Raw genomic sequence first — 72,089 nt, forward strand, 5'->3', positions numbered from 1 at the left:
AAATTTGATGGTACATTCATCCAACTCGGTACTCTAGCACATGAATCAGAGGAAAAAGACATCCTTAGCTAGCTATACAAAGATGAGGAAGAAGATAGTAGAGCAGTTGCTCCGGAAATAGTTATACCAACACACCTATATGGAAAGGGCTACTTAATCATGCAACAAATGGGATATGATGGCAAAGGACCTATTGGTAAGCGTCAGGAAGGTGTCACAGAACCATTGGATCCTCCTTCACAACTCAATAGGGACAAAACATGATTGGGCTATGAACTCACTCTCCTACCAAGAAGGACACCATGCAAAAATACAAAACCTCAGTGGAAAGCAAAGAAGAAGTACAAAGAAGAATCCTCGCAAGAAGAACTATTTGAGTCAGCAGAGACAATCCGTAAGGAACATGAACATCAAGAAAAGAAGCAACATTAGGGGATGCCCATCATTCACAAGAAGGCAACATCTATAGCAGTAGCTCATATTCATGAACAAATATCCAACAAAGTTGAATCACCTCAGGGAAACATCATTCCTTCCTGAGAAGAAACAGTCTACAAACAGATGCAAAGAATAGAAGCAGGCTCTGACGTAGAATCAGAGAAAACCAGCGGACTAGTATCAATTATCAAAGATCTATTTTCACCATTCAACATACCCATTACAACACTGAAAAGATCTGGGATGATAACTTTGAGACTGATTCCAATGAATATGAATAGGGTAGCTCCTCAAATGCTACTAAAGATACCGCTTAAAATAATAGTTCTATATCCCTTTTTCAAGAAGAACATAGCACAAAAATTAGACTACTTGAATTTGGACCACAGAATATCTATGACGCTAAGGAAAATGAGAAGAAACATTATGAACAAGTCTATAGGAAGGATGATACCATCGAAGACCTCAACGGATTCCTGGACTTCTTTAATACCCAAACCAATCACAATGAAACCTCTATCCTGACACTTATCGTAGCAGAACTTGATCCACCAAATGGTTCCTTACCACTTGTCTTTCCTGACCTTGTCGACTGGGACGAACCCAAAATTCATGATATACCAATTTTCTCGAATGATGAATCCATTATCCATTACTTATGTACCGTTAACCCGGAAACAGGCTCTACCAGTGAACAAAGTAATGATGTCTGCAACCAAGGGAGTGCCAAGTCTCTCAGTCGCAAAAATAAACCAAATAAAGGATTTGATGCTGAAAACCAATCAATGGCAGCTCTAGATCACAAAAAAGTAAAAATAAAGGATGCATCTAAGGGTGAAAAACTTTCTAAGGCACCTAAAGATGGGAGACTTGACACTCTTCCTGAATATTTTCATGAGCGATCACCCATATTGATTGAGACCACTCAATCAATCAACATTGGTACTATAGAAGCACCAAAAAATATACACCTTGTAGAATCTCTGACAGAAGTAGAAAGGTCAGAATTTATCAAATTTTTTAAAGAAAAGAAAATCAACTTTGCCTGGGCATATGCAGATATGCCCAGGATTGATCCATAATTAATCATGCATCGCTTGTCTATGACTCTAGGAGCTAAACTAGTTAAGCAAAAACTGCGAAAGATGAATCCACATGTGGCACTCATGGTCAAAGCTGAACTAAAGAAACTATTAGATGTCGGATTTATCTGACCCATCGACTATGCAGAATGGATTTCCAACATCGTATCGGTTTCAAAACCAGATGGCAGTATCAAAATATGCATAGATTTTAGAGATGTCAACAACACTTGTCCAAAGGATGACTTTCCTTTACCAAGTATTGACATCATTGTAGACCTCACAGCAGGCCATGCAATGTTATCACTAATGGATGATTTTTCAGGATATAGCAAAATCAAGATCGCTCCAAAGGATCAAGATAAAACAACATTCACCTATCCTTGGGGAACATACTGTTGGAACGTCATACCTTTTGGCTTACAGAATGCAGGAGCAACTTATGAACGAGAAATGACAACAATCTTTCATGATATGATGCATACCTTCATGGAAGACTATGTGGATGATTTACTAGCTAAATCCTTCACCAAAGCAGAACATCTAAGCATCTTAGAAAAGATTTTTGAACAATTGGAAAAATTCCAAGTCAGGCTCAACCCTAAGAAGTGTGTCTTCGGGGTTACATTAGGCAAATTGTTGGGCTACATAGTCTCAAAAAAGGGAATTGAAGTGGATCCAACAAAGGTACAAGCCATTATGGAGATGCCACCACCAAAGAACATCAGCCAGCTCAGGTCGCTACAAGGATGACTCCAATCAATCAGGCGATTCATCGCTCAACTAGCAGATAAAAGTCTCCCATTTAATCATTTACTACATAAAAATGTACCGTTCATATGGGAAGCCAAGTGTGCCGAATCCTTCTATCAAATCAAGCAATATCTGATGAACCCACAAGTTCTGGTACCATCGATAGCAGGAAAGCCACTTATTATCTACATTTCGACAACATATAACTCTCTAGGGGCACTGTTAGCACAAGAAGATCAACAAGGCAAGGAACGAGCAATATACTACATCAACAGGACATTGAACGGCTATGAGCTAAATTACACCTTTATTGAGAAAACTTGTTTAGCTGTGGTCTTCGCCTCTCGAAAATTCCGCCACTACATGCTAGCTCACACAATTAAGCTAGTTGCAAAAATTGATCCTCTAAAATATTTACTCAACAAAGCAGCTCTTACAGGCCGATTGGCTAAATGGGTCATGATTCTCAGTGAATTTGATATCCACTATATGGAGTGAAGAGCTATCAAGGGACAAGTAATAGAAGATCAAATAGCAAAAGCACCACTACTAGGAAAACAAACTATGGAGATTGAATTTCCAGACAGGGACATTCTTGCCATCTCTATCAAACAATGGACCCTATACTTTGACGAATCCTACACACAACATGGTTCAGGTGCTGTCATTCTATTCATCACTCCTGAAGGACACACTATACCAGGATCATATAGGCTTATGTTCCCATGCACAAATAATGTGGCTGAATATGAGGCATTGGTTATAGGCATCAAAATGGTCATAGAATGGAAAATCACAAAGTTAAAGGTCTACGAAGACTCACGATTAGTCTTCAATCAAATCAACAACGACTATCAGACAAAGGATGACAAGCTGCTACCCTATAAGCGAATGGTGGATGACTTCAAGCAATATTTTGTACACATCACCTTCGAGCAAATACCAAGATTGAACAACAAAACAGCCAATGCAATGGCTACTATCACTTCATTACTACAAATTCTGGAACAACAGAGTCGTTATGAGTTTTTGATAGAGCAACTGTTCTCCCCAGCCTATGACCACTCGAAATCCCATGTTATCTACGCCTTAACTGGTTCAAACTCCCCCTTATATGGAACGATATATGACTATCTTAAGACCAATATCCTACCCATTGATTTGTCCTGAAACCAAAAACGTAACTTTATCTGACAAGCTACCCGTTATACCCTTACTGCTGATACTTTGTACCATTGAGGTCTAGATGGTACTCTTCTTCGTTGCCTTGATCGTAATGAATTCGACTCTGCTTTACACGAGCTTCACGAAGGTATCTGTGGCACACATTCTAGTGGTACTACTCTTGCTAAAAAGATTCTAAGGATGGGATACTACTGGCCTACAATGGAAAAAGATTCTTATCACTTTGCAAAAAAGTGTCCTAAATGCCAGATCCATGGCAATCTTATACATGCACCAACATAGGAACTGCAGCCATTCACAACATCTCGGCCCTTTTGTCAGTGGGGACTAGACTTAGTCAGAAAAATTCATCCTTCATCTTCAAATAGACACAAGCTCATTATAACTGCAACAGAGTACTTTACCAAGTGGATTGAAGCAGTCCCCATGACCATAGTGACTGGGAAACAAATTGCCTCTTTTATCCTTAATTATCTAATCTGCAGATATGGTATTCCAAGTTCCATCATCACCGATAATGGACGACCTTTCAAAAACCAAGATGTCTGAGAACTATGTGAAAAATTCAAAATCCAACATCGTTTCTCTACACCATACTACCCACAGGGGAATGGTCAAACATAAGCATCCAATAAGACAATATTGAAAATCCTAAAGAAAATAGTGAATGATGCAGGCAAAGATTGCCATGTGTAGCTTAATCCAACACTTTGGGCATACAGAACTAGCATCTGCACACCCACAGGACCAATGCCATACTCATTAGTATATGGATCAGAAGCAATTTTACCCCTACAGGTAGAAATTCCCTCTCTCAGAGTCTCTTTGAAAGGCTTAATCCCAGATGAAGAATATCGAGTTAACCAATTGCAAGAACTTGAACTTCTAGATGAAAGATGCCAATGTGCCTACAGTCATCTCAAAGCATATCAACAACGTATGTGCAGAAGCTACAACTACAAAGTCATTCCCAGGATTTTTTAAGTTGGTGACCTAGTACTCAAGGAAAATCCTAGAAATCAACAAGATCGAGAAAAGAAAGAGAAATTTGAACCTAACTGGTTAGGTCCCTATGTCATCATATCAGTCTATGGATCAGGTGCTTATCAACTAACAACTTCAGAAGGAGATGTGCTCGATGAACCAACTAACAACATCCATCTAAAGAGATACTACACTCGAGTAGTCTAATGCACGGAAAAAGTCAAAAAATTAAAAAATCAAGAAAAAGCAAATAAAAAGGTACAAAAAAAGCAACTGGTGAAAACCTGGTAATAGGCGCTATTGTGAAAGAACAACTCCTCTATCTATATCCATATCCTTATCTCCATAGTAAAGCACTATAGGCCATCGCCCGACATTTTATCACAAATATCCATTCAGGACATACTTAGCATAGTCACTATCTTGATTTATCTGTCTAGCCTTTCACCACATCTCACCATGGCTTGGTAATCACTATACATACCTGCATCAAGAGGTACACTTAGCTAGGGGCAATAACCATCAAAAACTTGCAGCATGTTCAAACCGTCAAGACTATTTGCAAAACTCAAAACATCATATCCAACAACCAAAAGCTCACGCAAATCACAAAGCAAAACATTGATCGCTAAAACAAAGAATCACAAAAGAAATACGATGGATGATTTTCTGAAGTATCACATGTTGCATTTGGCATAAAGTTTTGACTATTTTTGCATTTGAACTTTTTGAATTATTGGATTCTCTAAATTTTCTCCACAATGCTTCACAGCTAGAGAACATCGGGAAACTCCAATATTTTTTAGTCTTCTGTCTGTGAGGCGATCATTTGTACTGTGTAGATACTTGTCTCAAGACGTGATTCACAACACATCACTGAAGACATGATTCCACTTTACGCATACAAATGGTTTAATCTTGTCTGTTTATATGCAATCCACACTCTGGTCGTCCTGGTTCAATTATACCTTGATGCTTGTGCTATCTTGCAAAATCAAACATCATGTAAATTTTTCTCAGGTCATCATGGTTTAATTATACCATTATGCTTGTATAAATTTTCAACATATCCCAAAACAAATAAATGCTCAATGATGATACATATATCGAAAGCAAATAACATGTGGCTATATCAGATGACAAATATAGAATGAAGATGCTCAGAAACAATTAGTTTCATATCATTTTATAATTAGTTGCATATCATTTTACAATTAGTTGCATATCAAGATACATCTCATAGCATATCATATCATACATCTCATTTTCAAGATACATCTCATAGCATATCATATAATACATCTCATTATCAAGATACATCTCATACCATCATGCATTCACATCACATAAATCTATCTAAGAATTGCATCATCATAGAATAAGCACAAGCATATAAAAAGCATAAATCCATAACACATCACATGATCAAAGAAAATGGTGTCATATATATATATATATATATATATATATATATAATCAATATACAATATCTGTCATGTCTATGCCTAGTACAACAAAAACAATGATAAAAAATACAATGGAGACAACGTCTCTCAGGTATGACTATCTCCTGAGGGAGATGGTCTCGTAGCAGATGTCCCAACCCTTGGATCTCTAGGTGGATCATGTCTCGAAGGCCCTGTCATGCCTCTGCTCTTTAACTGCGAACCAGTCTCTCAAGATCGACTCGATCTCGACTGTGTGAAACTCTGCACTCGGCGCTCCCCCTGGGCACCGCATCCTCGTAGTGTCTCCTATAATACTCTGCCTTCTTGGCTCTCAAAGCCAACTCTCTCAAGGTGTCTCTCATCGGACCACCTGCTTTTGCTCTCTGCAAACTCGCTGCGAGCTCCTCTGCTCGACCCCACCGCTCTATCTCAGTATCATGCTCTGTGGTCAGCTGTGTAATCTGACGCTACTGTGCCAGCATCTATGCCTGCAACTGTTGCACTAACAACTACAGCGATCTAATCTGTGCATCCTCCTCATGTGTTGGAATCTGCATCTGTAGGGGTACCTGTGAAGGGGCACCCCCTGTCCCTCTACCTGTCCTCAGTGCTGGTAAAGGTAATACATCTGATCTCCTCCTCTGGGTCGGTCTCCACACATCCTCATATCCTTCCACTGCTGCTATCACCTCCTCCACCCACTCCTCCTCTCCAACTCTGATCGCCAAACTCCCTCTCCATCTATCCAAGACCACCTGTCAGACAGATCTCTCTGCCCATATCACCCTCCCACCACCGTCTCCATCCCTATCTCCTCTCCTCCTCAACTCTAATCTCCCTCTAACTGCTCGCTGACCTCTCCCACCTCCTCTATCATCTCCTCCATCCCCTCCTCCTCCATCCCCCCTCCCTCATCTACCTCCTCATCATCATCGAATGCTGGAATCATCTTTGCTAGATCAGATATCTTGGCTACTGCCCGTGCTATGAAGAGTCCTGCAAACTTGTGAGTCATCCCTGCATCCACGATCTCAGGGGCATAATCCCAAATCTGGCCAGCTAACTGAAAGAACTCATCTACTGTCGTTGTGCTGTCAATCGTAGGATCCCAATCTGGGATGTCCTATCTCCGTCGAGCATATAGGCATGCTCCTTGTGGTATGCCCTGCTGTTGCCCATACTACCGCAACACCCGACTATGCAAAAATCTCTCTATAACAAAGGGTGTCCATTTTATTAGATATTGGGACATGAAGACATGTGGCATCTCCATCCCATCCTTAGCCCAAACCTCACAACCTGTATATGGTCGCCAGACGACCGTATCAATGTCATCCAGCACTCTCCTCCAATGCTCTAATTTTCCTAGCTTGCACTGGACAACTATCCCCCTGTACCCATATGCATAAGCACATCCAACAGGCCTATCCCTATCTGCCAATGGCCTAGCTGCAGGAATATGCTCCCATGCCCATACCTGGAGAAGTGTCACACTAGCTGATAGACTATCATATCTAAGGTACACTACCTCATGAAGATCCCTGTATAGATGGGCCAACATAGCTGATCCCCATGCAAAACAATGACCCTGCGTCACCATGTCCTCTAGCACTAACCCCCATCCAACGAAAAATCCCTTCGACCTATGGTCGGGACATAGAAAACCACCAATGGAACCTGCTAGAACTGATGGCAAGGGAGCGTATTCCAAATCCAAAAACTCCTGCCATGGGATCTCATACCCGCAAAGGGTATCATCCTAAAAAATTGGCGCAATGCCTCGGTCCCACCCTCCTTTGTCTGCTCATACGGTAGCAATGCACCTACTACAGGAATCCGTAGAATCCAGTAGCAATCCTCAGGTGTCACTGTCATCTCACATGTAGCTAAATGAAAGGTGTCTGTGTTGCTATGCCACCTCTCTGCCAACATTGTCAACAAACCCCGGTTTACAATAAACCGAGGCATCTCTAGCAAAGAGGTCAAACCACACCTGTCAATAATATCCCTGTCTCCCTATGTCAATCGTGGTATCAATGACCATGGTCTCAAAAATTGCTCACGTGACTGCACCACACCAAGATGCTCCTGTCAAACACAATGCATGTCCAAATATCAGTTCCCTCATCAACATATGGATATCAAAATCAAAATCATCTCAAAAACTTGAAAACTTTGAACAAATCTAAATCAAGTTTCACATCATATCACTCCATCAAATCATATCAACTTGTAATACAACTCAAGTTTCATAAACATATCAACTTGTAACACAACTCAAGTTCCATATCAGCTTGTAACACAACTCAAGCTCCACAAATTCATATCAATCATATTCATATCCAAAACTTGAAAACTTTGAACACATTTAAATCAAGTTCCACAAAATATCCAAAATCATATCAAAATCACTATCAACTTGCAACATCGCAAAACAAATCAAGTTGTATCAGAACTCATATTGGACATATCAAGGACAACAGACACAAAAACTGGCAAAAATTCACTTATCCCGGCAAACCTGACATTACCTACAAAATTTTCTCATTCACAAAAACCCACTTCATCAACAAATTTTACTGTATGCGCTAACCTATCCTATCCAAGTGCCAAACTGCATCTCATGCGCTATGCTGTTTTGTCTACGCGCTACCTGACCAACCCTATGCGCTAAGAAAACCCTATGCGCTATCCTTTTCTTTGCAAGCGCCCTCTAAAAAACTCTATGGGCTAAGACCCTCTATGCGCTATTCTATCCCCTTCATGCGATACACATTTAACCCCATGCGCTAGGTTACACCTATGCGCTATCTAACCCTACCCATGCGACCTCCTACAAGCCCTATGTGCTAGGTTTACTCTACGGGCTACCGTATTTACCTTCTGTGCTAGCCTATGCACCCGGTGCGCTAACCTATCCTGAAGCGCTACCCTAACCTAACTATGTGCTAGCCTAATAATTTTAGATGCTACCCTATTCACTAGACCCTACGCGCTACGAAATTTTTTGTATGCACTACGCTTTTGACACGACGCGCTAAAACGTAAAATCCACGTGGAAAATTAAAAAAAAGTACCAAAAATGACAAAATCAAAAATCCAAAAAGGGTCAAAAGGTTGACTTACCGGTGGTCTATATGCAGTGGGCCTCCGATACATCTGCACGCGCTCGAATTGATGAGTAGAATACAGAATCAACATGTTGACTCTTCTCCAAAAATCACTCTCTTCAAAGTCAACAAAGCACAAATGAGACAAAACAATGCACTTTTCCCCTTTTATAGGGTGAATTGAAATTAGGGTTTGAAGATGGGGCATCTAACTTGCTCGCGATCTCCGTCTAACCCTAACAAAAATTATTTATCGGGAGATGAATCAACTTTTCACATTCCACATTGACAAATTTTAAAATGGAAACAAAATTCTCAAATTAAATTAAATTTTCAAAAATTTTGATTCATCTCCCAAGGGGGCATTATCAACATCGATTATCAAAACTGGGGCATGACATATCTCAAAACGACAAAAAAAAATTAAAAAATGATCATAAATCATAACGACACATCATTTTCTTTGAATTAACATGTGCACACACGTCACTTCAAAGAGGGGCAAAATGCAGACATATAAAAATGACCATATTCCTAAATCAATATCTTATGTTCATTCCTCTATTTAATTAAATCCAATTTAATTGAATCACTCACATTCCTCTATTTAATTAAGTAAATTACTCAATTTATTTAAATTAAGTTCACTAAACCTCTTTTACCATTTAATGGGATAAATCATTTTATTCAATTAAATCCCTTCTATCCACTTTTTAATTAAATTCAAATTTAATTAAATAGTTTACCCTAAATTGAATAAATCTAATTTATTCAATTTCCCAAATTGCAACCAAATTGAATTAACTTAACTTTATTTCAATTAAATCCTATTATTTCTCTATCCACTTGCAAAATCCTACATCTCCCACTTGCCTTCTAAACCCTATTCCTAACCCCCTTCTAGACTCTTCTAATCACTTCTAAATTAGCCTAACCCATCTCCTAAATATTGTCACATCCCTAAGCAAGGGGAAGTTACTTCTCAAACCCTCAAAGTCTTTGAAAACCATTAAAGGCTTCAACAACTTAACTTTGAAAGTCTTCCAAACCATTAATGGTTAACTCAACCCTCCAACATGATTAAAGACTTTCTCTAAACTCAACCTCCATGTAACCCAAGGGTCTCATCAAGCATTTATTGCTTTGACCATGGTTATTCCTTAATCCTTTGCACAAGAGTTTATCCTTTGGGTAAAAGCTATATCCAATGGGTAATCCTAACCTAACCTTAACCCTTACCCCCTAAGGCAACCATTAGGTCTTCTCAAGCATTTAATGTTTCTTACATCTCCTCTCAACCAACCCTATGTTGCTAATTATCACCATTTCATTAGTGAGAATTGTGAACATGGATTGATTAACTTTCAATCCTAGCCCTTGTTAAGATTATCCAATCTTGTCCATCCATTGCCCTATTTTTGCTATAAATAGAGCTCTCCTTCCTCCATTTTGGACATCCATGAATCTAAGAAATCTATTATCTAAAATATATGCAAGCTCTTAGTATCATACTTATGCTCAATTTTATCACATTTAGTCTCTCTCTTTGCAAATAAGAATCAATCTAATAATCATTTTAGATTGCTTCTTTTATTAATAGCTTAACTATATAACTAGTATATCATGTTAGGATAGTATCACTACTAATCTTGTCATCTTATAATCTAGTTCATTTCATTTGTAGGATCATGCATAGATAGGTTGCATTCTCATGTTAAAATCAACCAAAGCATCCCTCGTTCTTGCATTTGTCATCCCTAAACCACTTTGCTCAGTGATCTGAGAGCAGAGAAATTGGTTTGAGGGACCTTGTGAGATAGAGAACCATGGAACCAACCTTGGGAAGCTGAGTCATCCTTCATGACTCCATAGCTTGCACCAAGAAGTCCTGTGGGTGTGTGGACAAGTCTCCTTGGACTTCATTTTTCACATTTTAAGTTCTATTGACCCGCTTTTCCCGCACACAATTGCAACCACTAATTCTTTAACATTTTCAGAAAGAGGCTTCTCGCCTATCTTAGCATTTTTTATAACATTAATATCATTCTTTAGGTTGCTGATATCTTTCACAATTTTGCTAATAGTTTCACAAAATCCCTTAATGCTATCATCATCCCCATGACAGTCGCTAGGATTTCCCATTTTATTCTCTTGGCCCTCATTTTGCAATCCTTGAGCACTCATTTCCTCACCACGATCCACATCTGGAATCTCATCCTCCTCCTTACCCTTCATATTGTCATTTTTATCCTCCTCTGCATCCTCATCAAAAGCAATCAGTATCTGCCTTTATACCTTGTTAGTCCCCATATGGGTAATCTTGTTCCTCTGGGTTTGTTTTCCCATTCCCTTTCCTTTCTTGCTTTTGATGAATTTCTCATCAAAGGAATCATCCTCGGAGTCCGAGAGGTCAGAATCAACAATAGTCCTCTTTCTTTTCCGCTTAGTCTTCCCCTTTTTGCTGAGATCCTCAGACTCACCTTCAATTTCAGAGTCGAGGATTATGAGTAGGTTGTGGAGTAAATACAAGATAGAAATTTAAAGCTTAGGAATTTGAACTTTCATATTAAAAACTGAACATAATAGTGGTATATCAAAAGCACTAACTCTAAGAAAAAATGTATATTAATGAAATAGTAATGAAAGACACATATGCCTTAGTAAATCTAAAAAGTGATAGTTCCATACAAAGTATAGGTCTAAAATCCTATACAACAATTGAGTTACAACATATGGGGCATTAGCTTCAACAAGTTCACCAAAAATGTTAAAAAAAAAAGCCTTTCTTTGGCTTCATCTAGCATATTCTAATAAAATGCATGCACATAAGCATAATTATCATAGATTAATTACTTGACAACTATGGGTTGTTATCATTGTATTTCTGAAACTTTTTGGTGTTGATCTTCTAGTTCTTAGTAGTTTTCCTACTTAAGTGGAGTTGTAGTTTTGTTAGTGCTATTGCCTTGTTTGGGCAGGTCCTAAGTTTATTCTTCCTTTGGAGTTCCATTTTTTGGACTGCTATTTTTCATATTAATTTTAGCTTATTTCAATTTTAAAAAAATAAAAAAAATGGGAGTGGAAATCAAATGATTAAATATTTAGCTAGGAAATTAAATATGAAGGGATGTTAGGTAGTCAATTTGTGGAACTTTTATGAGGAATGTAACTTGATGGTGTGTAGATTTAAATTATCTTGTTACAAAAATAAGTAACTTGGGTGTGCTCATTGTCTAGAATTATGTGCTAGATGATCCAATTGAAAAAAAATGTCAAACTATGACCATCCAACAATCCCACATCTAAAAACCAAAAAATAAACTTGTTATTTGAATATTATAAATAACAATTTTACATTAATTACTTTACTTTTCTAGGTAAAATTGAACAATACTAAATTACAATACAACCACAAAGACTACTTATCACCTACCCTTTCGTTTGATGTAATAATACGTCAATGCCTATCACTTACCTTTCATTTGATGACATGTAAAACAAAGCACGTCGGCTAGTCATAACTAAGATTTTTGCAAATAAACAATGTCAATTGATTTGCATACTGTAGCGTCCTAAAATTGTGACACTTGCAATTTCGACTGCATTTGGGTCTTCACGATGGCGGCACAACGTTGAACCTGAATGGAGACCCCGAAACCTGCTTGCGACATCAAAAACTGCATCTTTCTGCACCTTGGCCTGATCCTCCTTGCACCCTGTTGTCCTAGGAGGTGGGACCATGGCGCCCAGTGCCCTGGTCCTTCTGGACCATGGCGCCTAGCGCCCTGGTCCCCCAGGACCATGGCGCCCAGCGCCCTGGTCCCTGGCCCTATTTTGGGCCCAGTCTCTTGTTGGGCATCGGGTCTTTAAGTTTGCAAATTGGAAAATAATGTTTCTAGGTCAGCCTAAGGTCGGAAAAATCAGTCTCTCAACCCTAATTGACAAGTATATAAACTACTTTTCCTCTCCTAGAAAGGGAGGGAGAAAAAACATATGTGTGCAAAAAGGCGGAAGCGATATTCAAACATTCAAACATTCAAGCATTCAAGCATTCCTTCAAGCAATTGAGCATTCTAAGTCTCCATTCAAGGCTAAGTGTTGCATTCAAGACAAGGATTCAACCATTGAAGAGGAGATCACCTACAACATATAACATACAACATTCATTACACCTTCGCATGTAAGAATACAAACATTCTTACAACAAGGTATCAGTACTTGTTTACATTACAAACATTTACATTTACAGCATTCTCATTTCTTGGTTAATTCCAAAACTGGGGTTTGACCTAAAGGCAAACCCCTAATCCCTAACCCCCCAATCGTCCTCTCTTTTCTGTGTGTAGGTTGTAGGTACGCGGCTGTAATTGAAGATCTGGAATCCTTGTGCAGAGACGAACAGATCCACCTTCGTTTCACGGATTTTTCGAAGGACCGTGTGCACTCCGGGCGCCATCGTCCAGTCAACTTTCGCTCAAATTTGCAGAACAACATCGTCTCGACATTTTACTGCTAATTTCAAGTCCGCAGCTTCATCCCATATCCCTATCTCCATTTACAAGTGAATCTTTCTTGCTTCTACATACATTCCTAGTTCAATCATTCCATCTACATTCTTTACAAAAGAGGGTATCCTTGCTATCACAACCCTTGAAACTCATTTAAAATCCAGTCTTGCATTGCGTGGGATTGGATCTTGTGGTTTTCAACCCCTCTTTTGAATGTAAAGTCTCTCCTAAGTGAAAACCGTCAACCCTAGTGACCTCCCTTCTCTCTCCTTGGAGTTGGGGAGGGAAAACAACTAGGGTTCGATTTTTCCGCTTTACACATACAAATCTCAAAGTTTTGACAAGTCTGTGAAACTCTATCAAACCTAACTGATGCTCTGCAAAAAGGAAATTGTTAGGACAATGCAAATTCGAACACAAACAACAAGCAACAAAACTAGGCATTAGTGTTAAAAATCATAATTTAAACAATAGCCTAATCAAGCATATAAAGAGAGGTGCTAAATAAGACATGGAAAGCATGCAAAGACAAAAGAGGTAAACTAAAATCCTCCAAATGCTGACCAAAACATTCATAGTGGCTCCTCCCTTGTTCCTCTCCTCTCCAAGTTCTTAAATGAGTGTAGCTCTCAGTAGCTTTTTGCACTATTTTTTGGATGTCTTATGGAGGTTCAAGATTGTGAATAAAAAGCTCATGAAAATGCAAACATGAACAAGCTAAAAATGAGATATTATCTAATCTTGTGTTGATTTTAGTCCAAAAGAGTAAATATAAATGATTATGCTAAATGCTCTCTAAAATTCACTATAAGTTAGATGCATACAAGTTTTTAGGATCTGGATTATGAAGAAATGAACTCTATTTATAGGTAAAATGGAGCAATGGAGGGTTGAGATTGAGTAATCTCAACAAGGGTCAGGATTGAAGGGCTTAAGATCCATGTGAGGGCTTTCAACCCAATCCTAGGATGACAAATGTCAACAAGAGATGGGTTGAGAGGAAAGAGAATAAACATTAAATGCTTGACATGACTTGAGGATTAACTTGGGAGGTAAGGTTAATGTTTTAGTTGAAAGAATAAAGCCATTATTCAATAAATAATGTCTTTATCCAATGGATAAACTCTTGTGCAAGAGTTAGTGGGAATAACCACGGTCAAAGAAATAAATGTTTGAAGAGACCTATGGGTTAAATGGGGGTTGAGTTAGAAGTAAAGTCTCTAACCATGGGAGCAAGTGGGTTTAACCATAAATGGTTATGTAAGAGTCATTAATGGTCATGTAAGAGCCATTAGTGGTTTGGAAGACTTTAGGGGTTAGCTTGTTGAACACAAAGCATTAAATACTTTTCAAAGACTTTGGAGTCTTTGAGAAGTGACTCCAAGTTGCTTAGGAATACGACAATATTTAGGGAATGGATTAGGCTAACTAGGAATAATTAGAAAGTGGTTAGAAGGGTCTAGAAGGGGATTTATGATTGCAAGTGGATTTGGTGGGTGAGGGAAAATATGATTTAAATTAAAATAAAATTAATTTATTTCAACTTGTGGTTGCAACTTGCATTTGTAAGAGAATGCAAGTGGGGGGTTTTAATGATTTAAATACAAGGTATTATTTATTTATTTAAAAGAGGAAGGGGATTAAATTAAATAAATATGATTTATTCATTTAATTGATTGTGAATTTGGTTAAATGAATTAATTTAAATTAATTAATAGGAGAATGATTGAAGATGAATTAATTAAATGTTAATTTAATTAACTGTTGGCTAGTGGATAAATAATCAAATAAATAGTAAATATTCATTTAATTAAATGGACAGATTTATGTGACTACACTAACATTTATGGTTGTTTCCACCACAAGACAACACCCCTCATGTTCTTCACACCTTACATGTATAGCTAATTAGAGGCGAAAAGATAACAAACGACATACCTAATTTTAATCGTCTTGCATTGGCTATTGTGAATTCTCAACCACTAATTTTAAAATACAGATTGTCCATTTTTAAATAGAAAAGATAACAAATGACATACCTAATTTTAATTGTTTTGCATTAGCTCTTGTGAATTCTCAACCACTAATTTTAAATTACATTGTCCATTTTTAAATAGAAAACATCCCTAACATAAAAATATAGACAATTTCCTACATTAACCCTATAAAAAGATGGAGTAAAAGTTACTCAAACTTTTAAGGAAAATATCAATCCCTAAGGCACAAAAACTAATATATTTCCATCCACAAAATAATAAGAAAGAATCCATATGATATGTAATGGCCTGGATTAAATTAAGGATGAGGGACAAACAAAATCCGCGTCACTTTCCAAAGCACTCATGACAGCCGGAGGAAGGCAAATCTCTAATTCAATACTTCCTCCGCCTTCTCTACCAGGGTTTGCATACATCTTCCCGTCTAAACGGTTAGCCGTTCCACTCCTAACCGCCACGGGTCGTCCCCACCCAAAATCATTCTCATACATCTCAAACCGCGGAGAGCTCCCCATCAACAAACAGTTCTTTTCAAACTCAGCCCGCCTAACTACCGCCGGCTCCTTCCGCCACTTATCAATTTTTTCCCTAATAACCCCGTCCATATGACCTGCAATAATACCGTTCAACAAACCCGCCGGAAAGGAAAGAGGCAAATTGTTAAGCTCCCCACAGGTGGCGGTTACACGTATTGTCTGAATACCGTTGCCGAAGTAAGAGCTGGGCAGCGGAGGAAGTAGCCGAGAACGACAGTTGGCAGCCAAACAAAATGTCGTGGTCTCGTCCGGGCAGAGCCTCCGGGCACGCGTGACTGCCCGCCACACGTGTCCGCAAAACGCCTGGAAGGAAGAGATCGTAAAGGACGAATCCTGGTTGGCCTGCTCCTTTAAGCGGCTGATCGTGTGGGCGCTGAAATGGAAAATTTTTACTGGCAATGGAGGCGGGCAAATCTGTGGGACGTGGCCGTCTGGATCAAGGCCAAGTCTAACTGCAGATCCGGGAGGCTCTAGCAGAGACCTGTCGTAGATAGGGCTATCGGGAATTTTGTTCCTATTCGTTTTGCACAGACGTGACCAGAAATTAAAGAAATCCCAGAGCGAAGCGCCGTCGGCTATGGCGTGGTTGAGCGTGCAACACACGGCAACCCCGTCTTTCAGCTGAGTTACCTGCAAATTTCATATCCAACTGAAACCCTAAAAACCCTTGTACAAAAAATTTCACCTTTAAATTGAAGATTTCCGACTATTTTCCTTAATAGCCTTAATTCGCAATAAACCCTTACCATTCCAAACAAGAAAATATGCGTTCATTGATTTACCTGGATTGCAAGCAACGGAAGGCGATGGCCTTCAAAGTTGACGGCCCCGTTGAGGGCAAATAGTTCTTCGACAGCTGGTGGAACTTCTGCTGTGGTCAGATCCTCAATACTTAGGTCTTCTGCCGTGGCTTCGATGAAATCTACGCCCGAGTCGTTGCAGAGGATGTAAATACCGCCATCCAGAGGACTAGTTGTTAACCGGCCGGCCAAAGGATGAAATTTTACCAAAACCTCAGACAGCGTTTCAGCAAGACGATCTAAGTAAGAAGAGTATTCGTCTGCATGGATTTGATAGAAGAGGCCTTTTTGATTGTAGCTGATGAACAGCATTTGTAAATCTAAGCACGAAAGTTTGATCTGCTGAGCAACGGATGGAGTGGATGGAAATACACAGCGCTTTCTGTTAATACGAACCATTTTGCTGTCACGCAGATAAAACGCAGAAATGAGATGAAATGAAAGAATTTTAAAGACGTCCACGAGATCCGATAGTTGTTTTCACTACGCCTAAGGCATACAAATTGATTTTTTAACAGATCAAGGGCATAAAATATTGGAAAAAAGATGCAAGATGATAAGAGGAATCCTGACAGCTATTTAATCATCAATATTTTTTAGAGACAACTTGACAGCTCTCTTTTCATTTTCGGACGGAGGAATCACATTCTTTTTTCAGTGGACGCTGCTCTCTGCTTTACCGGTCGCCTCACAAACAATCTCACCATTGATCGATTCATTGTATGGCTAACAGTACAATGTTCAACGATGGCGGTTAAAAGCGAAGAAGACGACTCTGATCAGGTTTATTGTGAACAAGATTTCTGGATGTACGAGATGAGCAGCAGCAGTGACAATGGCCTTGTACCAAGTCCTAGGCCTTCCATTAACGCAGTCTTTAAGTTTTATTTAAATTCGGGCATATTCTCTCTTGCCTTTTATTTAAATTCGCGCATATTCTCCTTTCCATCAATTCCCTCACTACTCTCTCCATTCCCGCCCTCGTCACAAAGCCTTCTCCTTCCATCTTTATATCTATGGCCACCCTAATATAATAGCTAAAACTAGCAATTGCACCTTGGTGTGCAATGGGTACGGCAAAGAGGTTTAATGTGAATAAGGAAAAATTTAGTTTTTTTTTGTAATATGAAGATAGGGGTAGAGAGGAAGAGATAGAGGGGGAAAACAAGGAATATGAAGGTATGGAGATATAGATAGAGAAGAAGATAGGCATGGAGATGGAGAAAGAAAAGAAGACGGATATGGAGAGGATAGGGAGAGTTAAAAAGAGAGAAACGAGTGAGGGATAGATTGAGATAGAAGAGATAAAAAGAGAGGGGGGAGAGAGAGAGGGAGAGAGAGGGGGGGGGGGAGATAGACAAACAAAGATATAGGAAGTGATATATAGACATATAAAGGGATAGATATATTATTAGAGATAGATGGAGAGATAATGAGTTAGAGGTAGATGAAGAGATGGAAGAGATAGAAATAGGAACACACACACACACACACACATAGAGAGATTTATAAAGAGCGAGAGGGAGAGAGATGGAGGGATAGAAAGAAGGAGACATGTTTAAAGATATAAGGAGATCTAGAGGAAAATAGAAGCACAAATAAAGATAAAGTGAGAAAGGAAGAGGGACAAATAGATAGAGATTAGAGGTGGTTGGAGAGATAAAGATAGAGGGAGATAGAGAGAAATAGAGGTTGAGGGAGAGGAAGAGATAGAAATGAAGACGGTGAAATAGAGTGATAGAGAGATAAAGATATAAAGAGATACAGAGAGATAGAGATAGACAAAATAGAGAAGTAGAAATAGACAAATGGAGGGGGATAAAGGGAGAGAAGTAGGGGAGCTATGGAGAGGGGGAGTGTAATAGGGATAGATAGAGATATATGGGAAGAAAAAGATAGAGAGATAGAGCTATAAGGGAAGAGAAAATGATAGATAGATAGATAGGGAGTGAAGGAAGGAGATATGGTGAGAGATGGAGAGGGGGGAGATAGACAAAGAGAGAGACGAGTAAAAGAGATTGATAAGGAAAGGAGAAAGATATAGAGAAGAGGAATATAGAGGGAAATAGATAGGTAGAGGAGGGAGAGAGGGGAGGGGAGAGAGGAGAGAGAAATATGGCAACAAATACAAGTAATAGAATAGGATAAAGAGAGGGATCGAGATAGAGAGAGGGAAATATAAATAGATAAAGATAGAGATAGAAATTAAGATAGGGAGGGAGGAACACAAAGTGTGGAGACACAGGGATAGGTAATAATAGAAAGGAGAGCTAGAGAGAGATGTAACTTGGGAAACATAAAGGGGGTGATAGAAGGAGAGAGGAAGATGAATATGAAGGAATATAGATAGAAAGATGGTGATGGAGAGGTGGAAATGTAAAGATATATAGGAAATGAAATAGAGTGGGGAGAGATAGGGAGATAAAGAGAGATAAAGAAAGTGGGGAGAGATAGAGAAATATAGATAGAGATAGGTTGGGAAAAATATAATTGTGTGAGACTGAGAGGGAGATATAGACATAGAGACGGGGAGGGAGAGAGGGAGAAAGAGAGAGAAACAAAGAGGGGATATAGGAGAATTAAATAGATATAAAAAGAGGGACAAATGGGGAAAGGGAGAGATAGGGAACATTAAAGAGATAGATATAGTGTAAAAGATGGGGGAAGAGAGACGTAGGGAGAGGTAAGGAGAGGGGAGATAAGTATATAGAAAGGGAGAGATGGAAGGAGAGAGGAATAGGAAGAGGGAGAAATAGAGACATGGAGTGATATAAAAATAGAGATAGAAAGTTATAAATAGGGAGAGGTCTTAAAGGTAAATTATTATATTTTAATTATATTATATATTATTTTGTATAATATTTTTTTCCACGATAATTGTTCTTAGTATTTGTATTGTATTTTATCTAATATAATTAATAAAAAATAAACATATTATATTGTATAATTAATTAGCGATGTACACAATCTACAATCTAAAAAGATAGTTCCATAAAAAGTATAGGTCTAAAATCCTATACAACAATTAAGTTACAACATATGGGGCATTAGCTTGAAAAAGTTGTGCAAAAACGTAAAAAAAAAACCTTTCTTTGGCTTCATCTACCCTATTCTAATCAAATGCATGTACATAAGCATAATTATCCTAGATTAATTACTTGACAACTATGGGTTGTTATCATTGTATCTCTGAAACTTTTTGGTGCTAGTTCTTAGTAGTTTTCCTACTTAGGTGGAGTTGTAGTTTTGTTAGTTCTATTGCCTTGTTTGGGCAAGTCCTAAGTTTATTCTTCCTTTGCAGGTCCATTTTTCAGAGTGGTATTTTTTGTATTAATTTCATCTTATTTCAATAAAAAACGAAAAAAAACTATGGGAGTGGAAATCAAATGATTAAATATTTAGATAGGAAATTAAATATGAAGGGATGCTAGGTAGTCAACTTGTGGAACTTTTATGAGGAATGTAACTTGATGGTGTGTAGACTTAAATTATCTTGTTACAAAAATAAGTAACTTGGGTGTGCTCATTGTCTAGAATAATGTGCTAGATAATCCAATTGAAAAAAGGATTCAACTGACATAAATTGTCAAAATCTGACAACAATCCCACACATTAAAAAAAAAAGCTTGTTATTTAAATATTATAAATAACAATTTTACACTAATTACTTTACTTTTTAAGGTAAAAGTACTAAATCACAATAAAACACAAAGACTTCTTATCACCTACCCTTTCGTTTGATGTAACAATACCTCAATGTCTATCACTTACCTTTCATTTGATGACATGTAAAACAACGCCCGCCACCTCAAAGTCGTAGTATTGACCATAGTTGTTAGGTTGCACCAATATTTAAGGTTGTTTTGACAATTTCATTAGTTGATGTGAAGTAAAATACGAGAACATTCAAATGAATTGAGGGCCCAAATTTGATATAAATAATTATACACAAGGGATTGTTTGGAAATAAGTCAAATATCCCTTCATAAGTACCTTCTTTTATATAACTTATTTTCTTTTACACATTAGTATAATACACTTACACATCATTAAATATGTATTCATTTGTATCTTAATAGATTAATCGTAATCGTATTTTAATTACACCTGTACATCCACACATTTTCATATATCTAATATCTACTTTGGTTTTGCCATTTTCAAGTCACAAATCAATTTTACGATTGTAATGTCAACCTTGCACCTATAGGAATGACCATCACAAATTTAAAACTCAAATTGAAAATTTGACCAACTTATGTCCATTCCTTTCTTGCTAAGGAACAATGAAATATATAGTACTGCAATTTAATGCTATGTATTGATATTTAAAAGAATTCAATTGAATTCTTATTTACCATCAAATCTCCTAATATTCTTTCCTCTCCAATCATTCCAAGATAAATCATTTACAATTAGGAAAGTAATCACTTCAATTCATACTCTAAAATGAATCTAGATCTACATATTCATTCTAGGAACATTTGCATGGCTAAAGAATATTATGCCCGATATTTTGAGTAAGTTTTTTAAGGGATGACCTAGGAGAATGTGTCCCCTTATGACACAATTAAAATCCTCTAAAGGTACTTTTAATACCGCTAGTCCCAAATATAAAAGGAGTAGATAAATCAAATGTGAATCAAACAAATAAAAAAGTAGGGTTATATATGATTATCATATCATTTCCATAGGTGTAAGACATTTTCTGAGTATGGAGTCAACTCTTCAAAGTGAAGACATTAATTTTTTTAATTTATTGAGATAAGTTACAAATTGCCATAAAAATTTCTTTTAAAAATAAAAATAAAAATCTCAACACACCCAAATCTCAATTGATAGCATCAAAATTTGTCTGTACTTCAATCACAGAGCAAAGACCATCTATTTGTATACTTCTAACATTTAATTATTGCAATATTCATAAAATAACTACCCTGATTACATCTGTTTATTAATCTAATTTAATTTGTGCTTTCTTGTATCAACATTAGAGTTTCTCAAATTTAACATAACTCTAATTTTCATCTAATATTAGATTTCTAAGTGTTTGATATACATTAACTCATTCATTTCAAATTAGGGTTGGGGATTACATTATGATCTATCTCTTTTCTATCCTCCCACTCTAAGATATCTTATCATCTTAATACATGTTAGGGTTTGTTCCTTGACTAGATTGTGCTCTTTTATATTAGATTGTTGCATTCTTCTCTCATTCACTTTTCATGACATATCCATTCTTCATACATGTAAACTTTTTATGTGATGGATATGAGTGTCTTCTCTATGGAGATTTTATTTTACCATGTATTATCTTTCTCATCCTTCGTTGAGCTGATTAAGTCTACCCTCACGTGTTAGATATGCTTGTAAATTTTATCCATACCTTCCATGTTGTTCTTATAATTTATAAAAATGATGAGCACGCCTTAGAAATGATATATCAAGTGATTCACCTATACATGACAGATTATTAAATGTTTCATGGTGACATGCCATTTATATGTCAATTATAATCCCATCTCTATAGATTCATTTACTTTCAATGCATTACCTTTATCTCTACATGATGATGAGCATAGTAATGATCTCATTCCTTCATATCTCATGATCAACCTATGGAAACTCATTCTTCACATAACTCTTCCCTACATAATGATAGATTACACATGTTGATGATAATTTAGTAGCTTTTCATGTCTCATTCATTGTTGTTTTATTTCCTTATTCTCCATTGCATGATGACATTACAAAACTTAATAGAGAACTCTTACATAATGATTATGATGGGATTATAAATGCATCCTTACATGTGAAATCATCATTACTTACTAATTCTTAAGACAAATAATAACATATTATAGCTAAGTGATTTTGGTTTATAGCCAATACTTTTTACATAATTTTATATCCCTAACTCACATAAGCTTAGCACAAACTTAGAAATGATCTCTCAAGATTTATCTTTTGATCCATGTTCAATTATTAATATCGCTTATGGGTCTTATACACCTTACCTCCATGTCACTCCAAATTCATGTAACTTGCAGTCACACATCAAATATTAGGAAGAGGACAAGATGTCAACTTACCACCACCTATCTTACCAACTAATGCATGTATCCTACTTATTATACTTTAATATGCATCTAAAATAAAGGAGTGAGATAATAATTAAACAAACAGAAAAGAACCAAGATAAAATATTCTTATAAATACTATATGGGCTTTTATAGATATAATTTTTCTCATGGTAAAATTAGTTATATCTTTGTCTAAGAAAATATAATTAGTTTTACCTTTTATAATTCACCTTGCACCTATAATTTTACTAATGACTAAAATTTCAATCCTTGAACAACTAACTCCCATGTTTGAACAATACATTCAACTTTACCATTGATATAGTTATGCTTTCCTTTCTAAGATGTAATTCTCTCTATATCTCTCACCCTATCTCTCCAGCTCTTTCCCTATCCCTCCCTATTTCGCTATATCATCTTCTATCTATATCTCTCCCTCTTTTGCTCTCCCTTTCCCTCTAAATTGCCCTATATCTCTCCCTCTCCCCCCTCTAGATCTCAACCTTATTATCTTCTTGATTCAAAGGTTTTTTCTTTAGTTCTATTTGGATACCTATAAGTGGATTTATAGTTGATTTGAAGATATCACTTCTTTGTTGAGATGTTTTTCATGCAATCAACATTATTTGCTAAATAGCTTACCAATTGACATCATGTACGACACAAATGTATGCAAAAAATAGATGTTCAAATTTTTTTTTCATTGGCCTTCCACACCTCTTCTATGTACCTATTGTGTGATTGCTAGTTCATATTTTAGAGAGGGATAAATCTACCTTTAGCTATCAATGGCTTAGAACATATTATAGTGATGCACGATGATTAGAAAATATCTAGTCATTGGACAATTCAAGTAACAAATTTTGTAAACTTTCCATGTAAATTAGTTAGTGTTACGACATGATGGTGTAATTGAACAATTGTGAAACACAAGTTTGGAAAAAACGGGTTGTGTGGAAGTTTATGATGACTCAATCTATAATGCCCCACTAAGGAACCCCAGAGGATGGCAACTAACTAGCCAAATAAATAGAGTAAATTTTATTTTAAATAAATAACATTACATTCATAAACTCATCATGAAACTAACTATAATAAATGCACAAGTAGAAGATAAATATTCACATAAGTAAGTCCTCTTGTGGGTTCCCTAACGTCGCTACTTATGCAATGCTCCTAACAAGTTCTACGAAACATAAACCATAATGAAATTATAATAACATTACATAATAAGATGATATGACAAGACCATGTCGATAAAGAACAAGATCTAAAGACAACAATGAATCCTTTGAATGTTGCTCAAGAGGCTTCAAGTTAGTCCTAAACCATGAAAAATGAAATAATGGAGAAAAAAGAAGAGGGTTTGAATGTGTCTTCATGACATTTGAAGAAGATGACACACAACTGCATAGTAACTTACATCAAAGGGGATGCAAATGTCCTTAATTGTGTTCAATAAATCTATAAGATGAGACAAAAAAACTTAAGATATTTATAAAGTACTCATTCCAAGAATCTATATTTAGAAGAAAAATAAAAATATCGTATTATGTTGATCACTAGATGTTATCAATACAGTAACACTAAACTCATTAATTGGAAGAGATGTAGGAGAAAAAATGTTAGTACAAGTCTCTAGAACCTTAGTTGATAAAAGGATACCAAGGTTCAAATAACCAAATTGCACCTCCTAAAGACTATCTACATTGGATGCTTGAATTGAATATCAATAAAAAATAGTTAGGGAAAAAGATGAGAAGGTGTACTATCTAGACCAATTATCTACTTCTACAACGAAATTAATATATCCATTATGAAAATATTGAATGATCACACAATCTTGTGTGAATTAAACAATCAATCCTATCCCACTATGTGCTATTTGATATATAAAAATGAGATTGGTTGATAATGATGATATGCACAAAACATCATTGAATGATCCCTCATCGGTGTTAGTAGATCCTCTCTCATAAACATGTATATATATGTTGTTACCCATCAAAATGTGTGGCATAGAAAAGTCTCTATTGAAGAAAACATACTTTGTGATGAGGCTACATAATGTCAAGCTCTAGAATATTTAACCATGTCAAGTGCCTTACCTTTCACGTTCTTTGTCTATGAAGAAGAAGAAGAACCAAATGATATAGCTCAAGGCAATGTGATATTTTGGTTCTATAGAAAATGTTTCAACTCATCAATATGTTTTGCACAACATTGATATCCAGAATTTCCAATTTTCTCACGATATTCACGTTTGGATATCTTCTTCTTAGCTTATTCCCCTTTGGAAGAGGAGGGGTACTTAAGGATTGCTTCGGATTTTTGTTTCTTGTCTTAATATTATTTTTCTTGTTCCTATTTTTGTATTTATTTTCCTTGCTATTTGAAGCCTGTTATTTTTATATTCCTTGAATAAAAATAAGAGCACATGGATTTTTAGACTCTAGAGTACCCCTATATGAGCTTAGACTACTCTTTGGATAGTGAGGTAGAAAAATCGTTAAGTGACATGGTGCATAGTCCATCTAGTTGCAAGAGCATCGTTAGTAGCATGAAATGTGGGAATAAGAAATTAATGATCAAGAACAAGTTTTGCATGAACAAAACTAATCAACTAAGAGTCTTATTTCTCGATAAAAAACCATTTCAACTATAATCATAGTTATTTGATTTTAGTGAAAATCTTCTAGATAATGTCAAGATTAGTGAGATACAAACTAATCAGCTCATTCTTTAATGTATAAACTTTCAAAGCATCTTGATTTTTAGACAAACCCTCCAATGTAGTCTAGATTTGATCGGGGATGTGTTAGAGGCAATGCGAATGCAAATATTATGAGAAATTGACACGCACAATATTCCATAGGCTTTATCATACTTGTTACACCACTTTTACTTTTTTTTGTAATAAGTGATGTGCATGTTCACCTTTTGTAGTCATATTGATTTGACATAATCCCCATTCTTTAAAAAGTGTACACAAACCATTATCTGATAAGTAGGAGATTGGTTCCAAGCTGAGTGGGGTTAACCTTGGAGGAAACTCCATGATTAAGCATGCTTGAGTTGGAGTAGTACTGGGATGGGTGACCTCCTAGGAAAGCCCAATGCTACCTCTCTAAGCATCATCTAGATGCAAGGAGTTCTAAGTACCATTCATTCTCATGAGAGATGGGTTCTTGTAATCCACTACACATGAAACATGGGTCAATGAGTTTGACTCAAAAACCAAACAGTTGAATCTTGATAGCAATATCATAATAAACTATTGTATAATAGACGAGTTGCAAAATAAAACATCATTATATACACGGACAAGTATGAACTTAGAGTACAAATCCATGGCCATGGTGAGATCTTCAATGCTTAGGTCTTGTGCCGTGGCTTCGACGAAATCGACGCATGCAGTAGCAGTAAAAAATCTACGGTGCAGAATCGTTTACAAACGTTTAATGACCGCCACGAAGATCTCAGCCACGAATATCGCGACCGACCCAGGTAGCAGGTTAGAGTAAACATTCGATATTTACCGGATTTGACGTGTTTAATTCAATTCTGATAAGATTTCAGTCACAGCAAGTAACGCGGGCATGTCAATTTTTCTCACGTTGATTTGCTTCTCTGCATTCTTCGATGGAGATGGCATGTGCTTGGAAATTTTAAATGATTTTCATCATTCTAAATCATGGAATCACTGCAATTATTGATGGCATGAAGACAAGATAACACAGAATTCTGCAGTGTTGTAATGGGCGAAGGTTGAACCAAATATGAAAATTTGAATTGTAGGGCGGTGAGGGTGTGAAAAGACTTTCCCTTAATATCTAGCATGAGTCTCTTACAGTTTGTGCCAAAATGGAGTCTATAATATTAAACCGTTGCCTACATGCCTCTTGATCTTTTCCCTTGTCTTTGGTCTTGGAAAACAACCCTACTTAGTGCTTCTTCATCCTTTGATATTATCTCTCACACCTGTAGAAATCTAATTATTATTTTTATCTGGAAATTGCGTTGTCTTGCTGTCTTCTCTAACTCTGTCCTCCCTCTTCAGATTGAACTCCAGAATCTTTGTGCCATTCTCTCCCTTCAGATTACCAATCTACCAACCGACCGATGCAACATCTCATTGTAAGGGAAAAGGCAAGATGATCTTTTGCAACTTCAAGACCTTCTCAAAAGGCAATGAGAGTGGAAACAATTTTTCTGATTTCTACAAAGCAGATTAGAGATGTATCATTCAGCAAGCTTTTCAATCTTATGACAAGGGAAATACATGAGACAGGCGATGATGAAGAGGTTCTCATACAGTTTGCTAAAGACCACCGTGACTTTATTTCAGCTTCTGAGATGAAATGTAATGATAACTTGAATTGTCCATGTTCTTGACTGATGTTATTGTTCCTATAGCTCACTGATTTTATTTTGTAGTTCTATCTCAACACTGATTTTGTTTGCTGTTGTTGTTGTAGCTGTTGTTACAACAATATTTCATTTTACTAGCATCTATTTGTAATTATGTCGACGGCGTGTCTTTCTATGAAATGGACGAGCTCTAAAAGTACATCGACGGTTGATGGGACATCGCTACCACTGCAAGACGATTGACAAAACTAGAACCGTTGATCACTTTCACTGTTTTTTGGGTGTTGTTTGAACTGCTGCCAGTTTGTTTCGTGATTCATAATAATTGCATTTAATAGAAATAGTATGATTGCATCTTTGGAAGTTAATTTTAAATCAATGACAGGTATTTTCAAGGCTGCCTCGTTCTTTTCAAGTTTCAAATCATGTTTGACTCATTCTTTTTCTAACCGCGGATGGACTACCTTTCCATTACAGGTTTGTAAAAATCACTGTCTAGAATATATACGTGACTTTAGCCAATTATTTATTACTTTAGTTTGCCCTTCTATTAAGAAGTAAACATAGTCTCCATTTATTAGAATCATATCAGAATTCAGGTTTGATTTCTAAATCTTAATTTATATTAATTTTCTATATAATTAGAACTATAATTAATTAATAATTTATTAAAAAAAATAAAAATTATATTATTATAAATTTTTTATTTTAAATAATTAATTTAATTGCAAGTTTAAAATAATATTATATTTAAGAATTAGATTTAAAATTAAGTTTAATATTACATTTACAATAAATTTATTGGCGGGTTATAATTAATATCATATAAATTTAAATAAAATAAAATATTTTAAAAATAATAATAAATAATTAGATTTTAAATTAATTTTTTATTATATTTTATTACTAATTATGTAGATTAAGTTATAATTATATAAAATTTTAGTTAGGTTAGAATTAAAATTAGAACTAACTAGAATATATTTAATTACTTAAAGCAAAATTTAGTTTTATAAATTAAGCTAGAATTAAAATTAATATTATATGAATTATTTGTATTATATATAATTATATAATTTTAGACTTTTAATATATATAAATACTTTTTTCTAAGTTATAATAATAAAGAATTAGATTTAAAATTTAACTTTTTATTTTATTATATTACTAAAATTTTAATTATGTAGATTAGGTTATAATTATATAATTTTTTAATTAAATTAGAATTAATTAGAATACGTTTACTTACTTTAAGAAAGATTTAATTTTATAAATTAGGGTTAAAATAAAGTTAGAATTAAAATTCATATTAATTCGATTATTTATATTATATAATTATTTAATTTTAGCGTTTTAATATATATTAAATATTTTTCTAAGTTATCAATTGTTATTTCTAAATTCTAAATAATTACAAAATATCTATAAATATTTTAATCAATTATAATATATAATTTTTAATAGATTAATAGCTGCAGAGGGGCAACACCCTTGTATTAATCAAAATTGAGAAATACATACCTGGTTCAGAAAGAGCTGTGGGGGAAAGAGCCAGGAAGAAAACCCCCCACCATTGCTCCAACAGTAAAAGGGCCAGCCAACCTGGCAAAGATCCTAAAAAGCTAGAAAAAACAACCGGAGGAGGACAAAAGCCGGTTGAAACCAAAAACCTACAATTATCTAAACAGTGCAAGAAAATGAGATGTGGAAAACCAACGAGGGTCGTAGCACAAGGCCAAGGAGGACGATGCATTCAGGATTCTTCATCGTTTAAGTCTGGGTCCTTGTCACCGGGGGCAAGAGTAGCGGCTGCATCCAGAATAACCGGGCAATCAGTCCAACAAGAAGCATGAGCTAACGATTCTGCTTTTTCTCAGGGGTGGCGGACATCATCTGGAATCCATTCTTCGCCGCGGCCAAGACCCCAAGAGTTGCTTTCAACTATGTCATCGTTGGCCATAATGCCAATGTCTTCTCTACCCGAAAGACCTTCCTCCTAGATAAAGGTGCTCCTCCCGGTAGCAGTGAAGCCTGGCAATATACCAGTAATCTTGCAGAGGAACTCAATATTTTTGTTAATAACAGGCTAGGAGGCCTCCACGGCATTGAAGTCAGGAGAGTTTACAATCACCTTTTTCTGCACCTCCACACCATTTCCCAAGATCATATAATAATTATGGGGGAAGGGTAAGGGCAATCTGAGATTGTCGTCAACATTGTCCAACACTACGTCAATTTCCCCAAGAAAGCAGTGCTTGAACACCATTTGGATGATAAGCTTTGCCCTTTGTTTGCTAATCCTCATATAGAGCAGCATAGCTAGGAAGAAGGTCGGGATGTCTGCATTGGCCCTGTATCTGTGGTATGCATTAAGGAATTCCTCCCCCAAAATTCTTTTAATACAGTGTAGAATCAAAGGGTGGCTTGAGGAAAGAACCGATTGCAGACGCTTATCAGAGATTTTGCCTAGGAATGCCATCTGATGGCAAGTTGCTTCCAACAAAATCGGTGTTTCCATTGTAAAGACAACAGAGCAAGAAAGAGGGAGAGCTTGATATGTTAAAAATACGTAGGTCATTCTTTATTTATCTTGACAATCTCATAAAGATTGAGGAGCTCAAGAACTTAGCTAATCATGCCAAATTATTTCGCACAAACAAGGCACATCTCAAGCATGCCACCTTTAATCACTATTAATTGCCTATTTGATGTCAACTACCATCCAACTTTATGATATCTAACAGTAATGATAAAAATTAGATTATCTTCTGACAACAACTCAATCGAAGTTGGAGTTAGTGGCCCCGATAAGATCAAATTACCGAACCCATAAAGAATACTGGTAGGAGTCTAAGCAAGAGACCCGGTAAGAATACGTCTCCCGGTAAGTGCTAGCACCAGTAGGGGCCAAAATACATCAGGCAAACAAACATATCGTGCTTAGAACATGATCGCTTACTTCACTTAAGCCTTATAAACCACCATAATCAAAATAAAGATGTGCCTCAATCCGAACAGGGTATTTGAGGAAATAAATGATTGTTGCTGCTTATCAGAGATTTGCTAGATTATCATTTTGGCAACATCTGCAATAGGACTGTAGTAACCCTATATCGGAACGTAGTAAGTACTTGTTGGGGACAAGTACAATAGACCTATGTGAGCGACAGAATCACCAACTGAAAGAGGCCGAGCAGCCGGGATGGATACTCTTATTGGTAGGAGCCCGATACCACAATCAAGAGAGACCCATAATCAGTAAGAGTTCAACTCCCGGTATAAACGACCGACCGGTAGGAAGCAAGATATCAGGGGACCAAAGCAGTTCATTCATCGGCCAAAAGATGCAGCATTTAACCCTAATAATCGTTGTAATCAAATTTATCTATGCCCTAGCCGAATACCCGAATCAAGGCCTCCATAATCAATTATAATATTATTGTTATCCTAATTAATAATTATTTTAAATTATATAAATATTTCAAATGTTCTAATTAAAAAAAAAATCTCATTAAGATTAGTCAATTATAATTAATAATTTTAGGGTTATTAAATAATGCGATGACCAACCTCTCTAATTGTAAACTCACATATTGATAATTTATGCAACAAGTGGTGATGCACATGAAGAAAATTATACTTGCACTCAAATTGATTTCTATTAGCAATAATCAAACTTGATATTTGTTTCCATTGGTCACATCAATATCTACAAAATAAATGATACAAAACTTATACATATAATTTAAATTTTTATCATAAATATAAGATTGTTAGCTTATCCCTTAATCTCTCTTTTCCCAGAAATCTTTGTCTCTCCAATTCCAATTCTCTCTCTCTCTCTCTCTCTCTCTCTCTCTCTCTCTCTCGCAAACATAACATGAGCCTATTGGTAATGGAGGCTTATTACCTTCCTAAGTAAGAGGTTGGACTCCTATACATGAATGCGTAGTTGACATCATCACTTCTCCATTCTCCATTTAGACCTTTGTTGCACAAACAACATCACACACTAAATGACCTATAGATTGATCTCATGTAGTACACAAATGTATGCAAAAATTCATCTTCCATACCTCATCGGCATACCCATTGCACACCAAGGTGCAATTGCTAGTTCTTATTTGCTTTTTCCAAAATATCAAACTGGGATGAGACATTCATGATGTCAAACTGCTTTTTCAATCTTGTATGTTCATTTAAAATTGCCATCAAGTACAAAAATGCCCATTTCCAAGCACATGCCATCCCCATCGAAGAATACAGACAAGCAAGTCCAGGTGAGAAAAGCGCTTAGGTCAAGGAAAATTCATATGCGCACATTACTTGCCGCGACCGAAATCTTATTAGAATTGAATTAAATATCGGATCTTTATTCTAACCTGCTACATGCGTCGGCGCGATTTAATGGGAGCCGCTAAGATCTTTCTGGCGGTCATTAAACGTTTAGAAAACGATTCTGCACCGTAGATTCTTAACTGCTACTTGAATAAACCTCGATGTTTTCCAGCCTTGAAGATCTTCGGCATGTGCTCTTTCAGCGTTGGGACTGTCAAATTGGAATAAAATACCGACCTGATGGCCCAGCCAGAAATTTAGCTTAGTTTATCATCCAGAGAAGCTTGAAATGTATTAAAGATGAAATCATTGTACTTTAGACTGCCTTCATTTCATCTCATTTCTGCGTGGAACACAATACAAAACTCTATCTACAGATTGCCGTTAAAGGAAAGATTAAGCTTTTACTTGTCCACTATAGAGATCGACGGTCTAAATCAGTGATTTTCAATGAAAATAACAGCCGGATCTTGTGGACATCTTTAAAATTCTTCCATTTCATCTCATTTCTGTGTTTTATCTGCGTCAGAGCAAAATGGTTCATGTTAATAAAAAGCGCACTATATTTCCAGCCACTCCATCTGATGTTCAACACATTAAGCTGTCGTGCTTAGATTTACAAATGTTGTTCGTCAACTACATTTAAAGAGGCCTCGTCTATCAAATTCCTGCAGCCGAATTCTCCTCTCATGTAGAACGTCTGGCCGAAACGCTGTCCGAAATATTGGTAAAATTTTATCCTTTGGCCGGCCGGCTAACAACTAATCCTCTGGATGGCGGTATTTACATCCTCTGCAACGACTCCGGCGTAGATTTCATCGAAGCCATGGCAGAGGACCTAAGCATTGCAGATCTGACCACAACAGAAGTTACGACAGCCGTCGAAGAACTATTTGCGCTCAAAGGAGCCCTCAATTTTGAAGGCCATCGCCTTCCGCTGCTTGTAGTCCAGGTAAATCAATGTGCATATTTTCTGGTTTGGAAATAGTCTGGAATTTTAAAATTTGAAGCTGAAATTCTCTGTATGTTGCTTAGGGTTTCAGTAATCGTTTAATATGAAATTAGCAGGTAACTCAGCTGAAAGACGGGATTTCCGTGTGTTGCACGCTCAACCACGCCATAGCCGACGGAACTTCGCTCTGGAATTTCTTGAACTCGTGGTCAAATCTCTGCAGAACAAATGGCAATAAAATTCCTGTTAATCCTGTCTACGACCGTTCTCTGCTAGAGCCTCCTGGATCTGTAGTTAAGACTTGGCCTTGACCTTGACGGTCACGTCCAGCGCTTTTGCCCGCCTTCGCTGCGAGTAAAATTGTTCCATTTCAGCGCCCATACGATGAGCCGCTTAAAGGAGCGGGCCAACCAGGATTCATCCTTTACGATCTCTTCCTTCCAGGCGTTGTGCGCACACGTGTGGCGGGCAGTCCCGCGGGGCACCGTCTACACAGCCCCTAGGTTGCACCGCCATGCCATGCATCGCATGTATCCATAAACCTTTACTACGTTATGACCATACTTGGTTTGATTGTTGAAAATGCCATCCAGACAAAAAATAATTAATAATACTACTCGTAGAATTAATAACTCTAAGTCCAACTCCATGACTCCACTTTGACTCCACTTTTTCGCTTTTCGTCCGCCAACTTAATTCGTATCAACTACGACTATCGATGCTCAGTTAACTGGTCGTAACAAAATCAAACTCCACTCATAAGAAAAAATTTACATGCATTCTAATTTTTCTGCAGATATTTTCATTTTCTTTCTTTCCGCCATCAGATCAATGTTCTGCATCTTCAAAATATGGTGCCGATTTGTTTTTTATTTCATGATACATTGGCTTTGAAGTCATCCAGCAACAGTAATAAACCAGAAATTTTGGTTTCAAGGTATAAATTTCATTATAAATCATAATCGCCATTTTTTGGTTGATTTAGATTTTGAAAAATGATTTAATTGTTATATAAATTATATTTGTAAAGAACAAAAAACAGTGAAATGTTATATTAATATTTTTTTTTTCCTTGTTTTAGTTTGCTGGAGATTGTTGGTCATATTTGAGGATTTCAGGCAGTATTGTGTCAAAAGTGAGGTGCACAGTTCCTCTTTTTCTATAAAAACAAATTTTGTTATTACAATCTCATGAGCATGGAACAATTTTTATGTTAAGATAGCTCATTTTAAATCCCCATATCATTAATATTTGAAATTTCTTTTAAGGTTTTCAAGTATAGCTACATTCATAGATTTGTCTTCATTATTAAAATAAATTGTGAAGTAAAAAAAAATATTTTAATATTTTTTATTCACTGCGTTGTTGGAGGCAATTATTCTTTAAGGCATTTTGTCAACAATTTAGGTGCCTTTTCTATCAGGGCAACTGCAATTCACACACTAACAAAATTCCTGCAATCCTAACATTTAAGGAGACCACTTTTTTGTGCTTATCCTGCAAACAGTTCAGTTGCGTTGTCTATATATTATTCCACATTTTTCATATATGTCTATCAGAGCATTTCCTGCAATCCTAGCATTCAAGGAGACCATTTTGCATATATGTTTAAGCCAACACTGATATTCCTCCTCCTCATCCATGAGAATAATTAGAAGTTTTGGCACCTCCTCGTTCCATTTATCGGACAAGCTAAATAACAAATTATGAAGGTTTTAAAAATGGAATTGCTGATGTTACAAGACATAGTGTGTCTTTTGACATTTTAAGCATCAGTCTTAAAATTTACCTTATTACCTCCAACAGAAGACAATATTTTTTAATTGAATCAATTTTCATACGTTTGAATCCTGGTGAAGCTAGGAGAGGCTCTTTGTGAGAGAAGAAATTGTTCAATAATAACTTAAGGTGTCCCAAATTACCCACAAAGTGTTTTGTGTTTTAGTGTTTTGAATAATAACTTAAGGTGTCCCATTTCTTTATCACCAAATATTGAATAAATCTCACTTTTAAATCTAAAAAAGTAACAAAACTAGGCATTGCAAAAGATATCTTTTCTCTATTTTGTAATACATTTGTTTCCTATTTTTATATTTTTTTTGCAATTTCTTCACTTAAGGACACAACAATTAAAACCAAGTTTTAGGCACCACGTGCATGTAATAAGATAGCAATTAACTCTTTGTTCTAATTCTGCACCCTCTCTCTTCAAATAATAATTTCGAAACTTCCATATTTCCTAGTGGTTTTTATTACTTTAGCAAGGAAAGGGCCCTGAACCCTCACAAATTAGAAAAACCTGAGAGCAACCAAACAACCTTAGACATCACACAACCCAACACCTAGAAAGCATAGAAACAACTCTTAAAAGTAACAAAACACTAACATAACAACATAGCTAAACAAAACCACCCTACCAAACTGCCTTCTTTCGAAAATTAAACTACTAACAAGTAACTATAAAAAGTCCATAGTAACATCAGAGTTTTAGAATCGAATAAAACAAACAAACTTAGTAGGCATGCACACCTATTTAACCATAAGTCCATAGTAATATAACAAAGCATTAAACCTATATAGACTAAAACTGAAACTACTAATATCCTTAAGATTCAAAATTAAACCCATCCAAAAAGAGCACCAACCCCATAATAGCCTAATCATCATTGATGAGATTCCAATTATTCATCAGATGCTTCATCTACTCTTGCAAATTTCAGAGCATGACATATCCTCTTTCTCATCATCATCTTGCAAGTTGCCTTTCACCTTTTGTTTTTTTTCATTTTTCTTCATCGTGCTCTACCCAGAAACAAAACCCATGGCCACTTTCCTCATAACCCCATCAATGATAGCACATAGACAATTCAAGGCGTCCCCCATCAACTTATACCCTTTCTTATACTCCTCCACCTTTGCTTCAAGGTTCATGACCTTAACTTGAAGGTCATTTATTTGACTCTGCTACTATTTGGCGTTGATTGTTAGATTGTCAATTGGAGAGTCCTAAGAATAGGCCACAATTTCATCATCCTCAAAGGTCATCTGAGGCGGGGAGTACTGTTATGAATTTTTCCTATCTTCCTTATCTTCATAAGAGTTACTGAAATCGTCTATTTCCTCCCCTTCCACTTGAAATTCCTCATCTGCCGACCCATCACTTGAGGAGCTATCATAATCTTTTGGGGTAATAACCTTCACATTTTTCGGGGACACCTCTTTGGTTTCAAGTTTCTTTCTCTTATCTTTGGCAAGGGGGTGAGATGACCTCCTTTCCCTAGAGCCCCCCTCATTCTTCTCCTTATCCTGCAAATATTCATCTTCCACCTCAGAATCATGAAAATCCAAATCTATAGTTTTTTATTAAGGGAAAACAGGTTTTGATGGGTCCCTGAAACCTAATACATAAGGAAGAATAAAATATAAGCATTAACACACAACTCAACAAAAGACAACAGCTAAAGAAAAGATAGCTGGCGTACATTATTTCCTTACAAATAATGCTTACATTATTTTTCTTAAGATGATTCATTACATTATTTTTTGAAATGTAAAATAAATTAAAAATGTAAAGAATAAACTCATTTTATGTAATTTTAGTAGATTTTCACAATTCATGACAATAATGTATGTAGTTTTTGAATTCGATTATATGTAAGATTTTTTAATAAAAAACAATCAAATTGAAATAAGCTTGCACATAATAAAATTCAGAAATTGCATACATCATCTTATGTAATTTTAAGATTTACGACACACTACTCTTAAATTATTTCTCTTAAGATGAGTGACCTAAATCTATTCTAACAAGAAGAAACATGATGGAAGAAAACTCAAAATGTATATGTGGTAGTTTTTGAAATGCTAGCATGTTGGTATCAAAAGGAGTGACAATTAAATTAGTATTTCCAACCTATCAAAAAGATGAATAAAAAAACCATATAATATTCATGTATCACCACCCATATGTTGGAATATTGGCTAGATGCTTTGATATATGTTGATAATATCAAGCAAGCAAAGATATAATATTTATGTATGACAACGTTAGATTTATTGTATTTTTTATAGGTAAAAAATTGGACAAATAACAATTTGTTGTTCCTATATTTATTCAGGATGGGTAGACAGAATAAATGGGAATCACTTATTGAACTACTTGTGCAAGACATTCCCAACCAAGGAAATTACTTCTCAAGTGAGGACCTTGAATGGACACCTATTGGAGATGGTAATCATGTGATGGACTTATGTGTTGCAATACCTCTTGAAAGACTCCCTCAATTTGTCAAAGGAGAAGGTTTATTAGATAGTAGAGAGACATAATTTGTATGCAAGTTTTATAAAGACTACAACTCAGCAAACCCTACCAACCATACTACAAAGATATATTCAAGGTTTGCTTTGATTTACTATAACTAATAAGCATGTCATTTTTTATATTTAATCTTTTATATTGATTTAAATATATATGATGTGTGTCTATAAATAGGTATTGGTGTGCATATGGCCTTGAAGATAATAAAAATAAACCTGAAAACATAGAAAGGAAAAGAAGGTTTATCCAAAAAAGAGGTTGTCAGTGTCACTTTCATGTAAGAGTCATGTATGGTAGACCACAAGTTGCAATAATTAGATATAACGAGTTTACCCATTGCGATGCTAATGGTGAGTTTTGCCATGGAAAGGAGGACCCTTCTGGTGATCCAAGGAGTTGTTTTGCACCAAGGTTGTCAAATGAATGCAAGTCTTATATTGAATCTTTATTGCTGATGGGTGTGGGAATTGACACAATATGTGAACAACATTACTCAGATCATCGATTGACTCAGTTGATGAATCAGAGGGATGCATGTTTATTAAGAAAAGATGTGTTAAATGCATGGAAAAGAGTATGCTCAATTAGATCCCAAAATAATGAAGATGATGCAAAAAGTGTTAGTTTATGGCATGTAGAGGAGAAAGATAACTTCTTCTACTACAAAACACCAAACACTACAGAAAATGTTCCATTTATCATTGGAATCCAAACACCATGGATGCGAGAAATGATGCTGAAGCATTCACATAACTCAATTATTGCAATGGACTCAACATTCTCAACAAATAAATATGGTGTAAGTGAAACAATGTCAACTTTAAATTTAAATTTTTTAATTTATTCTTTTTTGCAAATATTAGTTCATGAATGCTTTATTAATGTGTAGTATCAATTATATAGCTTGTTTGTTTTTGATGAACATGAGGCTGGTGTACCTATTGCATGGGCCATATCCTCAAGAAATAAAGTTGAGGATATATATGAATGGTTAAAAGAAGTTTATAAACGAGGGAGACAAAGTAAAGAAGATTGGCATGTCAATGCATTCATGACAGATGATGCAATTGTTGAAATTGAAGCCATCAGGTTCTTATTGGATTTAGTTTTTATATTTAAAAATCAACTCATAATAATAGATTTTTATTAATTTACAAGAATTTGTTATGACGTGACTTATCATGATTTATATTGAAACTTGTAGGCTATCCTTTAAATGTCAAGTACTTTTATGCATCTGGCATGTATGCAGATCATGGCTGAAAAATGTGTACAGGTAAGTTGATCTTTAATTACAATATGTTTAGAATTATATGTTTGAACCAACAAGTTGACATGTTTTTTTTATAATCTAGGTATGCTAGCAATAAGAATGTTGGTACAAGCATGTTTGATAGATTAGGTGACATAATGTATGCAATGAGTGATGATGAAAACATTACTTCTCAAATGATAAACAAATTTATGGAGGAATTCAAAGAAGAGTGTAAATTTATTGAATACTTTTAGAAAACTTGGTGCAATGATGAAAGTCGTGTTGGTAAGTTTGTCTAATTCTTCATTTTTTGTTTCTACGTGTTTATGTTATTTTAGTTATTTTTTTCTTACTAAGAGAAGATTATGTTTGTACAGCAATGTGGGTAAAATATTTTAGAAACTTTTGTCACTCAAACCAGGAAACCAATGCTTCAGTAGAATCATACCACTTTCACATCAAAAGTCATTATCTAAATGATCATGCTAAAAAATGTACACGGAGGATGGATTGGCTTATACATACATTTCTTCATAGGGTAGAGCCATTTTACAAAAACAAAAGATATCAACAGTTATCTGGATTTTTAACAAACTTTAAAAAAGAAAGGTATTACATAACTACTTTAGAGAGGTAAAAAACAATACCGGATACAAATTGTTGTATATATGATCTTCCTAACACATACAAGGTAAGAAGTCAATCTGTTCCAATGAAATGGTACCTTGTGAGAAAATTTGGACCACATTTATATGTGTGTGATTGTCCATGGGCAAAAAGGGGAAACACATGCAAGCATGTGTTGAAGATTTTAGATTTCCTAAAGAGAAGCAAAACAATTCAGCAAGATCAAATTATTGGTAAGTGTCATTTAACATTCATGTTTTGTGTCTATAGTTTTTAATTTTTTTTCTTAAAACTAACTAAATAAATCTTATTTAATTACAAATGGTGTTACTCCATTGGTTGTTACTATTGATGAAGATGCCAGAGAGAGTTTTGGTGTTGACAATAATACCACTGGTAATTTTGATATAGCTTTATAGTAAAATATTTATTTTATTTTATTTTTCTTAAAATCAACTAATTCTAATTTCAGTTTAGATGGTTGTATTCCAAATGAAGATCAATATGTGATTGGGGATGACCAAAGAATAGGTAAATTTCAATATCACATTTTTAGTAATGAAATATTAAGATTTTTTAAATACTTTTTACTTGATTAATATTTTTTTCCATTATAGATGGCTCAAAATCATTTGATTCTTCCAATGACAACTTTCAAAATTCCGTTGACTATATAAATTCACTACTCCAAAATTTGCCAAGTGGAGAAAGTGAAAAACATTTTTTTAGTCAATGTGTTGATCGATTTAGAAAAGATCTCCAAGCATCTCTTGCATCTGCTTCTAGATTTACATCAATCCCTGGCTTTGAGGACATGCCCATGCAATGAAAGGCACCCTGGTTTAGCCCAAGCGAATTGTGTAAACGTAAATTTATTCATCAAAGATGAAATGCCATTCGTCAAGATTTGAATGAAAGAGTTGTGAAGCATGAAGAATTCCAGTTCCCCTCTAGAAGTAGTAGAAAGCAAAAGAAGAAAAAGGCTTTCAAACGTTCTGGAATAGCAATAGAAGAAGAAAGGCTTCTCATCAAGAAACAAAATAGTGAGTATACTTATTCACAATTATTTTAGTATTTTATATAGCGAAAATTTGTGCTCTTATTTGACATGTTAAGAATATGTCATTGTAGGTTTGGACAATCAAAAGAATATTCGACGACGTCAATTGCCCTTCTCTATTGATCTAAACCAAACAACAATAGATGAAATGCAAATTATAGATGGTAATTTTCCAACAATTAAACTGTTCATTTGTCAAATTGAATATTTTATAGTTGTTATTTCTAACCATTTTTCCACACTTAATCAAATAAATAGCAAGTCCAATTTGTGGAAGTCAACCATCAATGCTTGATGTTATCTCTGCTCAAAAATTTCGGCAAACCATTCCAGGTAATAAACAATGTCAATATTATATGTTAAGTACATACTTGTATTATTTCACTTAAATGCAATATCCATGTTGATTTATTAAATGCATACATCATTTCAACTTTATATGATCAATAAAATGCTATTTATAACTATTTCTAATCTTTTTTGTTTACTCAATCAAATAAATAGAAAACACAATTTGTGGATCTCAACCATCGATGCTCAATGTTATCCTTGCTAAGGAATTTCAACAAACCATTCCAGGTAAATAAGAAAGTTAATATTTTTATATTAAGTATACTATGAACTATTTCACCTAATGCATTAGCTATGTTGATTTATTAAATGCACATCACTTCATCTTTATGTGATCAGCAAAATGCAATTTCTAACCATTTTTTGCATACTTCATCGAATAAATAGCATATACAATTTGTGGAACACAACCGTCAATGCTCAGTGTTATCCCTACTCAGGAATTTCAACAAACCATTCTAGGTAATTAAGACAAATTATTTATATAAAGTATCTTATATACTATTTCACTCAATGCATTATTTATATTAATTATAACATGTATTATTCTCTTAATGCATTAACTTTGTTGATTTATTATATGTAGATGTTGTTCCAACTTTAGATGATCAACATGTTGAACAACATAGGAACTTATCATTTTCTATTGATCTTAATGAGTCACCAACAACAGTGGATGTAATGCAAGCTGGAGATGGTAAAAAATGTTATGAAATCATTTCTAACAATTTTGAATGTTTTTTTTTTAAAATTAATTTATTAACTAGATTGTGTAATATACAGGTTTTAATGGCATTGTGATGGGGAATCATGATCAACACTATTATGAACAATGAATACAAGTTAATACAGTTTTAGCTTTTGATAGCATATTAAGTAATTAATGCTAGATTGATGGTTGGAAAGGAGGGGAATTATTTTAATGTGTAAGTTCAATTACATTCCCGTTCAACAAATGGATCATGGAAGGAGTACCTTATAGATTCAAGATAGAGAGATCATTTGCATATTGTACTTCTTGACTTATATAGTAGTGTATGTTTGTAAATGTTATTAATACATTCAATATCTAAGAGGGAAAATAATTATAATAAAAGTAAGAAGATCTTTTTGTAGAAGCTATAAACTTTAATGTAAATAAAATTATATGTAATGATAAAAATGTACCATATTCTATTGATCTTAACCAGATACCAAGAACAATGGATGTAAGGCAAGTTGAGATGGTAATAAAATTATAAAATTATTTTCCAACAATTTTTAATGATTACTTTTCAAATTAATTTGTTAACTAAATTGTGTAATTTACAAGACTTGATGATATTATAATGGAGGAGTGATCAATAGTACTATTAAATGTTTTAAATTAAATTAAATTAAATTATATTATATTTATATTAAACTAAATTTATGTTTGTTGAACTTTTTTATATATATTTAAACTATTTGTCATTTTTTAAAATTATATTTTATCAACATATTTTTAAATAATTTTCTTAAACTTTAAATTTATATTTTTAGATTTAATATTGAACATTGAATTATATGTTTTCTATTTTATACTAAAATTTTTCATTTCAAATTTTACATCAAAATTTATATTCTTTATTTAATTTTTATTTTATTCTAAGTTTCAAGTTCTATACTATTTTTTGCATTTCATATGTTTACATTTCATATTAACATTATATTTAATTTCGCCGATAGGCGATCTACAATGGGATATATGGATCTATGTTGTCCGTAAACAAAAACTCATCTTAAAATAAATTTGACGGCCTCCGCCAAATTGCATGATAATAAAAAGTAGAATTGGCTTAAATGCAATTTAACGGACTATCAAAAATACCCAATGCATGTGCAGGTATTGAAAACTTTTTGTAACGCTGAAGGAGATTAAGGGCAATATAACTTTTCCATATTTTTTGTTCTTTCCGACAGTTTCTATTCAACTATTTTCTCAACCTGGCCATTCAGAGTAACTATGCATCAGAGTTTTCTTTGTTGAAGGTTCCGGATTGAAGAATATCACAGAATCTCAAACACCATTTTGGTACATATTGCTTTTCATTTTCTGTATAATATGGCACAAAAGCATCTATTTTGATGAGATCCAAGTGAGTCTATGTTATCTTTCTGTACAGTAAATGGGAATAGAGTATAGTTTGATAGAACAAATATGTAGATTAAGATATTTATAGAAGACTATTCCTGCCAATTTTTTTGTTAGTGATCTTTTCAATAGATTATTGCCATCATTTGCTTTCCTTTCTTTGCAATCTGATGGGCTGCAAAAATTTAAAGTATGATTGGGCAAAAATTTAAGTATGATTGGATTGATGTGCAGGCAAAAGAAAAATGAAAAGGGAGGAGGAGCGTGCAAATGGAGCTGAAACAGGCACGAGCAGCTTTAAAGAAAGTTGTGAGCTTTTAATGATTTTAGCTTTGTTTTTCTACGAATCTCAAATGTCCTTTGATTTCGTACACCATACCGGTTTTTTTTTTTTTTTTACTTGGTTCTTTTATTTACTGTTATGTCATTTCCGCCACTTTTAAGAACTCCATAAATCCACTTTTTACTTTTTATTGTCATTTTAAAATGTTTCTTTGTATGTTTTGGCAAGTATAAGATTCGGAGTGGCACCCATGATTCATATGAGATTGTATGGCAGTAAGGTGTATTTACAAGACAAGAAATTGAGAAGTCAAGACCCTTCTCTTTCAGCTTCTCTCACTGCAATTGAACCTCCTTTTACTTAGAATGTGGTGTATTCAAGAATGAAACAAAAGACAACATTAATTTGTGAATCTCCAACATCAAAGTTAGTGTCAATTCTCAAAGAAATAAATTATAATTAATGAGTTGATTTATTAAAAATATTAGAATTTTTTAATTGATTTTTACTTTTTTTTAAAAATATTGTACTATTCTGTAATAAGTAATTCTCTATCATAATATTTCAATGTTAAATTGATTAAAAAATAATTTTAAAAATCTTTATTATTTATTAAAAACGGAGTTTTTAAATTACAATAGATAAATGGGAAATAGATAAATTCCAAGAGCATTAGTTGTTTTAGTAATGTATACAACAAATAATGGTCGAGGTCATAGGTAGAGTGAAAAGGATAGGCTCTCTAATTTTTGTAAATAAGATGTGTAATCTCTTCTATAAGCCCTGTGTTGTTAATGGAAAACATATTTTAGGAAAAGATGAAATATGAATTGAAAGCACAAAATTTTAAAATGATTGATTAAGAATTATATATAGTGAAATCAGTTTTAAAGTTTTATTAAGTTTTTTGTTAAATTTATTGTAATGTGAGCTAGCTGGTGATTAGACATATTGGTGTATGCATTTATGCATCTATTGAATTCAAAAGAGACAATGAATCTTAAATTTTTTAAATGAAAAATTTGATATCTATCGGCGATTTTTACCTAAATTTTTTAAAATATAAGTATACTAGTATTTACATTTAATTTTATATTTTATATTTTATATTTATATTAAAATGTATTTTATAATTTATATTTCACAATTTTAAATGAATAAGAACAAATATGATTAAATAAAATGAAATAAATATGTTACTTTATTTAAAAATAAAGTAAATATATTAACTTTTTGTTTAAAATAAAAAGTACCCATAATAATTTTTTAATATGATTAGAATTAATTAAAAGAATATTAATTTATTGTTTAAGTTTAAAAAATTATAACCATATTTTCATATTAAATAAAAAATAATAAAAAAATATTATTTTATAAAAATTATAAATTTGCATTGTAAAATAAAATGGAAAAAGGTAATCGTATGATAAAATAATCTAACGGAATTAAAAAATAATAATAATTTAATGGAATGCATCCTGTCTTCTTTCTTGCGTTTCCCTCGTCCAGTTTGAATTTCTAGTTCTTTGGCAATTTTTTCTGCAATAGTTACGGTCAGACTGTGCTTATCTCAGCTGAGTTAATAAAAATAAATGAATTACGGACAACAAAAGGATAAAAGTGAAATTATGGAATTTGTAATATGTGTGCGATGGGCACACGCCATGCAAATATGTGTGCGATGGGCACATGCTATGCATGGCATGGCGGTGCAACCTAGGAGCTGGGTAGAGGGTGCCGTCACGCGGGCCCGTAGGCTCTGCCCGGACGAGCACACGATATTTCGTTTGTCCGTTAACTGTCGGCCCCGGTTACTTCCTGCGGTGCCTAGCTCTTACTTTGGCAATGGTATTCAGAGCATACGCGTGACCGCCACCTGTGGGTAGCTTGACAGTTTGCCTCTTTCCTTCTTGGCGGGTTTGTTGAACGGTATAATTGCAGGTCATATGGACGGGGTTATAAGGGAAAGGATTGGTAAGTGGGGCGAGGAGGCGGTGGTGTATAGGCTGGAAGAGTTTCAAAAGAACTGTGTGCTGATGGGGAGTTCTCCGCGGTTTGAGATGTATGAGAATGATTTTGGTTGGGGACGACCCGTGGCCGCTAGGGGTGGAGCGTTCAACCGTTTAGATGGGAAGATATCTGCTTATCCTGGTAGAGAAGGTGGAGGAAGTGTTGAATTAGAGGTTTGCCTTAATCCGACTGTCATGAGTGCTTTGGAAAGCGACGGCGACTTTGTTTGTCCCTCGTCCTTAATTTAAGCCAAGTTGTTTCATATTTGCCCTTATTTCTATTATGTTCTCCTAAATTAACTAGGTCAATGCAATAAATTAAATCTAAATTTGTTTGAGTAAATGTCTAGTTGGGACATTATATAATCTTATAATTTGTCATAGTTAAATTAAAAGAATAAATATAAAGTAGGTAATACTTAGTTCAATGATTAAAAATAAATGTTAATTGAAGATAATTTTGAGATTTATTTTCAATGTTGTCTTTATGTTAGTGAAGTGTCTTGGATTTTATGTTAGATTTGTACATTATAGTCAAAATCATTGACCCATGTTTCTTGAGTAATCAATTACAAGAAGCCATTTGTTGTGAGAATGAATGGCACACTTAGTACTCCTCACATCCAGGTGATGTTCACAAAGGTGGCATTGGGCCTTCTTGGGAGGTCACCCGTCTCTATACTACTCCATCTTGATCGCTCTTAACCATGGAGTTTCCTCCAAAGTTAAGCTCTCTAAGCTTGGAACCCATCTCCTACTTATCAGATAAGGGTTTGTCTACACTTTCTAAAGAATGGGGATTACGTCGAATCAATATGAGTACAAAAGGTGAACATTCACTTCACTTATTACAAAAAAAATTAAAAATGGTGTAACAAGTGTGACAAAGTCTATGGAATATTGTGAAGGTCAATTTCTCATAATATTTACATACACATTGCCTCTACCACATCCTCGACCAAATTTAGGCTACATTAGAGGGTTTGTCTAAAAATCAAGATGCTTTGAGAGTTTATCTATTAAAGAATGAGTAGATTAGTTTGTATCTCACTAATCTTGGCATCATCTAGAAGATTTTCACTAAAATCAAATAACTATGATTAACGTTGAAATAGTGTGTTATTGACAAATAAGAATCTTAGTTGATTATTTTTGTCCATGTGAAATTTGTTCTTGATTATCCATTACTTGTTCCTATATTGCATGTTACTAAGGATGCTCTTGCAACTAGATGGACTATGCATTGTCACTTGATGATTTTTCTACCTCACTATCCAAAGAGTAGTCTAAGCTCATGTAGATGAGTACTCTAGAGTTTGACAATCCATGTGGTCTTATTGTTATTCAAGGAACATAAAAATAAAAGGCTTCAAATAGAAAGGAAAATAAATACAAAAATAGGGATAAGAAAAATAATAAGCAAGACAAGAAACAAAAATCCAAAGTAACCCTTAAGTGCCCCTTTTCTTGTAAAGGGGAATAAACTAAGGAGAGATTCAAAAGTGAATATTGTGAGAAACTTGGGAAATATGGATATTAGTGTTGTGCATAATATATTGATGAGTTGAAACATTTTCTATTGAACCAAAATATCACATGGCCTTGAACTATATCAATCAGTTCTTCTACTTCTTCATAGACAGAATGTGATAGTTAAGGCACTTGTGATAGTTAAATATTGCAATTCCAATAGATCTCCTTGGTTCTAGAGCTTGGCATTATGTGGCTTCATCATGAAGTATGTTTTCTTCATTTGAGGCTTGTCTACACCACACATTTTGATGGGTAATGATGGTTGGAAAACTTCCATGGACACTTCAAACCCATTTTATACATAGGGTAAACCAAACGGCTAGTACCCACCACCTCCTCCAAATGTTCTTGATCTCATGCATAATAGTGTCTTGTCACAATTACTTTTTTGGTTCTTTTGGAGTATTGCCCTATTTGAACTTTTGGGGTATGACTCTTTCCACCCACATCTGTTTTGGAATATGAGTAACTCTTTTTTATAATGATAATATAGACACTTATTCATTATAAAATTTATATACAAGATTAATCATTAAAACCCTTAACTAGGTTGGCCACAGATAGAAAAAAACAATTTTACAAAAAAATGGCCACTTGGACCTAAAATTTCCATTCTTGTTCACTCTGGGAGATAGAGAGGACCCAAATAAGCCACAACGCATCCTTTCCAAATGATTCCAATGAATCAAACACGCTAACACATCCTCCAAAGTTGGCATCAAATGAAATGTGTAGATAAACATTAAAGCATGTTAACCAATTGACCCAAAATATCCTCCAGTGTAAACTACACGATGCAGATCTCCATACACCATAGTGAAACCCAAAACTAACCAAACTCATTATCCAAAGCAAACATAGACACAAAGAATATGATCCAAGTAGGATACATCACCATAGTCAACTAGAAACCAAGCCAACTAATAACACAGAACTCAGAATATCATAACTTTACGTTCCAATCAAAGCATCACTAGAAAACTGAATTGGAACATTGGACAAACCAAATAAGTTCATGACCTCCAAACCACAACACTTGAATCCATATATTTGGAAGCCACTAGCCATTTTTTGGATCAATTTTGATGAACAACCTCACTGTTAATATTATCACTAATAATATTATTATTGATAATTTATCCATTAATCTTATTATTTATCCATCATTAATTCATTAATATTATTATATATCATCAATAATATCTATATTAGATCATTTATCCATTATTAATATTATTATTATCTCATATTTCATTTATCATTTAATAATATTGTTATTCTATCATCTATCATCTATATATTTAATAATAATAATATTATCTATCCATTTTCACAAACATAAGCATTTACATAATTCATTTATGCTTTTTCCTCTACCCATTTCCATCCACCTCACACACGTGGGATCAAACTATCAAATCCTATTCTTTACCCCACATTCTCCCACAATCAGGATCCATTTGAAGAACTTCTATTTAAACAACCTCTCTACCTCATTTGGGGAGCATCCATTTTTTGCATCTTTTCATATCTTTCATGCATTCTTGCATTTTGCTTTCTTGATCCATATTGCATCTTTGATTACTTTGCATTCATCTTGAAATATTCATTCTTCATATCTTCTTGTGCTTAGTGTTAAAAGAATCCGAGAGCACAAATGTTAATTGCAAGACCTTGAAGATAAAAGGGCAATGAAATCAAAAATCCATTTGCATGCATGTGTGTTTTAATTAGTTATTTTTTTTTACATGTGTGTGTGCTTGGTAGGTACTTCTTTTTTTGGATGCTGGAAATGTTAGGATCTTAATGTATAAGGTCGCAGATAGATTTGTATTTAATCCATCTACAGTTAATGGTTGTAAAGTTGCTGAATTTGAAATGGGTGTGTACTTTTGAAAGTCTTAAATCCCCTTCTTAATTGGCAACCTTTATTTTTGGAATATATTGATTAATATCTTAATATTATTGATCGTTATAATTTTAATGGAATACAACTCTAAAATGATAAATTTGACAAGGATTCATTCTTCTATTTGGGTATTCTCTTAGTTGGATTTTAATCTATAGAAGATTTTAGTTTGGTTGAAATAAATATAAACACCTTTGAAGAGTTTTCAAACTTCAATAATGATCATTAGGGTCTAACATTCACAACAAGCTCACGTGTATACAACTTAGCAAGTCTACATGTCTCCTTGAACTTTAACTATGAATGACATGCCCACATGCATAATAGTGCATATGCCTCTTTAAGAAAGAAGAAAGTCGATCAACTATTAAAATAAACCAATTAACAACATAATCCACCCCTTATAATATAAGATGGATATTTATAACTTGTTGAACACTTCCAAACTTTGAGAGGGGGATGAATCAACATATATTAAGACTTAACCAATTAATCCACTTAATTATCATTTATTCTATTTACAATTGTACACGGTAAAATTGGAAGACTACACTATCAAGTAAAACCAAACAAAGATCCAACCACATAAACCTTAGTTCTATAATGAAATCCACCATACACCAATGAAGAACCTAAAAACATGCAAAGAAACAAATATGAAAGATTATCCAAGCCAACTAAAAAGTCAACACAGATTTTTTGCGTTTTTAGGCGAGTGGAGAAGGCTATGTTTTTCATATCGCCACTTTTTGGCACACCATGATCCTACACATACCCAGTTGCTAGTTCATATTTTAGAGAGGGTTAGATGGACTTTCAAGATCAATGGCTTATCTAGAACATAATATAGCAATAGAAGATGATTGTAAAACATCTAGTCATTAGACAATTCAAGTGACAATATTTTTACATTCTTGCCATGTCAATTAGTTAGTGTCCTGACATAATGGTGTAACTGAATAGTGGTGAGACACAATTTTAAAAAAAAAGGTTGTGTGGAAGTTTATGTTGACTCGATTTGTAACGCCCCACTAAAGAACCCCAGAGGACAACTAACTAACCAAATAAACATAGCAATATATATATTTTAAATAAATAACATTACACTCATAAAATCATCATGAAACTAACTATAACAAATGCACAAGTGGAAGATAAACATTCACATAACTAAGTCCTCTTGTGAGTTCCCTAACATCGCTACCAATGCAATGCTGCTAGCAATATCTAAGAAACTTAAACCATAAATAAGATGATACAACAAGACCATGCCAATAAAGAACAAGATCTAAAGACAATGATGAATCCTTTGAATGTTGCTTAGGAGCCTTCTAGTCAAACCTAAACCTGAAATAGATGGAGAAAGAAGAAGAGGGTTTGAATGTGTCCTCATGACATTTGAAGAAGATGATGCAACTGCATAATAACTAATATCAAAGAGGATATGAATGTCCTTAATTGTGTTCATTATATTAAATCTATAAGATGAGATGAAAAAAACTTAAGATATTCATAAAGTATTCATTCCAAGAATCAATATTTAGAAGAAAAACAAAAATATCATATTATGTTAATCACTAGATGATATCGATATGGTAACACCAAACTTACTAATTGGAAGAGATGTAGGAGAAAAAATGTTAGCACATGTCTCTAGAACCTTAGTTGGTAAAAGGATACCAAGGTTCAAATAACCAAATTGCACCTCCTATTTAGATTATCTACACTAGATGCTTGATTTGAATATCAATAAAAAATAGTTAGGGAAAAACATGAGAACGTGTACAATCTAGATCAATTATCTACTTCTCCAACTAAAATAATATCTCCACTATGAAAATATTGAATGATTACATAATCTTATTTTAATGCAACAATCATATACACAAGACATCATTGAACGATCTGTCATCCATGTCAATAAATCCTCTATCATAAACAAGTATGTATATGTTGTTACCCATCAAAATGTGTGGAATAGAAAAGTTTCAATTGAAGAAAACATACTTTGTGATGAAGCCACATAATGTCAAGCTCTAGAATATTTATTATGCCAAGAGTCTTACCTTTCACGTTCTTTGTCTATGAAGAAGAAGTAGAACAACCATATGATGTAGCTCAAGGCAATGCAAAATTTTGGTTCTATAGAAAATGTTTCAACTCATCAATATGTTTTGTACGACATTAATATCCATAATTCCCAATTCTCTTACGATATTCACATTTGGATATCTTCTTCTTAGTTTATACCCCTTTGGAAGAGGAGGGGTACATAAGGGTTGCTTCGGATTTTTGTTTCTTGTCTTATTATTTTTCTTGACCTTATTTTTGTATTTATTTTCCTTGCTATTTGATGCCTTTTATTTTTCTATTCCTTGAATAGCAATAAGACCACATAGATTTTTCAGACTCTAGAGTACCCATCTACATGAGCTTAGACTACTCTTTGGATAGTGAGGTAGCAGAAATCATTAAGTGATGGTGCATAGTCCATCTAGTTGCAGGAGCATCCTTAGGAGCATGAAATGTAGGAACAAGAAATGAATAATCAAGAACAAGTTTTGCATGAACAAAACTAATCAACTAAGAGTCTTATTTCTCGATAACAAACTATTTCAACCATAATCAGAGTTATTTGATTTTAGTGAAAATCTTCTAGATAGTGTCAAAATTACTCTGATACAAACTAATCAGCTCATTCTTTAATGTATAAACTTTCAAAGCATCTTGAGTTTTAGACAAACCCTCCAATGTAGTCTAGATTAGATCGAGGACATGTGTTAGAGGCAATGCGAATGCAAATATTATGAGAAATTGACATGCACAATATTCCATAGGCTTAATCATACTTGTTACACCACATTTACATTTTTTGTAATAAGTGATGTGCATGTTCACCTTTTGTAGTCATATTGATTCGACATAATCCCCATTCTTTAAAAAGTGTACACAAACCATTATCTGATAAGTAGGAGATGGATTTCAAGCTGAGTGAGGTTAACCTTGGAGGAAACTCCATGATTAAGCATGCTTGATTAGGTCTTGTGCCATGGCTTCAACGAAATCGACACATGCAGTAGCAGTTAAAAATCTACGGTGCAGAATCGTTTACAAACGTTTAATGACTGCCACGAAGATCTCAGCCGTGGAAATCGCGACCAACGCATGTACAGGTTTGAGTAAACATCTGATACCGGATTTGACGTCTTTAATTCAATTCTGATAAGATTTCAGTCACAGCAAGTAACGCGGGCATGTGAATTTTTCTCACGTTGATTTGCTTCTCTACATTCTTCGATGGAGATGGCATGTGCTTGGAAATTTTAAATGATTTTCATCATTCTAAATCATGGAATCACTGCAATTATTGATGGAATGAAGACAGAATAACACAGAATTCTGCAGTGTTGTAATGGGCGAAGGTTGAACCAAATATGAAAATTTGAATTGTAGGGTGGTTAGGGTGTGAAAAAACTTTCCCTTAATATCTAGCATGAGTCTCTTCAAAGATTCTTCTATTTAGGACACTTAAAAAAATCTATTGAAACAATTCATTAGATAGATATTCTTTTGTTTGTTACCTTTTAATATTTGATAGTAGAAAGTTTTAAGTATACTTTTAAGTATAAAGATGAATATAAATATTTATGTAGATAAGAAATTTCTTATAAGAAAATACTAGTTTCTTGTATATTGATAGATAAAAATTGATATTTTTATAATTTTCTAATAATTTGATTAATCACAAAAGTATTTTTTTTACATTAACATCATAATAAAAAATAAAAATGAAAGTGACTTTCTAATATAATGTATAAGTAATGTTGCAATGTGCAGATTACTTAAAAATTATGTGGAAAGAACTTTGACATCTAATAGTAACCATCAAACATCTACCTCAGTTCTTTAAGACTAACAGATCTGCTCCTTTTAATTCAATATGGAAAGCATGAAAAATTACTTCCAAAAAGCTCACTTGGTTTGATCAATCCCTCAGTCATGACCTCAGTTTTCCATACTCCTCGATTTGGTGGAACAGGTTGGTGCAGCAAGATGGTCATCTTCTAAGCACTATTAGTAGGCTCAAAAGGAAGAAGACATTTCAAAAAAGGCATTCAAAATTTTCAAGACCTATGGGATGCTCAAGTATTGGCCTCTCCTTAAGAATCATTTTAATATAACATCCTCAGATATAAAATTAGTAACTGAAATCCAACAGTTGGTAACTCCTCATCTTTATAGTTTTATGTCCTTGGATTGCCATGCTAACTTCTTAAATGATTGGAGATGGCCTAATACTCACAACTTTTGTTTCTTCCCCTCCTTCCTCCAATCTCTTTATCACCTCGTCTTAATGAGAAATGGAGTTATGGAGTTGTGCCTTTCCTCGGTCCAAATGGAATAAACTTATCCTCCAAATTTGAAAATCTAAAACAGATGCCAAATCTCCCGGTACTACTCGTATTGTTCGATATCTAATTTTACCTAATACAACCATTAAAACATCTATATCGTTATCTAGATGGACTAAGAACATACCATTAGGATATGCTATCGTAACTACACCCTCAACAGTGACAAAATTCTTTTTGGTACTCATTTTAACTAGACTCCTAGTTTTTTTACAGTGATTAAAAAAGGAGGAATAGTTATTAACTATGACATTCATAGTTATTAACAATGAAATTGATTTCTAAAAGAGAGGAATCATTTAATTATAAAAAAAAGAAAAAGGACATTTTAATAGAATTTTAATTGAAAAATAAACATGAATAGCTTTTTTTTGTAAGCTATTACTACTCAATAATATTCATTGAATTATAATGAATTCCTTTTTTGTTAGCCAAATTTCTAACACTGAACACTCAATAATGAGTCATTATTGACTCCTGTCATCAATAATATCTTTTGTCAATATTATTGATAGCATTCCAATTATTGGAAGCAAAAATGGAATTCAGGCATTTACTTTTTGTTTTGGAGCTACCATAAAATACATAATAATTCCCCTCCTATTTTTTTTTTGTCGAGCTTCTCGATCAGTCATTATTCCTTGCGAAGTAGAAAGGATTGCAATCCCCATTGCACCTAAAACTTTAGGGATCTCTCGAGAATTAGAATAGATTCTCAGACCAGGTTTGCTAATACGCTTTGAAGCGGTTATATATCTCTTTTGCGTCCTTCCCCTAGATTTTGAAGTTAAAACAAAAAAAGATTTTTTACCTTCTCGATGTTTCCTAACATCCTCTATAAAACCTTCTCGTAGAAGAATCCTTGTGATGTTCTTGGTAATAATAGTAGCTGCTACTCGAACTGTATTTTTTTTTACCATATCAACATTTCTTATATAAGTCATTAGATTAGCAATAGTATCATTACCCATGGCGAACTAATTCTTAAGAATTTACAGGCTCAATATAAAGGCATTTTTATCTTTTTTTTAGGAATATGCCTGACATTACTTCTACATAATTTATCAGTATTTATAATACTTCAAGAGCCAATGAGATTATTTTGGTGAAATTCAATTCTCTTAATTCCTCAGTAACTGAACCAAAAACTCGAGTTCCTCTTGGATTTCCTTTCTGATCAATGACAACTGCTGCATTGTCATCAGATCATATTATCATTCCATCACTACGTTTAAGTTCTTTACACGTACATATAACTACGGCTCTAACTACCTCTGATTCTTCTAGAGGCATATTAGGTGCTGCTTCTTTAATTATAACGATGATAATATCGCCGATATTAGCGGTGTTACGATTACCTGCTCCTAGCACTCGAATACACATTAATTTTCGGGCTCCACTGTTGTCTGCTACATTCAAGTAAGTTTGGGACTGAATCATATTTCCTCCAAAAGAATTGTTAACTTGGCAGAAAAAAGTACTTCATATTAAACTACCCATTGATAAGCACCTCAAGTTTATTAAACCATTGCCTACTTGCCCTTTTTGTACCAAAATGGAGTCTATAAAACATGCTTTTTGGACATGTTCCCATGCTCAAAAGTTGTAGCTTTCACTTTTCACTTCCCTCTCGCTCTTTTCCCTCGTCTTTAGTCTTGGAAAACAACTCTTCTTGGCTTTTTCATCCTTTGATATTATAGCTTTCACTTTTCACTTCCCTCCTGCTCTTTTCCCTCGTCTTTAGTCTTGGAAAACAACTCTTCTTGGTGCTTTTTCATCCTTTGATATTATCTCTCACACCTGTAGGCATCTGATTATTAATTTTATCTGAAAATTGTGTTGTTTTGTTGTCTTTTCTAACTCTGTCCTCCCTCTTCAGATTGAACTCCAAAAGCTTTGTGCCATTCTCTCTCTTCAGATTACTAATCTACCAACCAACCGATGCAACATCTCATTGTAAGGGAAAAGGCAAGATGATCTTTTGCAACTTCAAGACCTTCTCAAAAGACAACGAGAGTGGAAACAATTTTTCTGATTCTACAAAGCAGATTAGAGAACTATCATTCAGCAAGCTTTTCTATCTTATGAAAAGGGAAATACATGAGACAGGTGATGATGAAGAGGTTCTCATACAGTTTGCTAAAGACCACAGTGACTTTATTTCAGCTTCTGAGATGAAATGTAATGATAACTTGAATTGACCATGTTCTTGACTGATGTTGCTGTTCTTACAGCTCGCTGATTTTATTTTGTAATCGCTATCTTAGCAGTGCTTTTGGTTGATGTTGCTGTTGTAGCTGCTGTTACAGCTGTATTTCATTTTCCTAGCATCTATTTGTAATTCTTACTTGCTTTTTCCAAAATATCAAACTGGGATGAGACATTCATGATGTCAAGCTGCTTTTATCAATCTTATATGTTCATTTAAAATGGCCATCAAGTACAAAAATGCCCATTTCCAAGCACATGCTATCTCCATCGAACAATGCAGACAAGCAATTCCAGGTGAGAAAAGCGGTGAGGTCAAAGAAGATTCATATGCGTACATTACTTGCTGTGACCGAAATCTTATCAGAATTGAATTAAATATCGGATCTTTACTCTAACCTTCTACATGCGTCGACGCGATTTAATCGGAGCCGCTGAGATCTTTCTGGCGGTCATTAAACGTTTAAAAAATGATTTTGCACCGTAGATTCTTAACTGCTACTTGAATAAACCTCGATGTTTTCCAGCCTTGAAGATCTTCGGCATGTGCTCTTTCAGCGTTGGGACTGTCAAATTGGAATAAAATACCGACCTGATGGCCCAGCCAGAAATTTAGCTTAGTTTATCATCCAGAGAAGCTTGAAATGTATTAATTTATCATCCAGAGAATCTTGAAATGTATTAAAGATGAAATCATTGTACTTTAGACTGCCTTCATTTCATCTCATTTCTACGTGGAACACGATACAAAACTCTATCTGTAGATTGCCGTTAAAGGAAAGGTTAAGCTTTTACTTGTCCACTGTAGAGATGGACAGTCTCAGTCAGTGATTTTTAATGAAAATAACAGTCGGATCTCGTGGACATCTTTAAATTTCTTCCACTTCATCTCATTTCTGCCTTTTATCTTCTGTGTTTTATCTGCGTCAAAGCAAAATGGTTCATGTTAATAAAAAGCGTACTATATTTCCAGCCACTCCATCTGAAGCTCAATACATTAAGCTGTTGTGCTTAGATTTACAAATGTTGTTCGTCAACTACATTCAAAGAGGCCTCCTCTATCAAATTCTTGCAGCCGACTTCTCCTCTCATGTAGAACGTCTGGCCGAAGCACTGTCCGAAATATTGGTAAAATTCTATCCTTTGGCTGGCCGGCTAACAACTAATCCTCTGGATGGCGGTATTTACATCCTCTGTAACGACTCCGGCGTAGATTTCATCGAAGCCAAGGCAGAGGACCTAAGCATTGCAGATCTGACCACAACAGAAGTTACGCCAGTTGTCGAAGAACTATTTGCGCTCAAAGGAGCCCTCAATTTTGAAGGCCATCGCCTTCTGTTGCTTGTAGTGCAGGTAAATCAATGTGTATATTTTTTGGTTTGGAAATAATCTGGAATTTTAAAATTTGAAGCTGAAATTCTCTGTATAATGTTGCTTAGGCTTTCAGTAATCGTTTAATATGAAATTTGCAGGTAACTTGGCTGAAAGACGGGGTTGTCATGTGTTGCACGCTCAACCATGCCATAGCCGACGGAACTTCGCTCTGGAATTTCTTGAACTCGTGGTCAAATCTCTGCAAAACAAATGGCAATAAAATTCCTGTTAATCCTGTCTACGACCGTTCTCTTCTAGAGCCTCCTGGATCTGCAGTTAGACTTGGTCTTGACCCTGACGATCACGTCCAGCGCTTTGGCCCACCTCCGCTGCGAGTAAAAATATTCCATTTCAGCGCCCACATGATCAGCCACTTAAAGGAGCGGGCCAACCAGGATTCATCCTTTACGATCTCTTCCTTCTAGGCGTTTTGCGCACACGTGTGGCGGGCAGTCACACGGGCACGGAGGCTCTGCCCGGACGAACTCACGACATTTCGTGTTGTTAATTACTGGTAGCTTGGACAACTGTTCGTCCTTACCCAGAAATAACAGCATTAGTTATGGGTAGTTTTGGACAGCTGTTCGTCCTGACCTAGAATTAGAAAATGGTTGTTTTTGTCAAACAAGTGTTGTTAGGATAATAACAATTGTTATTTAATAGTGGCTCTTTTTAGGTGACACCTCATAGCCAAAATTAGGTATTGGTTAATTGAGTTGTCTTAATCTCAACCGTTGGTTTGAATTAATCTCGACCGTTGGTTTTCCAATAGAGTAGTATAAAAAGGGGTCATGGGTCATTTGGAAAATAAGAAGTCTTGAGAAGAATTTGCAGTGATAGCAAATAGTCTTGCAGTGTTAGCAAGAGGCGCAGTGATAGCGTTGATATAGCAGTGGAGGATATCAGCAGGAGATATTAGGAGTTTGTCGGAGTTCTGCCAGTAAGAGGCAAGGAATTCTTTTGTAATTCTTATATTGCTGAAGATGTCCAAAAATATTGTGTCCTTGTGTTGCTTATTTCTTTCCATATTTTTAGTGAAGTTGCAGTTGTGTTATTTTTCGATATTCAGCTGTAAAATTATTTTCAGCAGTTAAATAATTTTTATGAGATATGAGATTAATAATCAGTGACTGCAATAGAATTTCTACATGGTATCAGAGCTTTGTTGAGGGTAGAAAAGGTTTACCCTAAGCAAAGGAAAGAAATTTGAGTATGACCTCTTTCGAGTTATTGTTTTCCTTTATTTCTTTGAGATGGCCTCAGCAGGTTTGAGAGATCAGGACAGATTGGATGGTGCCTCAAATTTTGGTGTCTGGAAAGCCAGAATTTCTTTATTGCTGGAAGAGAATGGTATCAAGGAATATGTTACCAGTACTGTAGCCGTACCTACAGATCCAATACAACTTGTAGCATACAAGAAGGATGATGCCAAGGCGAGGAGGATAATCCTTGACGGTGTCAAGGACCATGTTGTTCCACATATCGCAAAGTTAGATACAACGAAGAAGATGTGGGACACCATTCTGAATTTGTACCAGAATGCTACCACTAACTGGAAGCTGATTCTCAGAGAAAAATTAAGGAATACCCGGATGAACAAGGGAGAAGATGTTACAAGTTACCTCACCAGGCTTAGACTTGTCAAGGACGAGTTAGCAGTTGTTGGAGATAAGCCAAATGAAGATGAGCTAGTAAGAATAGCCCTAAATGGGTTTTCTAAGCAGTGGGATGTCTTTGTTCAAGTTATTAATGGACGAGACACCTTACCAAGTTGGGATCGACTTTGGAGTGATTTCACTCAGGAGGAGCTTAGACTAAGCCTTGTTAATGGAGCCAACAATAAGAGTCAGAAAAGTGAGGTAGAACAAGAAAATGTTGCCCTAGCGGGAAAGGGGAAAACAAAGAAGGGATCTAGCAAAGGAGCAAATTCACAAATTGAAAAGAAGAAAAGGACCTATCTAAGGTCAAGTGCTTTGGTTGTCACGAGTTTGGCCACTATGTCAGCGATTGCCCACAAAGGAAGAAAGATAAGAAGGGAAAGAACCAAGCGGCAGCTTCAGCAAGTGCAGAGGAGCTCTCTAGTAGATTGGAGGATGAGTTTGCACTCATAGCCTGTATGATTAGCTCAACCTCACAGAGTGTCTGGTATATAGACAGTGGGGCGTCATTTCATATGACAGGAGTTCGAGAGTACTTCTCCAGCTACAAGGAGGAGAACACCAGAATCCAGATCTCTATGGGGAACTTGTCCAAGCTCAACTCAGTTGGGAAAGGGACTATTCAGCTTCAGAGGGAGAATGGAAAGGTAATTCCTCTTCATGATGTGTTGCTTGTGCCAGGCTTAGGTATGAATTTGGTTTCTGTATCTGTCCTTTAGGATAAAGGGTATAATGTTCTCTTTAAAGGGATGCATGTTTTGATTAAGCATAAAGATTCGAAATCACCCGTATCTATTGGAGTTAGGAGTGGTCGCCTTTATAGGTTGCAGTTTGATACTCCTAAGGCACTCATGAGCAGCAGTAACCCTAGAGATCTTGGAGAGCTATGGCATAGGAGGATGGGCCATATTCATCATGGAGCACTTAGATTGCTTCGTGAGATGGTGATAGGTGATCCAGAGGTGAGCACAGAGCATGATGATGTATGTAAGGGATGTGTGTTGGGAAAGTTTGCAAAAGCATCTTTTCCAAGGAGTGACACCAGATCTATGGGTGTTCTTGATCTAGTACATTCAGATGTATGTGGACCAATGTCGACAAAGTCTCTCAGAGGATATGAGTATTATGTTACCTTTATTGATGATTTCTCTAAGAAGACCTGGATATACTTCTTGAAGACCAAGGATGAGGTTTTCAATCGCTTCCAAGAGTTCAAGGCTCTTGTGGAGAACTCAACAGGAAGGAAGATAAAGGTTCTTCGGTCAGACAATGGAGGCGAGTACAAAGGAAATGACTTCCAGGATTTCTGTACCAGAGAAGGAATCAAGAGAGAGTGGACTGTTCCTTACAATCCACAGCAGAATGGAGTTGCTGAGAGGAAGAACCATTCTATTTCGGAGGCAGCAAGGGCTATGCTACATGACCAGGACATGCCCCGCTACTTATGGGCAGAAGCGTGTAGTACAGAGGTCTACATTCAGAATAGGATTCCACACAAGGTACTAGGGAAAATGACACCAGAGGAGGCTTTCACGGGGAAGAAGCCAGATGTTGGTCACTTCAGGATATTTGGGAGTTTGGCATATTGCCTTATTCCTGGAGACACACGTACCAAGTTAGATCAGACTACAGAGAAGGGGTACTTTGTTGGGTATAGTGAAACTTCAAAGGCATATAGGATGTTCATTCCAGGGACCAGAAGAATTATTGTCAGACGTGATGTCAAGTTCATGGAGGACAAGGCGTTTAGAAGATCCAGAGATTTGCTAGCAGATGATCGGAGTGAGCAGCCAACGAAAGCTCCAAGTCCAAGTCAAGGACAACAAAGCTCAAGTACAGTTACTAGTACAAGCATAGACTCAGGTAGTGAAGATTCACAGAGTATGGAGCAACTGGTGCAACAGGATATGCATCTAGATGATATAGAGGTTGATATTTCATCCTCTACAGTTGGCAGTAGGAACCATGAGGTTCAAGACATACAAAGGGATACTTAGGAGTCTGTGGGAGCTCCTAGGAAGAGTACAAGACAGAGGAGACAACCAGCCAAGTTCAATGACTATGTGGCATTAGTCAGCCAGTTGGTAGATAGTGAACCTTCCAGCTGTCAGGAAGCTGCAAAGCATCAGGTATGGCGAGATGCTGTGGCTGAGGAATATAACTCAATAATGCAGAATGATGTATGGGAGGTAGTGCCTAGACCAACTGATAGAGCAATAGTTGGATCACGCTGGATCTTCAAGATAAAGCATGGTGCAGATGGTAGCATCGAGAAATATAAGGCGAGGTTTGTGGCCAAGGGGTTCTCTCAGAAGGAGGGAATAGACTATGAGGAGACATTTGCTCCTGTGGCCAGGTATACTTCTATACGAGCTGTAATCTCATTTGCAGCACAGATGGGATGGCAGATCCATCAAATGGATGTCAAGACAGCATTCCTTAATGGAGAATTGAAGGAGGAGGTATACATAGAACAACCAGAAGGCTTTGTAGCACACAGCAAAGAGACCCACATGTGCAGATTAAAGAAAGCCTTATACGGACTCAAGCAGGCTCCCAGAGTGTGGTATGAGCGTATTGATACATACTTGCAGGAAATGGGCTTTGTGAAGAGTGAGGCTGATGCGAACCTCTACTACTTGGTGGTTGGGGGTGAGGTTCTCATTTTTGTTCTATATGTGGATGACTTGTTTCTTACTGGTGCGCTAGGGCTCATAGAGGATTGCAAGAGGGACCTTGTAGAAGAGTTTGAGATGAAGAATTTGGGACTTATGCACTACTTTCTAGGCATGGAGGTGTGGCAGATTGATGAAGAGATTTTCCTTGGTCAAGGGAAATATTGCATTGAAATCTTGAAGAGATTCGAGATGGAAGATTGCAAAGCCATGTCTACACCCATGATCACTAATTGGAGGAAGGTAGATGCATCCAAGGAAAAGGATGTTGATCCCACCCTATACAGGCAGCTGATTGGTTCGCTCATGTATTTGGTCAACACCAGGCCAGATATAGCCTTTGCAGTAAACTCTCTTAGTCAGTTCATGGTAGAGCCAAAGAGAGTGCATTTGACGGCGGCTAAGCATGTGTTGCGTTATCTTCATGGTACAGTTGAGTACGGGATCAGATATGTTCGAGGTGAAGGTATCAAGTTGATAGGCTATACTGATGCAGATTGGGTAGGCAGTACAACGGACAAAAGGAGTACTTCAGGATGTTGTTTCAGCCTGGGATCAGGAGTTGTTTCTTGGTTCAGCAGGAAGCAAAAATCTGTGGCCTTGAGTTCATCAGAAGCAGAATACATAGCAGCCACCATGGCGACGTGTGAAGCTATATGGCTTCGGAAGTTGCTAGTAGCCTTGTTTGGTCAGAAGGTTGAGACTACGGTGATACACTGCGACAATCAGAGTTGCATCAAGTTGACTGAGAATCCAGTGTTTCACGATAGATCGAAACATATAGACATCAGGTATCACTTCATCAGGGATTGTGTACAGATGGGGATTGTTCAGCTATAGTACATACCTACAGAGGAGCAGGTAGCAGACATTCTGACAAAGGCATTGGGGAAGGAAAAATTCATCTTCTTCAGAGATAAGATGGGTGTCGTGCAAAACAGCTTCCTCGCTAAGAGGGAGTGTTAATTATGGGTAGCTTGGACAACTGTTCGTCCTTACCTAGAAATAACAACATTAGTTATGGGTAGTTTTGGACAGCTGTTCATCCTGACCTAGAATTAGAAAATGGTTGTTTTTGTCAAACAAGTGTTGTTAGGATAATAACAATTGTTATTTAATAGTGGCTCTTTTTAGGTGACACCTGATAGCCAAAATTAGGTATTGGTTAATTGAGTTGTCTTAATCTCAGCCGTTGGTTTGAATTAATCTCGGCCGTTGGTTTTCCAATAGAGTAGTATAAAAAGGGGTCATGGGTCATTTGGAAAATAAGAAGTCTTGAGAAGAATTTGCAGTGATAGAAAATAGTCTTGCAGTGTTAGCAAGAGGCGCAGTGATAGCGTTGATATAGCAGTGGAGGATATCAGCAGGAGATATTAGGAGTTTGTCGGAGTTCTGCCAGTAAGAGGCAAGGAATTCTTTTGTAATTCTTATATTGCTGAAGATTAATATATTTTCCATCTGTAGAACTGGTTTTCCCTTAGGGGTTTTTCCAGGGACGATTGTCCAAAAATATTGTGTCCTTGTGTTGCTTATTTCTTTCCGTATTTTTAGTGAAGTTGCAGTTGTGTTATTTTTCGATATTCAGCTGTAAATTTATTTTCAGCAGTTAAATAATTTTTATGAGATAGGAGATTAATAATCAGTGACTGCAATAGAATTTCTACACGTGTTTCTATCAATTGTCGACATCGGCTTCTTCCTCCGCTGCCCAACTCTTACTTTGGTAATGGGATTCAGGGCATACGCGTGACCGCCACATTTGGGGAGCTTAACAGTTTGCCTCTTTCCTTCCCGACGGGTTTGTTGAACGGTCTAATTGCAGGTCATATGGACGAGGTTATTAGGGAAAGGATTGTTAAGTGGTATAAGGAGCCGATGGTGTATAAGCTGGATGAGTTTGAAAAGAACTGTTTGATGATGGGGAGTTCTCCACGGTTTGAGATGTATGAGAATGATTTTGGGTGGGGGACGACCCGTGGTGGTTAGGGGTGGGACCGCCAACCATTTTGACGGGAAGATGTCTGCTCATCCTGGCCGAAAAGGTGGAGGAAGTGTTGAATTAGAAATTTTCCTTCCTCCGCCTGTAATGAGTGCTTTGGAAAGCGATGCGGACTTTATATGTCCCCCATTCTTAATTTAATCTAGACCATTTCATATCATATGGTTTCTTCCTTATTATGTTGAAATTACTTTGTTGATGGACATATATTAGTTTTTGTGCCTTAGAGACTCGTATTTTCCTTTGAAGGATTCCCTAAGGCATATAAGTGTCTAGGTTACTTTTGTCCGTTTGTTTCTTTGCTCTTGTATGGATTAAGCATATCATTTTATAGGGTTAATGTAGGAAATCGTCTAATGTTTTTATGTCAAAGATGTTTTCTATTTGAAGTGAACAATCTATTTTTTAAAATCAATGGTTAAGAATTCACAAGCGTCAATGCAAGATGATTAAAATTAGTTGTGTCATATATTATATTTTCTCCTTTTGCTAGGTTACAAGCAAGGTGTGAAGAACATGAGGGGTGCCATCTCATGGTGGAAACAACCATACATGTTTGATTTGGTAGAGTTTCTTATACTTGTCAAAACTTTGACATTCGTACGCAAATCAATCTACATTGTCTATATACAAAAATATAAGTTATGGTTAGCCTACGTGCTTCAATTTAGATGCCATCAAACGAAAGGTAAGTGATAGGGACCGAAGTATTGTTACATTAATGACTATCATGGTTACCAAATGAAACTTGCATCACCAAATCTATGTCAAAATGATAATTTTGAGATGGAATCAAATTCATTTTAGTGTAGAATTATTCCATAGAAACAAGTTATTTTAAAATTAAAGAACTATAAAACTTACATGCAACAGTGACATTTAATCTTATTTGGAATTATTATGAACTTTGGTTTTTAGCAATCTTGTGGTTGTATTATGATTCAGTATCATTCAATTTTATTTAGAATAGTAAAGTAATTAATGTAAGTTTGTAATTTATAATATTCAAATAACATGTTTTTTTTGGTTTTTAGATGTGGGATTGTTGGATGGTCAGATTTTGATAGTTTTTTCAATTGGATCCTTTATTTCCTCTGTTCATGATCTTGTTGAAGATAAAAAAAGATGATTGGAAAAATTCCATGGATACTTCAAACCCCTCTGATATAGGGTAAACTAGATGACTAATGCCAACCACCTCCTGCAAATGTTCTTGATCTCACATAATAGTGTCTTTTCATAAATATTTTTTTGTTCTTCTAGAGTATTCCCCTATTTGAACTTTTGGGCTAAGACTCTTTCCACCCACATTTTTTTTTGGAATATGAGTAATTTTATTTTAAAATGGTAATATAGACACTTATTTATTAAAAAAATTATATAGAGGATTAATCATTAAAACCCTTAACTAGGTCAACCATAGATAGAATAAACAATATTACAAAAATTTGGCCACTCAGACCTAAAATATCCATTTTGGTCCACTCGAGGAGATAGAGAGGACCCAAATACATCACAACACATCCTTTCCAAATTATTCCAATGAATCAAACATGCTAACTCATCCTCCAAGGTCGACATCTAATGAAAAGTGTAGATAAACATTAAAGTACGTTAACCAGTCGACCCAAACATATCCTCCAATGCAAATTACATAATGTGGATATCCATACGTCATGGTGAAACCCAAAACACTAACCAAACTCATTCTTCAAAGAAAACTTGGAACAAAAGAATATGATCCAAGTACGATAAATCACCATTGTCAATCAAAAATCAGGCTAGTTGACAACACATAGCTCAAAATATTATAACTTCGCATTAAAATCAAATCATCACCAGAAAACTAAATTGGAACACTTCACAAACTAAATAAATATGCCCTCCAAATCGCAACACTTGAATCCATATATCTGAAAGCCACCAAGCATTTTCAAGACTAGTTCTAATAGACAACTTCACTATCAGAAACAACAACAACCAAGCAACAAAGGACCTAAAAACCTGATGGTGCAATATACACAGAACATAAAAATTATATCTAGAGCCACAACACATAATCTTCACATACTGGAGGAATACAAAACATTCTTCCACTGGGACATTAAATACTCTTTCCACCATATTGAAACTTCTACTACACCATCCTTTCAAAAACACCGAGAAACATCTTCACCAGATCACACAATAATAGAAGAACACTCATTTATTGACCATCTACAATATATTGTGAAGGCAATGATAACGTAAGACAGGTTAACATGAATGACAACTGTAGCACAACTCAAGTTTCCAACAAACTTTTATTAATAAAAAGACATATGTTGAGTTGTAGTAACAAAGGTACAAAAACTTGTATGAGTCTTTGTAAAGAGCTAAGAAAAGAATGCTTACAATGAGAACAAAAGTGATTTTCATTCACCTACTAGGTCCTAGAGGAAGATAGGGCACACAAATGAGAAAGAAACCCTAGTTTCCCATATGACTAGTCATATGCAAACATGTTTACTTCAAATCTTGAGCTACGGGCATGAGAAAACATTCCTAACACCATATCCATGCCCCAACATTGATGAATCCATGGAAGAAGTGTAGAAACCTACATGAAACCAGTTCTAAAAATCATAAATAGGAACATCCATCTAACAAAAAAGAGTTTGCAATATGTAATAAATAACCATGGGCATAATATCTTGGAAATTGGAATCCATGAAAAACACATTTAAATCCATTATCGTAGCTCCATAGATTAAGATCAAGTAGTAATGGTATTAGTTGTGGTATTCGTTGTAGCATTAATGGTGATTTCTAGGTCAAAATGTTGCTAAACTTATATTCCAAATATCCTTGGGGCACTTGAAGCTTTGGCATGCAGAGGAATGTGTCACTCTAAAAGAAAACCATGACAATAATACAAAGAACTTAATAAAACGTAAAATCCAAACCAAAGGTTAGAATGAAAATCAACTGGATAAAAACGGAAAATAAAATAAAATATTATATGACTCTCAAAGAAGACAACTCAATTAATGACTAGAGCATTGGCAACTCGACCATTCTTTAGATAGACTAAGGTAATTGAAACCCTCTTTATGGGGAGGAGATTAAATTAAGTTTGATACGGGGTTGAGACTTGAAATATGAGGTCACATTGAAATGATCATGTTTAAATGATTGTGGTCTACAACTTTTCGAATTAAGCATGCAAATTGATTAAGATTGTACTTGTAGTCCTGGTCCTCACATTTATAACCTTGTCTTGAAAACTACAACAATAAATCTTCTATATGACCTTGAATCCTAGATTTCGATGACTTGTATATCTATAATTAGTGTCCTTTTATACATGCAATATTAAATGAAAAATTTGGTGGTGTCAAAAAACACTATTCTCGAAGTAATTTCATGCTACCACATATTGAAGAATGTTTTTAAAATTAAATGAAGTCTTTATAATTTTCTCATTGCTTAAATATCACAGTTGAAATTTTGATCACATAAAGTAGAGCAATTTACCATTTTGGGATAATATTTTGATTGTCCTTTGAGAATAATTAAGGATTTAGGTGAGATCACTTGTATTGCATAAAATTAACCAACAAATAAGATAGAAAGTTGTGTCAAACTATAATGATAGGATGAGATTATATATAAGGTGTTTGGACTCACATTATAAGGGTAGCCATTTATGTTGGAAAATTTATACGGCTACAAAAATTTTAAAAGCGATTTTTTCCTTGTAAAATAGGAAAGCCTCAAATTTACATCCATATTTTGGTATTGGAGAATAGAGGCTAAATTTTCCTCTACCAAATCTAATCTCTTTTATCATACTCTTGGAAAACACTACTATAAAATGGGAAAACAAAGGTATGTAATTCCTAATCAAATCCTCTTACACTAGCTTTAAAATTATTTACAATACATGAATCTCACAATTCTAAATTTTTTATTTTCCAAAAATCCACTCTATGTAACAAGTCAACATCAACAACAAAGAATAGCTATATTTTCTTCAATCAATTTCAATTACATAATGTCGATTATATATATTTACTTTAGTCAACTTACTCACAAAATTTTATTTTGCAATCCAATCAACTCTAATTCATGACAAGGCCATCTTTAAAAGGTCAACATCAACTACAGATAAGACATATATCAAGGAGCAACATCAACTATAAAAAAATGAGAGGCAATAATCCTCATTTGAATTATATTTACTTCAGTTAACTTCCATTGCATAACACCCTTAAATATTCATTTTGTAGGAATCAATGCAAAATAATGATAAGGTCATCTTCAAAAAGTGAGCATAAACAACAAAGAAGACATAGCAATGATCATAGAACAAATTTATTCATTGTAATATATTTTATAAGTTAATTATTTCTTTATATTGTAAAAAAGCTACAATATAAATGTAGGATTCTAGAGGACTTATGACGAGGAGCTTAGCTTTTGAATTATGTTTAGTAAGGCATATGACAAATTATTATTACTATTAAATTCAGCTTTCACATATTCCATTTGTACCCTCTAATATATTAATTAGCTTATATTTTACTATTAGTGTAACCATTTGCACCTCCTTTTGGTGCAAGTGCTAATTAAATAAACTTTTTGTTGGGCCATCAAATGTGTTTATTTTTCTAGTTTAGACCAATATGACCAATTGCAGAGAATGACTGCTCCTGAAAGAGCACATGCTCCTATCAACGACACATGTAGTAGATAAAGACACACTCATCTTGTTAAATAGGTTTTATTTTGTTTGTAAGACTTAAGTATAAAGGAAAATATGAATATTTATGTAAATAAGAATTTTTTTAAAGAAAATATAAATTTTTGTAATGGATTTTCTTTTTTACCCTTTTAGTTCATGCATTGATTATTAAGGAAGGAAGAAAGAATAAAAGAAAAAAAAAAAGGAAAAAAATAATGTCAACTTTAGGAACAATGATCTAATGGAGAACCATGTTAAATCTCATCATGTTTCTTTTGCAAACCCGACTGCTCTTAAGCCAACTATGAACTGACCACTCAAAACCTCCATTGTGGATTTTTTACACAAACCCTTGAAGGGATCCTCTGGTGTGGCTAGACAATGACTCCCTTATGCTTCCTCTACTCCAGAGGTGGTACTAGGTCAGGGGTGCTAGATGCATTTCCTATATTAAGAGGAAGGGATTGATATGTAGGTTCAATCACGTGTGGCCCTTGTTATTGGACTAACACACCTGAATTTCAGAGAACTGGAACTCTATGTTATGGAACGACTTAAATCACACACACTAACCTTACATTTCTAGACTAAAAAGTGTTACACTCAGAGTTGACTGACATTTTCTAGGATTAATATGTTGCTTAAGGTGTGTGGCCACACTAAGAATACACTTCTAGGCTTAAAAGTTTTAAACGCTTAAGTTGACTAACATTCTCTAGACTTAATATGTTGCATAGTGTGTGTGGTTTACAACTAACCCTATATTATAAGGAAGGTGGAGATCTACCCCATGCTGTGATTTTTATGTTATTTATTTTAAATCTACGAAAGAACATGATACTATTTTGGCCATGGATGATTGGAAATGGAGCACCCACCTTTATGTCCATTTGTGCCTAGATGCCCTCCTTCAACCTTCTAAATGAATCTACTGCTGTCTCTCCACTGCTGTCTCTCCAATCTAGGTTTGTTTTCCCTACCTTCCCTTCCATTTTTGGTGCAACTCCGTCTACAAGGCCATTGGGAATATGCTAGGTGGATTCCTCAAATTTGAATCTAATACCAACAACTTATCCCACACTTATTTTGCTCGGATCCTGAGGCCAGCCTTAAACCACACACACTAACATATTAAGTCTAAAGAATGTCAATCAACTCTGAAAGTTTAACATGTTTAAACTTAGAAGTCAAAGCTTAATGTGTGTGATTTAAGCCATTCGACTCCAAATGATTATTGACCTCACTGTCGAGATAATCCTGAAGGTGTGCGGGAAACCTTGGACCCACTTTAGGGATTTGATAGAGGAGACCATTATGAATTTAGAGTTCGAACAACATTTTTAAATCTAAGCACGACAGCTTAATGTGTTGAGCTTCAGATGAAGTGGCTGGAAATACAGTGTGCTTTTTATTATCATGAACCATTTTGCTCTGACACAGATAAATCGCAGAAGTTAAAACACAGAAATGAGAGGAAATGGAAGAATTTTAAAAATGTCCACGAGATTGGGCTGTTGTTTTCGTTAAAAACCACTGATTTAGACTGTCCATCTTCAAATTTTTGTGATACCGAATATGGATATCTCCACAGTGGGCAAGCAAAAGCTTAACCTTTCCTTTAATGGCAATTGGCAGGTACAGTTTTGTCTCATGTTTCACGTAGGATTGGACTCTTCGAGATAATGGCTTTTTCCCAAATCGGTTTATTTTTCCAGTTTAGACTAAAACGACCAACCGAGGAGAACAAACCATCCCGGAAGAGCACATGGTAGCAGATAAAAAGGCTTTCATCATGTCAGATATATGTTCTCTTATTGTTTGTTTTCCTTATTTGAGCGAGTATGAATATTTATGTAAATAAGAATTTTTCAAAGAGATCACAACTAAAAAAGGGTAGTGACTTTTTAAGTATAATGTGCACATTACTTAAAACATCACATGAAAATAACCTAACACCCAACAAGTGTTATGGTAGCCTAGGATATCAAATTTCTATCAGACATTCAAGAGGTTGAGGAGTTTCTTTTCATATTTTATGTTTTTTCATAGTATCTATTTTGTATTAGAGGCAATTGGGTTTTAGCTGCTCATAATTGTTTTGTTGATTGGATTGAAAGTGGCAAACATGAGCATGGTAAGACAGGTTATCTTCTTTGAGTACGATTTGAAGAATTTACATTCAATTGACTTCAAAGTAAAGATATGTTATTATTGACAAACTAGATTGATGGTGGAGTCCTTTCCTAAGGAGTATTTGAAAATCAATGGTGTGTTAGGCACTATGTTCTTAGTGATAATGGATTTTGCACTAGCCTTGTGTCTTGCTCAAGTGTTTTCTTTTGTTGGAGAAAACATTACATTGTGAAGGACTTATTTGGAGACAACACACCTAACATTACTTTGGGGGATCGATACTTTGCATTTTCCTTCATATTCCTTTTCAATGTATTATTCTCACATTCACACCAAGCTCTATGCAATGCATTTGAAGATCCCTAGAATGGATATAAACTTTACTTTTATTTATTTGTGTTTCACATTTTCTCATCTAGCAACTATATTAATTGAAATCTATTATCAACGTTGTTAGTTAGATTGACTAGGATTTACCTAGACACTTTTACATGGGAATATATCACTTCAAATGCTTTAATACTTACATCAAACAATAAAAATTATATTTGAGATTATTGAGAACCAACATTCTATTTTTCATTTGGATGCTTAAGAAATATAGCCACCTACATTGATATAGGAAAACCTCATTCTTGGATATTAAATTTAAGATTATGGATTCCCTTATTTAAATTATAAATGGTGGCAAGGTGTTTATAGATGGGTCTGTATCCTATGTTCATGTCAACAAGTATTCCTCTTTGACTATGACATTATGAGACCAACTATAACAAATAAAGAACAAAAATCTATTAGAAATCTATATATTTAGTTATTAAATGTGCTTATTCAATTATGTTAATTGTCATTATTGGACTACATGAGAGAATTTACTATCTATAAAATAGATTAAAGTTCATGGCTATGGTGGTTGAATTTCTCTCCCAAAAACAAAACTACACAAATGGATTCATGTTGTTTCATAGTTCTATAATATATTTGGCATACACCATTGTAGCATCCTAAAATTGTGACACTTGCAATTTCGACTGCATTTGGGTCTTCACGATGGCGATGCAACACGGAACCTGAATGGAGACCCCGAAACCTGTTTATGACATCAAAAACTGCATTTTTCCAGCACCCTGGCCTGATCCCTCCTTGCACCATGCTATCCCGGGAGGTGGGACCAGAGCGCCCAGTGCCCTGGTCCTTCAGGACTAGGGCGCCTAGCGCCCTGGTCCCCCAGGACCATGGCGCCCGGCGCCCTAGTCCCTGGCCCTATTTTTGGGCCCGGTCTCTTTTGGGTCTCGGGTCTTTTTGTTTGCAAATTGGAAAACAATCTTTCCTTGTCAGGCCAAGGTCGGAAAAATCAGTCTATCAACCCTAATTGACAAGTATATAAACTACATTTCCTCTCCCATTTTGGGTAGATAAAAAAGAGGAAGGACATATGTGTAAAAGGCATGGAAGTGATATTCAAACATTCAAGCATTCAAGCATTCAAGCATTCCTTCAAGCAATTGATCATTCTAAGTCTCCATTCAAGGCTAAGTGTTGCATTCAAGACAAGGATTCAACCATTGAAGAGGAGATCACATACAACATACAACATACAACATACAACAACATCTACACCTTCGCATGTAACAAACATTCTTACAACAAGGTACTAGTACTTGTTTTACATTACAAACATTTACATTTACAGCATTTCTCATTTCTTGGTTGATTCCAAAACCGGGGTTTGACCTAAGGGCAAACCCCTAATCCCTAACCCCCCAATCGTCTTCGCTTTTCTGTGTGTAGGTTGTAGGTACGCGGCTGAAATTGAAGATCTGGAATCCTTGTGCAGAGACGAACAGATCCCCCTTCGTTTCGCGGATTTTTTGGAGGACCGTGTGCACTCCGGGCGCCATCGTCCCGTCAACTTTTGCTCAAATTTGCAAGACAGCACTGTCTCGACATTTTACTACTAATTCCAGGCCCGCAACTTCATCCTATATCCCTATCTCAGTTTATAAGCGAATCTTTCTCACTTTTCATGCATTCCTAGCTTGATCTTTCTATCCACATTCTTTACAAAAGAGGGTAGCCTTACTGTCTTAACCCTTGAAACTCATTTAGAATCCAATCTTGCATTGTGTGGGATTGGATCTTGTGGGTTTCAACCCCTCTTTTGAATGTAAAGTCTCCCCTAAGTGAAAACCATCAACCCTAGGGACCTCCCTTCTCTCTCTTTGGAGTTGGAAGAGGGGAGAGCAACTAGGGTTCGATTTTTCCGCTTTACATTTTGGTGAACCCGACGTGAACATCCTTTCTGATTATTCATGGTTAGATCTGAAAATTGGATTCCTTAATTACATTTCCATGCTTGATCTTTTGCAAATTTTAGAGGTTAATTGCATAAAAAACCCTAAATTTTCTTTTTAGTAATTGAGCTTGTGAAATGTCTAAATATTAATGCTTGTTTCAGATCTACCCTTCTATTGCAAATTATCAATTCATATTTGTGCTTTAATTCTGAAAATTAAGTGGTTAAGTGTCAAAACCCTAATTTTTAAAACCCTCTTGATTCAACCTTTGACTGACAATTTCACTGATCAAAACATCTCCAAATCGACTGTAACTTTGGATTCCGTAAAAAAATCATAATATCTTTCATCCCTGAAAATTTGGAAAAAAGTTGCGAGGACCGTGTGCACTCCGAACGCCATCATCCCCGACATTTTTTCCAAAATTTCGGGAGCTAGATCTTACTGTATTTTTCTGCTAAAATCCAGAATTTTGGCTGATCTTATCAATTCTAACACTTTCAAAATTACAGTCAAAGTTGGTCTTGTGATTGCTTGGAGTAAGGCTTCTAATCTTTCAAA

The 72,089-nt window shown here is 35.2% G+C and overlaps 2 protein-coding genes across 2 annotated transcripts; one reads left to right on the forward strand and one right to left on the reverse strand.

The window, feature by feature from the left end:
• Positions 1–15,779: 15,779 nt before the first annotated feature.
• Positions 15,780–17,638, reverse strand: LOC131054630 (BAHD acyltransferase DCR-like). Its single transcript, XM_057989178.2, has 2 exons — positions 16,824–17,638; positions 15,780–16,671 (listed from the first exon to the last, which is right to left on the reverse strand). The coding sequence occupies exons 1-2, from the start codon at positions 17,238–17,240 to the stop codon at positions 15,799–15,801; spliced, it is 1,290 nt and encodes a 429-aa protein (XP_057845161.1). The 5' UTR covers positions 17,241–17,638; the 3' UTR covers positions 15,780–15,798.
• On the forward strand, positions 17,589–54,799 carry LOC131054640 (BAHD acyltransferase DCR). The gene is given in 8 exon segments (XM_059210543.1): positions 17,589–17,722; positions 32,285–32,588; positions 32,705–32,884; positions 32,886–33,059; positions 44,329–44,443; positions 44,537–44,829; positions 54,507–54,639; positions 54,729–54,799. Coding segments are annotated over 8 exon segments (1,404 nt in total).
• The last annotated feature ends 17,290 nt before the right edge of the window (positions 54,800–72,089 follow it).

The sequence above is a fragment of the Cryptomeria japonica genome, chromosome 8 (assembly GCF_030272615.1).
Source record: "Cryptomeria japonica chromosome 8, Sugi_1.0, whole genome shotgun sequence".
Classification (NCBI taxonomy): Eukaryota; Viridiplantae; Streptophyta; class Pinopsida; order Cupressales; family Cupressaceae; genus Cryptomeria; species Cryptomeria japonica.

Bases quoted from the DNA above. Each gene is read 5' to 3' on its own strand.
- LOC131054630 (XM_057989178.2), bottom strand. From the start codon at position 17,240: ATGGTTCGTATTAACAGAAAGCGCTGTGTATTTCCATCCACTCCATCC. The intron at 16,672-16,823 runs GTAAATCAATGA...TGAAATTTGCAG, and splicing joins TTCCGTTGCTTGCAATCCAG to GTAACTCAGCTGAAAGACGG.